The sequence below is a fragment of the Silene latifolia genome, chromosome 6 (genome assembly GCF_048544455.1).
Source record: "Silene latifolia isolate original U9 population chromosome 6, ASM4854445v1, whole genome shotgun sequence".
In the NCBI taxonomy this organism is placed as follows: domain Eukaryota; kingdom Viridiplantae; phylum Streptophyta; class Magnoliopsida; order Caryophyllales; family Caryophyllaceae; genus Silene; species Silene latifolia.
In genome coordinates, this window is record NC_133531.1 from 127,482,374 (window position 1) to 127,554,462 (window position 72,089).

Consider the following 72,089-nt stretch of genomic DNA (forward strand, 5'->3'; position numbering starts at 1 on the left):
CACTCTTTCTTACCATAAATATTATCTTATTATGCCATTAATCACCCTTGCCTCTAGTTTATCCATAAAATCAACGTTCACTGTTCTAACAATTGCATCTCCTTTGTACCTCTCTAGAAATCAGAATTCCTTTTGTACCATTAATTGCCCAAGGAAATCACACAGTAGTTTCATCTCTTAATAAACCAAATCTCCCAAATCCACCTCGCGACATGTCTCCACAAAGTTCACTATATACTACTCTTCTCAACTCCTTTAAAACGCACTTTCACTACATATATCCTTACTCAACTCTATTTCTAACCATCTCCCTCCATAATTCTTTACACATCTCAAGCTGCCACTATCCGCATCCTTACTTTTCAATCTTTTTATTCTCACGTTCATTATACTCACATCATCCCTTGCCCATATTCTCTTACTCTTACATTATTTAACACACACTCATATCACTCATCTCATCTCAGAAAACATGCTCTATGTCTCAATTAAGCCTTACCAATCCCAACACATATAAATCATGTCCTCCCCACCGAACTCATACTCATCATAGGTGCCACTCTTTATACCACAAAATTGGGTAACTTACGCGCCAAGACCAACATACATGTAAAACAATGCATAAAGAAGCAATATAACGCCTTTGAATTAAACATAATATGCAACGAAGTCAAAAGATAAGCATATGACCCAAAACAGGGGTCACTAGATCGAGTACAGGCCACTCGATCGAGTAAGGGACTTACTCGATCGAGTAGGTGAAGATCAGAAGCACGTAAAACAAATCACCAGGGCTACTCGATCGAGTAGCTAAGGTACTCGATCGAGTGCCCCCTTACTCGATCGAGTACCAAGGATACTCGATCGAGTACCCCAATTCTCAGCACTGACCAGTTTTCGTAAAACAGTCATAACTCACTCATTTCTTGGTCGTTTTGGGCGTGTGACCTATCGTTAGAATCGTAAAAGAACAAGCTATCACCTCCAATTGGAATCACATTAAAATCATTTACGCATCTCAAGTTATAACAGTTTAAAGACAACTTTGCGAAGAATCGACGACATAATTATTTGATTTTTACTTCCAAACAACTTAAACAACAACCAAGTTAAACGAAAACAACCCAATACTCATGAAATCAGTAGCCCCAATCACATATTATTATTTTCGAAAACAAAGCAACAACATTCATCATGCACTACCCACATGCTTTTATTCTATAGCCTTTCGTAAGACAAATCATACTCATACATAACAAATCCTATTCCATGTTACTAACATAACAACACTATAAAGTAACTTCCATTATATAACATGCTTAATCCGGAACCATGTTATCATACCACGATGATTCATCTTTTCCACTAATTCATCCATCATACCACATATTTACCCACCAAATTCGTTCAACATATTCACCCAGCACATGTTCAATTCACACTCCCAACCTTCTGTACTTTTACTCAACACGACAACAACAACATGTATACTTACACATCGCTTTATATATATATAGACAAAACACTTTTCCTTACATAATTATAACATGCCAAATTACATGTATCAATCATTATACTTTCATGCTTTACAATCAACCAACATACAATTCACGTCATCATCATCAATTCATGCAACATACTACTACATAGATACACACAACACACAATATGCACATAACGATCCCGACACATATCCCATGGTGACCGGTTCAAAATGTAGAGGCGAGTTCGCGACTTTAGGACGTCTCCCAAGTCTTTGCATTAGCTCCTACAACCTTTACCCCGGGTTCATTTTAATTGACTCCCTATATTCATTGGATTTATTGGTTACGGGTTTAGGGATCGTCGCTCGATACCATTTGTAACACCCCATACTCCAAGTGCCTTACCGGGACCACTCAGGTATAAGGATGCCACCATCTCGGTTACCCGAGGCATGATAATCATAAGACAATGAAGAAACATACTTTATTAAATAAGTTTAAATGATTACATTACAAAACCAATCGTAAGCAAAATACAATTGTTCTCAAACTATAAACCAACCGAAAGGAACTGTCCTAACAAACACAGCGGAAGACTAAAGACTCGGATATGTGATGACTCCATCCCAGACTAGATCTCACGTGTATCCAAGATATACCGCAAGCAAATCGCTCACCACCCCGAATGGATCACCACAGTTTTTAAAACATTTAAACGGGTCGATACTAATCACACAATTAATATACATGTCACAATAAGATAAGCAGACATGACTTAATCACACATACACAACCAACCAACTCAATCATCTCAATCATCGATCGTCCCTTTGGACTAGCCATGCGCAGTGGGGGACCGCAGCCGTTCCCACCTAAGCCCCGCTCATCATACCGAGCGATAACCCTGTCCATTAATGTGCACATCCCCTTCCGTGGCGGGTTCCACGAAGGGCGAAACTAGGGCGTGAAGCCACTCCCGCAAGTGACTCCACTCAGCCGAGAACGCATCTCGAGAACCATAGGCAACCAATCACAATCACAATATCAACAATCGTCTGAATCTATCAACAGTGTACAATCACAATCACAGCCGTCACAATACAATTACTATATCAAACAATCAATCTTAACACATCAACAATCATCCCATTATGGGACTAATACTGAGTAGGAAATCCTACCTGGAAAGCAACACAATCATCAGACGATCTAGCAGCTGTCTCAAAACCTCTCCCTTACAAATCCTTCTCCTATCACATAATCACATAATTACAATCTAACCATAACAAATCATAAAAACCCCCAATCCCAAAATTAGGGTTTAACCAAATCAAAGGAAAGACAATAAAAAGGGTACATAGATCTTACCCTCGACGCAAGGAACTCAACGGTACGAACAACGACAAGAACTGACCGTCTGAACTCCGGGAATTGCTAAGAATGCGATTAAGAAGATGAACTTGTTTGCTTTCTCTCTTAAACAGGAATTTAGGTTTTGTAAAAGTGATTTAGAATAATGACGACGAAGCTTAAATACCTTAATCGCATAATTAACAAAACCCGAGAAAACTCCCCGTAAAACCGGACACTCGATCGAGTACCCCCTTACTCTATCGAGTACCTAAGGCTACTTGATAGAGTACCCTACAGGTCAGAAACTTTTCTAAAACGCAACTTACCCTTACTCGACAGAGTAAGGCCTACTCGATAGAGTACCCCAAGACTTATAAATACGGAGTATTACACAAACTACTACAATGGTAAGCTACTAGCTTATTGTTGTGGCTTAAATGCACCATATGTCAACTACCTTCCACAACACCCTTTTAATTAATACATTTACTTATTTTACTTAGAAAATAAAAATTAAAAATATTCAAGTAATGTTTTAATTGGTAGATTTTTTTCTTGTAGGCCCATTTGAGCTACTAGCTCCATGGAGCTACTAGCTCAATTTAAGCTAGTATACGTAAAGTGCTCTAATGGTTAAGCAAGTATCTTGAAAACTTTTTTATTTGCAAGCAAGTCCTTTTACTTAACCATTAGAGATGCTCTTAAGCTAGTTGCTTAAATTGGCCTATACAAAACAATCAATAGGAAAATTAGTTTCATAAATTAAGTTTGATTTATTTTTAATTTTTGATCTATTGGAATTTGTGATTCATCTCAAGCTAGTGTAAAAGATAGCTAAGCCATTGAAAGAGTTTAGTAGCTTCAAATGGTTATATAACTTAGGATATGACGTGGATTTATCAAGCTAGAAGATATCCACCTACCATTGAACTTGCTCTTAAGTGTTTGTTTATAGTACATTTTTGTTACTCATTTACATTTTTTAAGACTACTATTACCCCTTATTTCCACAAATAGATTCCTCTACCCTTATGGGTTTCAACCGTTACCCTTATTACCTTCATCACCAGCCACTACCCCTCTAATCATCGACACCCACCAACACTATCACTAGCATCGGGCCTCACCCTCGGTCGCCCCCATGGAATATGGTATTTTGGGGGTTTTGACTTGTCCACTATTAACACCCTCGCTTTTCAAATGCCCAAAGATAATAATTTGGGATAATTGTGCGTGTTACGATAATATATAGGACTTGAACTTAACAAATAATTTACTACAAGTTCATTAAAAAGTAAAAAAGTAAATTTGAATCGAACTGAACTTATAAGAACTAAATCAAAGTAGATTTAGAGAAATTGGAATTAAGTCCATAAATTTAGGAGCATAGGGTTGAAAAACTTTTATCAACCATTGAGGAGCATATTGGAACAACATTTATAAAGATTTTTATGTAAACTAACCTAAGATAAAAAGTTAAAATAAAAAAAATAATAGATTTTGAGCTTTTTGTCCAATTCGGCCGCGGATCGGAAAAAATCGATCCGGACCGAAAACCAAAATCCTTAAAAAGCTTGGATGGAGTCATGGAGACTGGATCAGAACTTTTAATTTCAGTTTCGGTCCAGTCGATTCCGGTCCGGTTTCTGGACATGATTGTTGGAAATCCTATTTGTACATTTTGTAGGAAACTTAACTGTAAAAATCCTGTCCGTTAGATGAATTACTGTGTGACATCACAACCTCACATACACAAACGTCGGCGGTGATGTTACTACTTGCTCTTAATTACCAAATTGCCACTACACAATTATAACCTACTTATTATATTTTTGTATGTTAAATAATTAACATCTCTATACATCTAATAAACTATAAAGTTTAATAAAATTGCATAGATTTTAAATTTAATATATAATTTTATGATGATAATAACTAATACCATAAGTGTGCATGTTTATACTAATTAATTATTTTATTTTAATGAAATTGACCATCTTAATTAATTATTTTATTTTAAGGAAATTGACCATGTTTAGGAAAATTACTAAGCTTCTATATAATTTAGTTTTAACCCAAACTATATAATATTTGCATTGAAATCCCTTAATCGGGTCCATCACATAGTGCTATTGATTTAAAACTATATAGTATAATTAATTTGTATAACTTTCTTTAATTACATTGAAATCCCTTGGTTTCTGGATTTAATATATAGTATTGATAAGCCCAATTAGATTTTAGTCTTGATGTTAAAAAATTAAAATATAATCCAAAAAGTTTCAAAGTTGAAAAAAAAAATACATAAAAGCTCAATTAAATTTGATATGTTTGTACAATGCTCCTATATAACTAATGATATAATCATTTTTCCGATCCGGGCATTACAGGAAAAAAATGAAAAGGGCATGCAATTTTTTCATTTATTAGAGCAAGTCCAATGGTGTAGTTTAGGTACTTACTTGCAATTTCTTAAAATCAAGCTAGTTTGTTAGACCTTGGAGAATGCCATGTATAATAGTTTGCCTTAAGCAACTAGCTTTATTAGAGCATCTCCAATGGTAAGTTAGTTTCTACTAACTTACCTTTACCACATAAGATTTTCAAGCTAGATTATTTTTAAGCTACAAACTACTACAATGGTAAGCTACTAGCTTATTGTTGTGGCTTAAATGCACCATATGTCAACTACCTTCCACAACACCCTTTTAATTAATACATTTACTTATTTTACTTAGAAAATAAAAATTAAAAATATTCAAGTAATGTTTTAATTGGTAGATTTTTTTCTTGTAGGCCCATTTGAGCTACTAGCTCCATGGAGCTACTAGCTCAATTTAATTCTAATCAAGTATACGTAAAGTGCTCTAATGGTTAAGCAAGAAGCTTGAAAACTTTTTATTTGCAAGCAAGTCCTTTTACTTAACCATTAGAGATGCTCTTAAGCTAGTTGCTTAAATTGGCCTATACAAAACAATCAATAGGAAAATTAGTTTCATAAATTAAGTTTGATTTATTTTTAATTTTTGATCTATTGGAATTTGTGATTCATCTCAAGCTAGTGTAAAAGATAGCTAAGTCATTGAAAGAGTTTAGTAGCTTCAAATGGTTATATAACTTAGGATATGACGTGGATTTATCAAGCTAGAAGATATCCACCTACCATTGAACTTGCTCTTAAGTGTTTGTTTATAGTACATTTTTGTTACTCATTTACATTTTTTAAGACTACTATTACCCCTTATTTCCACAAATAGATTCCTCTACCCTTATGGGTTTCAACCGTTACCCTTATTACCTTCATCACCAAACACCACTACCCTCTAATCATCGACACCCACCAACACTATCACTAGCATCGGGCCTCACCATCGGTCGCCCCCATGGAATATGGTATTTTGGGGGTTTTGACTTGTCCACTATTAACACCCTCGCTTTTCAAATGCCCAAAGATAATAATTTGGGATAATTGTGCGTGTTACGATAATATATAGGACTTGAACTTAACAAATAATTTACTACAAGTTCATTAAAAAGTAAAAAAGTAAATTTGAATCGAACTGAACTTATAAGAACTAAATCAAAGTAGATTTAGAGATGTAGACCGAAAACCAAAATCCTTAAAAAGCTTGGATGGAGTCATGGAGACTGGATCAGAACTTTTAATTTCAGTTTCGGTCCAGTCGATTCCGGTCCGGTTTCTAGACATGATTGTTGGAAATCACCTATTTGTACATTTTGTAGGAAACTTAACTGTAAAAATCCTGTCCGTTAGATGAATTACTGTGTGACATCACAACCTCACATACACAAACGTCGGCGGTGATGTTACTACTTGCTCTTAATTACCAAATTGGCACTACACAATTACACATCGTCGTCTTTCTTACTTGGGGAAGGGTCTTCCTATTTTCAAATCAATTTCATTTTCATTTTTAATTACCATTTTTCCTTTTTCTTCCTTTAACAGTCATTTGACCACTGTTGCAGGTATAAAGTTTCAATCTTTTTAACCTTTTACTTTTTCCAATCATCGAGTAATTATTATGTAAGACGGTCTAAAAACACCCATTTGTTGATAGTACTATATGAGTGTTTAAACAATGAAATGGCCGTCTCACATAGTAAGATGGTCTTATTCTATAAATTGCATTTATAGTAAGTTTAGTTACATGGGTTCCTTATTATACTTGATAAAATTATGGGTTTGTGTCAGAATACAATGCTGTGTTTTCAATTGGTTGGATAATTATGTTGAAATTAGTCATAATTGAGATAATTAAGAGATCATACGCTATTTAGTGTTTACTTGGTTTGTTGTTTGACTGAAATTAGTCAATATGGACCATTTTATATTTGTGTTTGTTGGGTGCTGACCAAGTCCTGTTATTTGATTTAAGGGTTTGTTTGAATTTGTCAATGTGATGCCCAATTTTTATTATTTTTTGTGTTTCTGTACTTGTATATAATAGGAGGAGTATTTATATGTCATTATGGGAAAAAAAGTTTACTTATTGTGAAGCAGGTTCGTTTCGTATGGTTTATTAGTTAGGTATTTAGTGAATTCTGTTATAGTTTTAGTTGATTAGGTGCTAGTGCATTTGAGACATGTTTGGTAATATGGGTAGTTTGGTGATTAGATGTGAATTTTGAAGTGTTTAGCTTTCAACTCTCAATAGAATCAGAAATTGCATTACATAAGTCGGTACCAGTTCCGTTATCATATCAATGTAATGAAAAGCAACTGAGTTTAGTTTCTATCAGCTTTTCGGGTGTTTCAGAAGCATTTTCACATTTAAGGGGGTTAATTTTTGTATACTTCGTAAATACGAGTAGTAGCTTAACACAGAGCAAGAAAGCTGAAGTAAACTACTCAAAACTTCCCCGAACAATGCATCCATTGAGCTTGGTGCCTTGGTTGGGGTTTTGTGGGATATAATGTGTGAGTGGGGTAATATAGCTGAATATTTGCTTTATTTTTGCATTTCTGAGTTTTTGATACTTAGATACTCGCGAGACCCTAGCAGTGCAACTGTGCTGAAATTCAGTATAGAGAGCTTTACCGTGCTAGTGGTCTTACCCAGCTATACTCCAGACTAAACTATTAACGATGGTTAGATGCTGGGTGCTAATTTGCTGCAAGGCTAATATGCCCCTTGAGTTGTGATCACTGTAAAATATTGTTTCACAGCTTATGCCTGTCTTTTTATATACCTCCAGTTATATCTGTATATCTATCTATGAAACATTTGGTGTAAAGTCTCCATGAAGATTTTTTCTCAATTTCTCTTGTTATCTAACTAATATTCTGTTCAAACCGCGCTCATTCTCTTTTATTTGATGAACAGGCTCTTAAACAGTTGGCATGTATTGAAATCCCATTTCTCCTACGTCCCATCTTCTAATTTGCTGCCTACGACTCTTATTCGAGGTTCTTTATCGAATACTCCCCAAGACATAAATATGCGTTCATGGTGGGGGAAGCCTTCACCCAAAGAGGTTAAACAAAAGACCACCAGAGGAAGTTTCTTTGATGCATTAATGCACAGGAAGTTTAAAAGTGGCTCGGAAGACAAGAAGACTGCCATGTCTGGAGGGGTTCCTAATGGTATACCTTCAGAAAAAGGGTCAACTTTATCAGTATCAATCTCACCCTCCTTAGAGGTATCACGGTGCCACAGTTTCGCTGAAGAGTCTCGTGCTCAACCTCTTCCCCTTCCGGTGCAACTTAGCAGCGTTGAAAATGCAAATTCTGACATTAGGACATCTAGCAGAGAGTTATTAATTTCTCCTGTTTCTGGTGTGTATGATCGTAGAAAGCCAGATGCTGCCGGTACTTGGGAGGATTTGGAGATTGCCTCGGTCTCTACTAATAGCTCAATGGACACAAATGATCAAACTGATTCTCGCCTCTTCAGCCCTCAGGCGTCTGACTATGAAAGTGGGAACGTAACTGCTATTAACAGCCCTTCTAGGTGAAGCATATATACCGCCTTAACTAATTCACAATCTTACATTACTCATTGTCCCATCTAGTTATTTCAAAAACACTGGTAATTATTATTCATTCCTTAATGGCTAACAAAACTGGTCACACTTGTTTTCATTGTGAAGTAGCATTCATTTAATTCAAGTATCGAGGCAGTTTCAATATGGGTCATTTGTAAAACAACCTCAGCCTCTTTGTGTTCTTAACACAAGGGTAAGGCTGCATATATCCGACCTCTCCATTCCCCGCATTTGCAGGAGCCCTTGAGTCATTCGAGTGTTGTTGTTGTTGATTCATTCCATGATATTTCTTTTTTGTGTAAAAGGTTAAGGGAGCATCCTCCACTTGTTGTACGGAGACAGCTGAAGGATCAAAGGAAGCCACTTAATCAATCATCCAATAATACATTAAGAAGACGTAGACCTTTAAGCTCCCATGTTACAAAATTACAAATCCCTCCTCATGCTGGTTTTATCCGTGCTTCAGGCAATTCTGTATCATGTCCTTCACGCAGCCCAGTGAGAACTAGTGCCCAATATCAAGTGAATAAGTCTGATTCCCGTGTAAGGAGAACATGTTCAGATAACTCAATTGGAAATGAACTTTTCATTAGGCCAGGTTCTGGTCAGAATTTGGAACATGATCCAGTTGGAGATATGCATCTCCTATCGCCTCAAAATGGATGTAGTGCTGAGTGTTCACCGATACTAAGCCCAAAAATGACTAGCCCGGGTTGCAGGTCTCTGATGCAAAGTGGTTGTGTGACTCCATTACATCATTCTGCTGGCCCTAAGAGTCACAAGCTGCCTCTACCTCCAGTATCATTATCTAGTTATTTCCCAAAAAGTCGTGGTCAAGGAGAAAGTTCGACGAGTCCTGTTTCACGTTGGAAGAAGGGGCGAATGATCGGAAGTGGCACATTTGGACACGTCTACCTGGGTTTTAATAGGTTTGTCAGTAAATCTTCCACGTAGTCATTTGAATTTGTGTGGTCGTACTGCTCTAGTGATACTTATCTGCTCATGTTCATTATAATCTGTCAAATGGTTTTTTTTTTTGCTCATTTAGTGTACATGTTTGATAGGACTTGGACAGTAATATACTTGTGTATTTCTCATTTAGTTATATATCTCAGATTCAATTGCATCTAAGTCTGTTCTCAAATGTTGAATCTCAGTGAAACTGGTGAGATGTGTGCTATGAAGGAGGTAACTCTGTTCTCAGATGATACCAAGTCTAAGGAATGCGCACAGCAGCTAGGGCAAGTATGTCTTCACACTATTAAATTTTGCTGAACTGAGTTTGCATGTTTTCTCCTTTTATTCTATACTCCTAGTTACTCTGGATCTCTTTACACTCCATTAATTTGAGCCATGTGATTCTAGTTCTGCCACTCAATTTGCGTATCTGATAACTTTACAGGAGGTCGCTTTACTGAGCCGCTTAAGACACCCAAACATCTTGCAGTATTATGGATCTGAGATGGTAGCGACTTTTTGCCTTTATTTTTTATTGCTTCCTTAGAAGTAGTTCTTTTGAGTTCCTTTTATCATGAGCCGTACAGTTAATTTCGAAGTTATGTACATGGAAAGGACAATTATGTGGTATTTTTTTTTTAATCGTGGCATCCTATAATGCACAAAAGAAGTTTGTTTTCCGCTGTCCCAAAATCCGGTTGCTATAACATGCATCTTCCCCTAGAAAAGGATCATTTAGTGGTCTTATCATTTCGGAGATGTTTCTTTTAATCGTGAAGTACTCCCTCTGTCCCGACCATTTGTTTACCTTTGATTTTGGCACAAAGACCAAGGAAAGAGGAGTACCCCAATTATTAGATGACAACTGGACCAAATTGAGTGTGGATGATCATTCGATGCAATTCTTGACGCAATTTTCATTTTGGGGCGTTTGGAAAAAGCTTCTCCCAGTGTTGTACGCCCTACCCCCCACCTCGCAACTTGTGGGTTCCCTTGTGGCATTTGGATAATGTTGTGGCTGTATTCGTCATGTATCTCTATGTGGGAAAGCAATTACAACTATCTTCTGTACTAATCATTTGCGAGTTTTAAAATTTTTACAGGTTGAAAACAATCTGTATATATACTTGGAATATATCTCTGGTGGTTCCATCCATAAACTTCTTGGGGACTATGGGCAGTTTGGGGAATCAGCTATTCGTAGCTTTACACGGCAGATTCTGTCCGGATTAGCATACTTGCATGCTAGAAATACTGTTCACAGGTTAGTGTTGTTAGGCACGGTTAAATGCTTTCATTAGCTTGGTTGTGTGCTTCATAACACAAAAGATCTTGGATGAATTAGATTAATTCATTAGCTTGGTTTAGCTAGTTGCTTCTTGTCTATAAAGTGCTGTGTGTGCACTCTCTCTCTCTCTCTGAAATATGTTACTGGTATGTCCTGCAGAGATATAAAAGGGGCGAATATACTCGTAGATCCAAATGGCCGGGTCAAATTGGCAGACTTTGGCATGGCAAAGCATGTGAGAACCTTTACTCCCATACATTAGATACTTTGTATTTAACCATACACGAAATACTCGCATTTCCCTCCTGAAGGCAAATTTAAATCCTTTCAACATAGGAAAGATTTGGAAGAAAAAGTACATTGCTCAATTCCCCTCTCCTAACCATCCCCCACTTCCCCTCCTCTCCATCCTCCCTCCTCTCTTCATAACCAAAGGGTAGAGTAGCAGATGTCAGAAAGTCAATGAAAGGTACTTTCCTCCATTCCAATCAATTCTATACATTTGATTAAAATATAACCAAAGGGTAGAGTAGCTCTTAAGAGACGGAAGACGGGACGTAGCATGTTTTCTCTTGTTCTTGATGATATTTTACGTATTTGTAATTCGTTTATTTCTGTTGCTTGGTTTTTTACTAGTAGGACTAATAATGGCGGTAGCACACGTGTTACCAGTAGGTGTTGGGAAAGTCGTTTGGTCGGAGAAACTACCTGAGGTGGTTGAATGTTTGATTGCTTTGAATTAATGATCATATATACCCTTGTGGGTTTCCAACAACAACAACAACATCAGAGCCTTAATCCCAAAATGATTTGGGGTCGGCTGACATGAATCATCTTTTCGAACCGTCCATGGGTGGTGAACGCACGCCTCAAAATGCGAATAAAAAAAGGGAAGATGAAAAACAAAGGAAGAACGAAAATGTAATGGAAAGTCAAGGTGAACTTAGGGGTTTTAAAATCGAATTCCGTCTTTCTTTTATAAAAACTTAAAATTTAGATCGAGAGAAAAGATTAAAACGATTTTTAAAAACCGAAACAGAGTTAAGGATCCGGAATGAACCAGGTAAAATCTATAAGAAAGTGGTCGGTGAAAAAGTGTAATAAAGAGGAGAAAAATAAATAAATTAATTTCTTTAAATTAAATAAAAAAACACTAAATCTGTCAAAAAAAACATCAAATACTAAAAATCCACATGTATCCTTTCCCTCCATTGTGCCCTCTCCGTCACCATACTCTCCTCAAGCCCCAGAACTCTCATATCGTGCTCTATCACTCTCAACCATGTCTGTCTCGATCTTCCCTCGCCTCTAGGGACCTTTTTGTTTCTCCAAGTCTCAGCCCTCCTAACGGTACGTCCATAGGTCTCCTTCTCACATGGCCAAACCATCTAGTCGGTTTTCCATCATCTTGTCCTCTATTGGCGCCACTTTTACCTTTTCCCTAATCACCTCATTCCTTAACCGATCTTTCCTTGTATGTCCGCACATCCACCTCAACATGCGCATCTCCGCCACACTCATCTTTTGAATGTGACAATGCTTCACGACCCAACACTCGGAGCGTAAAGTAGGCGAGCCTAATTGTCGTGCGATAAAATTTTCCCTTTAATTTTTGGGGCATATCTTTATCGCATAGAAACCCTGAAGCACTCTTCCATTTCAACCATCCCGCTTTAATTCTGTGAGCCACATCTCCGTCTAACTCCCCATCTTTTTGAATAATAGATCCTAGATATCTGAAGAAATCCGAACCCTCAACAACATTCCCATCGAAAATAATACTCCCTGCCTCATAAACAAATGTATTGAAATGATTGGAATGAAGTAATACTTATGACCCAGGGTCGAAACCCCTATCACGGCTATCGGTATCAAAATTGTCCATATAGGTTCCCTTTACTTTAAAGAAAATAAATTTGAGTATGAAACTACATAATAATAATAATGTTTCACTTTTAGTTAGATGGCTCATAAACATGAGCTTGATTACTTTGAAGTTTGAATGATTGGAGATCCTGTGCAATAATTTATGCCAATTTGGTCATCATTTGGAAGGTCTGGTTATGAATGCATATGCATGATAACCATGATGAATATGAGTTAACTCACTCCTGAAAATCTTGCAGATCACCGGACACTCTGGTCCATTGTCCTTCAAGGGAAGCCCGTACTGGATGGCTCCTGAGGTCAGCAAGCCGTGTATATTTCTGCCTCGTTAAAATATACAATTGGGGCATTAGCTCTTGATGTGATTTATTCTTGTTTATAAATTCAGGTAATAAGAAACTCAGATGGGAGCAATATTGCTGTTGATATATGGAGTCTTGGCTGTACTATCATAGAGATGGCAACAGCGAAACCCCCTTGGAGCCAATATGAAGGGGTAAGTAGCTACATGCTAAAGCTCGAGAGTTAAAGGCAATATATTTTAGAGAAATGTTTTTATATATAAGGATCTGGCATTGATTTTATTGATGTTACCTCTATTGTTGCATGGTTCGTCAAATTTGTTTGCGTTCATAGAACACTAGTAAGTCCAAATGCCAAAAACTGTGCTATCTTGTACTATATAGTTCACAAATGAACTCTCATATGATTCATTTCGAGGATCAACCTACCGATCCCTGAGCCATGCAACTGTAGTTATCATTTTTATGTATACAGTGAATACGTTATTAGAGTTAAACCAGAAAAATGGGCGTAAACCAAAGCACTTGACTTGTTAAGTCTAATATTTTTTTTCAATTTGATTTCTGTGAAGGTTGCAGCTCTCTTCAAGGTGGGGAACAGCAAAGAGATTCCTGCAATCCCTGATCATCTCTCAAAGGAAGGTAAGGACTTTGTGCTCAAATGTTTGCAGCGAAACCCGCTTGATCGCCCTACAGCTGCCCAATTGTTGGACCATCCTTTCGTAAAAAATGTATCTCCTTCTGGAATCTACTTGTTGAATTCAGAGGTATGCATTTTTCTGTGTTAGTGGAAATATCTTACCTGCAAAATATTGAATTCCGATAACAGTAGGTTTCATGAGAGTTCCTTTTCTTCATTGATGAAATTTTATGGTTGTTTATGGATGTTCGGAGCTATTTATGAATGTCCCCCGTTCCCCAAATAAAAATAAATATAAAAATAAAAGTTACTTTTGCAACTAGATCGAAGGCATAGGATGGGATCAAGACGACAGTTTGTTCTAGTTTATCTGAACAAGATGTTCACAAAATCACAATTCTTGGGGATCCTAATGGGGAAGTAAACGCAGTACATCTAGCGGGTATGAGTAGTGTTTTGGCAAGTGGCGGAGTGGATATTCGATTAAACATTACACCTGCCATAAGTGGTGGGAGGAATGAATTCTGCATTGTACCCACTTCATCCCTACCTATCCCTCGCACATAATAAAACTCAATATCATTGATATTTAATTTTAAAGATTAAGATTGATTAAAGTTTCTTTTTAAAAATTAATAAAAATGATAAATCATACACTTGTAGCAATTAGCAAAACCTAAGAAGTTATTTTACTTTTAAACAATCAATTTTGACTAAAAAAGTAGTTCATAATGTCGAAGATTAGATAGATAGTGGGAAGTCTGCCGCAATGGTTTCAAATCTTCACTCGCCGGGACTTGGAGGGTAAATGTGGTTTCCGACACTTTTATCTGGGGCGGGTATGAGTGGAAGCTTTGCTTTTTGGACGCTGATCCTAGCAACTTTGCTGGCTGCTTTTCTGTGTTATCGATTGTTTCATTTCAATTGCAGCTGTTGCTCATGTTTCCAAACACTGGTTGTTTCAGGGCTCAGGCTATGTAAACAAAGTTGCAGGCTTAGATTTGGAAGGAGTTGCTGAACGGTTGCCTAAAGGTCTCAAATTTGCATCAAAATCCAGGTTGCTCTCTCACTCTCTCTCCTCCCGAGTTCTGAATAATTTTTTAAAAAAATTTCAAAATTATTTTTACAAAGCTATGAAAGCAAACAGACGATGTTGTGTTACTGGAAAGTTTCCTAGTTTTCTCTGGCGGATAATTTGCAGTCAAATCATGAATGCTAAAGTTCTGTGATTGCCATGTTCTTTTTTTTTTTTGGTGCAGAGGTCCTTCAAAACATCTATCGTGCCCAGTTTCTCCTATCAGTAGCCCACTCCGGAGTCCAAAATCTTCACAAAAAACATGCACAAAGAGGCCGCCTTTTAATTCCAACCCTAGAACCGCTTCCAGCTCATCTGCACATATAGACTGTCCAAAGATCCAAAAGAGTCTATATGATGCCCCGGTTAACCATCGATCAAGACAAGAAACTTCAATTGGCACACCTGAAATCTCTCGCGCGAATCAGGGGACAAGTAAATGTCAAAGTAATTTAACTGGTTGTCAAATTATGCATCTTGTTAACGGGACACAAGAATCCTTCAATCGACAAACTCGAATTAAACTCAAGTCCTCATTTGTCCGTCCTTTGACTTACTGACACGGCTTTTGTCATCATGGTCGATAATACTGTACGTATGTAGAGTTGTTCAGTTCTTTGGTAGATCATACTGTAGTACTTACTTCTTCCTCGTATCTTAGAAAGCAGATAGCCATTGTATATAAGCTGCAGAAGCGTGTTTAACAGATACTAGGTAGTATAGTTCTCTGATTCTAATGTTGGTTCATTGCTGATTCATAGACACTTAGATGAAATATATCATCTCAAAGGAAATCAGTCTTTTTTTCCGTGTTATTTATGATAAACTTTACGCGATAAGCAAACTAATATCCTACTATGTTAAGTACTACGGAGTAATGAATTAACAAGAAGGCGTACCCCATATAACAAACTCGGAAAAACCGTAGTATAATTCCCTTGCAAACATGACCGACATTATCTCAGTACCTCAAGGGCTCTTGCAACTCGGAGAATAAAAAAGAGTGACAAAGATGAAAGATGGACATCAATAAACAAAAAAAAACGGCAATGAGTAGACTTTAAAAACAACAATGGTATGAATCTTGTTGCAGCTCCTTAGTACTCACATATTTTACAGTCAGTTAACAAGACAGGAACTATGTGGCTGTGTGCCTGTGTCCAAAAACTAAGCTTGTGTGAGATTAGAGCTGAAGTCCCATAGTTTCTTGGCCAACTCTGTATCTTGAGATTGCGAGGTCGGCTGAGCAATATTGCTGTCCATGAAATATTTGCCACTTACTCCCTGTATCTGAGGATGCAACGCCACAAAACACGTTGTTGCAGCTCCCTACAGTATGGACTTGTTAGTCATTGTTCAGCGATTGTAAGATGTTTAAAAGTGGAAATAAGAATCAAGATAAATTTACTTGCTCGACGTCTTTCAGAACAAGTTTGCCAACTGAGTGAACTATTCCTGCACAGGAAGAAAACTTGGAAGAATGCTTAAGAAATAAATAAGAAAAATACACAGATGAAAGACATCACCAACATGGCGAGTGGCAACAACAATACTTGAAATTTACCGTTGATGAAACTGTGATGACGCAGGAGATTGGTTGAGATGGAGCCAGGGTGAAGTGAATTCACTGTTATGTTAATATCTTCATCCTAACATGGATTAATCAACAAGGAAAATCCAAGTTATATGGCAGCATTCCATCATGTTTTTTGACTCATAAGCTAGATTGTACGAACTAGTAATGATGATGCCAGGTGATTATGGACAAACACAAATACCTTTAGTCTCCTTGCGAGTTCATTAGCGTGCAAGATGTTCGCAAGCTTAGACTGGCCATAAGCCTGCAGGCTGCTGTATCTGCAACATTTATCAACTTCAGAGTTATAAATTCTACAATTACCACCAGTCCACTACTGGCGTATCTATATACAAGTACTTTTTTTCTGCATTTTGTCCAATTTCGAGCTTCAAATATGTGACGTATTTAATTTCTATATAATAATAGCTTTGATATTTTTAATGGGACACTTGAAACAAAATATATTAGGTCCATACTAATGCTCCCATTGTATGGCAGAATTAAGATAGATCTTAAATGCTACAAAGATCTGTGAAAAATATTAGCATAACTCGTGATATAACTTAAAAGTCGTATCACACTACAACTCTCAACAAGTAAATGGAAATAGAATGCCAACATCAAGGGAGGTAATTGTTACCCTGACTCGTCGTTTAACTTATCAAACCGAATCCCTTCACCATATGCAAAACGATGTGCCTCAGAAGAAACAATGACAATCCTTCCTTCCCTTTTGCTTTCTTGAGCAGTCTTTTTCATAACATCCAATAACAGATTTGTCAAATGAAAATGCCCTGGCAAGGAAATAACATTAAGTTGCCGATATTTAAGCTCCGTATAAAAATTCCAACACTCGGGAACATTACTTGAAAAAGACTAACAAGCTATCAAGAATTCAGAAGGTAGACTACAAAGTATATCACCTACCTAAATGATTGGTAGCAAACTGGAGTTCTATATTGTCTTTGGATACCTGATATGGTACTGCCATAATACCTGCATTGTTGCTATAGCGAAAGTGGTCATCATCTACTAAAAATATTAATTTCAAATTTCCAATAAAAGTGATACTCGTAATTAGCTTCTAAAAATCACTTGAAACAACTTATCCAGCACACATTTTTACGGATATGCTGAAATTAATACTACTACTACTACTACTACACGCTGAAATCACCCATTTTCCTTTCACGTCCACTTTCAATGGAATTGGCCCATATCTTAATTTGGCAAATTTGTGGTTTAAAAATGTCTTTATTACCCTAGCAGAGTTGCAGTTAAAATACGGAACGCGTTAATTTAGATGAGCATGCTCACATGAGAAGATTGAGAGGTAAGCTCAGTGACTTGTATTCAGATGCAAACTTCTCTACTGATGCTAGTGAGCTGAGATCCAACTCCATCACATCAATTTTAGCAGCTGGGATTTCTTCAAGTATTTTCTCTTTAACCATAGTGCCGGCACTCACATTTCTCACCGCCATAACAACATGAACACCACGCATAGCAAGAGTACGTGTTGTTTCCACCCCAATACCGCTTGATGCACCTGAAATTATAGACAAGAAACCTCAACTCCTGGAGACTAACATCACCTACTTAAGAGTCACAATGAAATTCCGAAAGTTTTAGTCAAAATTCTCGATTTTTCTTCTAGTTTACCACCATGGTATTACTTGTTAGCTCTTTTAAGTACAAATCCTGGCTCCGCCCCAAAGTGGTTCAGCACAATAATAGACAATACACATACTACAATTAAAGTAAACAAGAGCACTAGCCTATATATAAAGGTCCGTCTGAGGATAAATACGAGCAGGGGCGGACCCACTGCTAAAGGTGGTGTTGCAAATGCTACACCAAAAGAAAAAATTTATGTGGAGAAAATGAAATCTGCTACACCAAAATTAATTTATTGCTAAGTCATCAATACCTCAAGTCCCAAGCCGTGAGATTAACCTCCTAAATGTCCAATGCTCTAGTATAAATTCCCGAAGTGCTCACTCTCAATTCCCCAAATCATGGAATTTAATGCTATGCAATCAATTTATAACTATGTCTAGTAGAGTAGTATTTTGTTTAAGTATGAATTGAAGTATGTGGAGTAGTATTTTGTTTTTCATCCTCGTAGGCTCATTGTCATATGATAATGTGATTATATGTTTTTAAAATGTTTTTTCTGTAAATCGGATGTTCGCTATCAAAATAATATTGAGTATAAATAAAAAAGTAAAAATCAAAATCAAAATAGAAATAATCGATTGGTGGTGAAAAATAATTTCCACTGTACTTCGCCACATCAAATACTGTCAACAATTTGCTAAAAAAAACGTTACATTATTCTATTTTTCTTCATAGATTTCAATACGATTTGTCTATAAGTAAACATTTACTATCAAATACTGTCAACAATTTGCTACAAGAATGTGATTATTTGTATCGATGGTGATGTGGGCTTTCCAAATTTACGGGTTGATTTCGACTTTGAGCTAGATTGAGCTCGAGATTTAATGGGCTTAGTTATTCTAAAACAAAATAGAGTTAACTGTCATATAAATTCAACATTCGATCGATTAGCCGCTATTTTTAATAACATTATTACGGAGTATAATTTTGCTACACCATAGATAAATTTCTGGGTCCGCCCCTGAATACGAGTAATAAGTTTATCGCGAGACCGTCTCATAGAATTAATAAAAAGGAAAAAGAATACCAGTAACAATAGCAGTGAGGCCATGAGCATCAATTCCTTCAGTAACTTGTATAGCAGTTGATGCTGCTGAGAACCCAGATGCACCCTTTCTTGTAAATGGCCATATTTTCATCATTTTTATAATTCTGATTCCCAATTTCACTAAACCCTCGAAAAATTATGATGATCCAACCACAAAGTTTGTGGCTTTATGCTCTTTCACCAACTTTGAATGTGTATGCGATGTGATTGTGATTACACAACATAATAATCAATAATCAAATTATTACTATAAAGAATAAACACACCAACAACAGTTCTGAGCATTTTAGGCCGTGGGTTTAAACCAATTTCGCGTGTATGCAACTATTCATTGACTTAGACGTGTCAAAATCTGACCCGACCTGTAAGTTTGATCCGATCAAACCCAACCCATTTTTTAGGATCAAGGCCCGAGAATTTTAACCCTCGACCTGATTGACCCGTACCAGAATGCCATAATGTCCTATATTTAATGTCGAAATTCTACCTGACCTGCTCTATCTGTTAGGTCAGAAGTAAATTTATGTTGTAGTGAAATTGTGAATATAAAACTTATAAATTTATATGGCACTAATGTTATTAAAAATATTAAAATTTATTATATATAACGTTTTGACCTGTATTCTAATCCTAACCTGACTTGTGATCCATATGACCGACTCGTATTTGCCCCGAACCTGTATTCCACCCGACCTGCATGGCCCGGCCTGTTTGACAGGTCTAATTGAGCGTGCATGGGTTTTCCTATGCAATATCCATATATCCAAGTGTAGGCACGGGACGGTATCATACTCCTCGATTCACTTGTAATTGGAGCTTTTCGGCCATGGTCAATGCAAGGGTGGCGTGGTAGGCACATTGTTGTCAGAATCCCGATTCGATCCTATGATTCTACGATTTTACGATCCAAAAATGCTTGACCGATCCCGGGTCCTACGATTCTATCATGTTTGTAGAATCTTACGATCCTATCTATTTGAAATTTTCTAGAGGTAGAATCATAATACGATTCTACGATCTTACGATCCTACGATTAGACTCCATAGTAAATATATTAAAAAAAAAATTATATAATGACATCGTAAAATCTAAATTTCATGTAAGTTGTAGAAACATGTTCATGAAATGATACTAAACTCATTAACTATCGATATTTTGTGTATAAATAAGTGTTTTGATCTTCAATTATATATTTTTACCAAATAAAAAACTATATTTAGTAAATTTATAGAATCTTACGATTCTACGATCCGATTCTACCGATTCGATCCTACCCTCTCCATCGATTCAAAGTAGAATCTCGATCCTAATAACATTGGGTAGGCAACTAGGCATGAGTGCAGCGCGATGATGTATGTGTACCAACATATTGTGGTTTTAGCCTTAATAGAATTACTCATGGAGTCATGGTATTGGGGTGTAATTAGGGATGGCAATGGGTAGGGTCTGGGTAGGGACCGCCTAGACCCAGACCTGACCCGAGATTTTCCCTTTGGACCCGTGCCGACCAGGACAAAGGTCTAAAATTTGAGGACCATACCGGACCCTATGGGTAAGGGTAGGTCCGTCTATCCCATGGTTCGAATTTCAAAAACCACTTTAAGTAACAAGATTAAAAGCTATAGGGTCTATAATATTAAAAAAAAAAAAAATCATACTACTTTAACATTATGAGTTTATTAATCTGTAGTTAATGGTGGTTGTGTCATGAAGCTATTAGAGAGGTGGTTCTGAGTCGCGATCGTCTTTGTGGTGGTGGTTTTCTTGTGTCAGTGGTGGAGTGGTGGTATTGTCAGAAGAGTTTGGTTGATTTTTATCACTTTATGGGATGAGGGAAGAGAAAGAGACTTTAGTTGAGTTTCTACAGTCTGCCAATATGAATTCAGAAAAGTTGTAATTTTGATTTTTTTTTTCTTTAATAAAGGGTCTAAGGGTCGGGTATGGGTCTCATAACTTAGACCCGGACCCAAAATATTTTCTTAAGACCCATACCCGACCCATACCCATTGGGTCTAAAAAAATGAGACCCATACCCGACCCATTAGGGTCCGACCCTCAGGGTCTGGGTCGGGTCCCCGACCCACTGCCATCCCTAGGTGTAATTCGTAACTGGCTGAATTATTCACAAAAGTTTTCATGACGTATTCCTACGAGAACATCTCATGCAAGACCTAGAAAAAATCACAGCAACCAAAAGATACAGAAACAATAGAAGGTCTGCAAATTTCTTAATCTAGAAATACCTTACACAAGCTCATTTTCATGAAAAATAACAGCAAAATATTGTTCGGAAAATTAGGCAAACCGTATACATACTTTCCTGGGCCGAGGCACCATAAGATAAAAGCCTCAGGGGCCAGGACTAATGAGCTTAGTAGATCAGCTATACAAATACTATTAGAGCGCAACCGAATGATTCTCAGTTTTAGTACCTACAAATACTAATATAGTGGAAGGGTCAAATTTATATTGATATAACATTATATTTCAGTTGCGGTACTGACTGCAGCACCACCCGACCACCCGGTGGCACAAACTCATCTTCCAATACTACAACAACATTACTCAAGCCTCAATGGCTCCCGCAAATTGCTGGGTAGGGAGGTCGGATGTACTAATTACATAAAATTAACCGCCTCTCCTGCAAGTTTCTCTGCAAGGCCGTCTACGAATCGTGGGAAGATTCATCAGCCATACGCAAATGCACATGAGGGCACGGTCTTTCAGGATCTCCTTTTGTCCATAGACGCTTGAGTTCGCCCCTCTTTCTTCCCAGCATCAGGAAAGTACCTGATAATCACATAAAATCATTTCATGTGATCAATACTTCTGTTTGCCTCTCTTGTAGGCCTACCCGGCTTAATTCGGACTATACCAAATGGTTCAAACCAAAAAAAATGCTAGTAGAACAGAATTCAGATACAAACTTTTCCAGAAAAAAAAAAAAAAGATAACTTGCCTAACGTAGCAGGCACGATGTAAAGTAGAGCAGGTTGGCCATGTCCGTCCATCAAATTCAGTGCAACATAAGTTATGAGAAGACCTGTTGATGAATTATGAAAAGGGCTTCAGCCATAAGAAACCGGAGAATGATAAATTATGCAAAACTTGAGTCAAGGAACAGAAGAGAGCAGAATTACCATCAGAAGATATGCAATTTTTCTTTTTAAGTATTGCAAAGTTTAGGTCAAACGGGTAGGCCTACGCCTACCCCAGTCCGAGGCCGGGGCATACCACAGAGGCACAGATGTCTAAAATGATAAATACTATTAAACTATCTTGTTTACCTAATCCATATGCAAGCATTGCCCACAAGAAGTATCCCGCTCTAAGACTCTTCTTGGCCAACCAGTCGTACCTGTCAAACACATAATAGTAAGTACAGTATCAGATATAGTATCTTCTAGCTTACAGTGAAGAACGTTTATTCTTTTAAGCCAATCGCCCTCCTGGTAATGCCTCGCTAGTGTTTGCTTGCCTGGTCACAAGTTGTTTTATTAACTTAATTTGTCTTAAAATGTCAAATTATTAAGTTAATTCGCATCTTGCATGAGTTGTAAAATTGTGAGTTTAGCAGTTTGAGAATCAATAACATGATTTCGGGAGGAAAGGAAGTTATGTTTGAAAAAGATGTAAGAGGTAGAGCTCAGTTGGGGATTGAAGTTACATTCCAGTTACTACATAAAGGTTTCCATTTTAGGTCGTAGACAGGTTTTCATTTTAGGTCGTAGCTGAACGGAACCTTTCTCAAGGAGGGAATAGTGGAAGACTAAACATTGAAATTGTAAGAGACCAAGAGTTAATCAAAAGTTGTATTCATGAGAGATTGAAATTGAGAAATTATTTTTGAAACAAAATAAATGTATTTTTACAATTTGATTACTCCGTATTATTTAGTTCCCCAAATCATCAAGCAACATAAGACTAGAAGTTAAAAGTCTATGTTTCGCTCAAAGAAATGAATAGTTCATAGTTTCATACCTGAGGGCAAAAGCTACAAGCAATCCTGGCAAAAGGATGTCACCAAAACCAACAATGCTATAACCACCCCAAGGGTCAAACATGCGTGGGATCTTTAGCAGCATTGGAATACCATCCTCTCCACTTTTATCGCCACGAGCTACCTAATAAAAAAAGAGATCTTGCAATTAAACCTTGGGTAATAGCAATTCAGAGATTTTTTAATGTTGTTTTAACTAAATAAGAGGACAACTTACCACAATCATCACACTCTCATGGAACAACTTGTTTGAAGCAAACACCCAGAAGATGTCGTACAGAAAAGCACATGAGAGGAGAACTGTACCCACCTGATTTGCAGAACAAAAGTATAATTTCAGTCACTTTCACTCACCGTAAAGTTACTCATGAACAGCACAGTGATAAACTAAAATTTTCGGTAAATTTATAAATAAAATACTCGCAATAAGGCAAAACTCCTTGTCTCATAGTAAGATTCATACTTTCTATTTTAGGTTGTCTCGCAAATAAAGTCCGAACTTTTTTAGGTAACCTTTTGACAGTTTTGTATATTTGATTTGATGCAAGCAATTACCTTGAGATTGGGAATTCGAACAATTTGGATAACTGTCATTATCAGAGCAATTCCCTGTGACCAAGAAAAGAACCACAATTAAAAATTCACACTAACTGACAAAAGTATATGACCAATAGGTTTTACACATTTCAGGAATGAATTCCTTACAAGCACATCTTGACCAATCCAAGCAAAGTGACGGTTGCGATAAACTCCCCAAAGGACCGCAAATGTTATGCAGAAGGGCGAAACAGCCAAGGTAAGGTATGACACAGGTCCGAGAAGAGGTACTTTCACATATGACCGCGCAAAGGGTTCACACCATCTGCATCGTAACAGTCAATTACTCATGTGATGACATTAAAGCTAGTAAGGATGAATTGCTCCCAGGTCGCATATAGTGATAAGCTCAAAGTTTTAGCAAATATACCTTGAAAGCAAAGCAATTAGACATGTTTGTAAACCCTGAAACATTCAAAAAAAACAAATCTACGTTAGAATCAATGAGTTATTGAGTTTATCAATGAAGATAGGACATATTTCATCATTGTTTTGTTTACAAATTATTTATTTGGCTATTGAACATCTGGTGACATCAGATACCTGACTATATTCATTTTAGACATAACCCAAACATACTCCGTATATTGTAATAGATGACAGAAAGAGTACAAGTCAACTATCATGCACAGCTACAAGCAGGACTCAGAATAACCGTCAGTCTCATGAAAATCTCAGCATTATACTGGTCTTGTTTTTTCTTGAAAATGAACGCAATTTATGTTTGTAACAAGTAAATATGATATTCTACAGCACTCCAATTTTAATAAAGATGGCTTCCTTTATTTTAATGTTAATCAAATGACTTTCTAATTCCTGAGAAACTGTCTTAACATCTACATAGGGTCGAGTGACTTTCTAATTCCTTTATTTTAATGTTCGTAAAATGCAATATGGACATCTAAAATGCTACATTGCACAACGTTCCTATTTTAAAACGAGCTAAAATTTTAAAGTCGGCCATCATTATAGCTAACTTAAGATCACAACCTTCCTATTTCGACTTCTATATCAATGTAACCACAAGATCACAAGTCAAAATGATCCACATGGATGCCAAGAGCTAGCAAGTCAGCAAACTAAGTTTATGAAATCAACTCACAGAGAAGTGCTACAAATGTCTTATACAAGAGAGACACGAAGATTGCTCCTATATTAGGTTAGGAAAGCGAATTTCTCACCTCTGCACCGCCAATGCAAAACAGTACCACCAAAACCAAGATTAACCAGGACGACATCAGCTTATACAAAATAACAAGAAAGCACGAAGCCACAACAACAAACAGGACTGCTGACTTTGTGCTGATGATCACCGCGCCACCCGAGCCCACATTTGAGAGTTCTTCTGAAGCATCCTGCAATTAATATTTAAAAGGTAAAATAAGCACAGATATCAGAAAGGCTATACTAAAGCTGGAAATTTTTCTATGCCTCCATGTTATGTTACTTCGATTCTTCACTTTGGCTGTGTGCCACATGCCCGACACTCTGATATGATCACACTTCATTTTCGGCCAAAGATGAGGAATTTTTCATAAAATCGTTGTGTCCGACACTCCAACACCATGTAGCGTACGACACTTGCTGGCAAGTCGGAGTAACATAGTTGCATTCAAAAATACTCAGCCACTCAGCAATAAATTCACCAATGTGAAATACTAGCCAATGACAATAAATGACTAACCACTTACCTTTAGTAGCTTCTCATGTTCAGTAGCGGCTTCCCTAGCACTCCAAGCAGACCAGTACGATGAACAGAGGATAGTGCCCACTGCCATTAGCCATAAGAAAACCTCGGCAATGTCGACTACTGGACGCTTCGGAGAGTACAGCTGCACAGATACTGGAAAAGGGCAAAATTGTAGAAATTCAGAAATGAATGCAACGTTATTCCTTTCCCTGAGTGGCTTAAGAAGAGCTTGGACACAACAGAAACATGATAAAGAAGAAGAATAATTTATAGCTCAAATCGTAGCTCTTGCCAGACTAGGAAGGGGAAGCTAACCTGAGGAGCCATTTGATAGCATTTTTTCCAGCCTTGTACCGGCAACTTGTGGCAACATGACAGCCGGGATATGTATATCAAGATCAGTCTCATCCGGTTCACAAACCATCTTGTAAAGTTCTATGCGGTAAATAGAAAAGGAGAAAAGGTATTATAATATAATTCATTTGAAACTTGAAAAACTATATGGTCTTAGAGCATTCTTATTTCTTAGTGATCCGTTGGTTTACAACATGTACAAGATATGCAATCAACTATCCAAACCAACATAAAAATCAGCTAGCAACAGAACTGTCATAAGGGGTAAAGCCCACAAATTTGCCAAATGAAATCTTCCTCCTCCCAAACTAATACTTCGTACATATACTTTTCCACAAGAGGGTCATCTTACAATCACCATAGCATGTGCAGATCTACACCTTGTTCCTACTAGGATGTAACGGGATGGCCGAGACCAATAAAACTAATTCCTTATGTTGAACAATAACTGCCCCAATTAACTCCAGTTTCTATTAGCAACTCCTACAGTACCCTCTTGACAGCGTCATTAATTTCTCCTCTTCCCAACGCCCCAACGAAATTATAAGTAAATAACTGACAACTAACTTCTGTCTAAGCCAAAAGCTATTTCAGCCCCACAGATACCATAGGTAACAAATAGTCGTAGTACACATTTGCTCATTCCAGCACTAGATCAATAAAAACATTAGCAACGACAACAACACGTCAAAGTCAAAGCAAATTTTTAGTATGACCACCTTAATCCTAACATTTTTTATCTTGAAATGAGCCCTTATGAGGCCGAAACATCAACCAACTAACTGCACGACCACTCAAGTTCAGTTGCATGCATAATAAGCGTCCAACACTTTATCTCCGGCATACAACGGTAATTCAGTAATTGTGAGCAGTACCAGGGCGTGTACAAATCATGTGTAAGCTACTAGCCTATATAACCTATGTTACCCTCATGCACCTGCGTTCAACACTTCCCACTTTGATATGACCGTGACTCTTGGACATTTACTTTTAAACCAAAACCACGAAATTTTTTCACATAATAGCTGAGTCTAAGTAGCGAAGCCTATAACATGTTAACGCTTAGGAAATGTCTCAGCTAATGATGCATTAAAGACGTGTGTATTACCATTTTGGTCATTTATAATGAGAACTGCAGATGCACCAGCATCTTCTGCAATATTTGCTTTGGTGGTGAACTTGCAGTGCCCTCGGTGTACCATTATGACGTCTCCAGAAAGCTATTAGACAATAATATGGTCAGCCTAGAAAGATGAAAAGTGCATTTTCAAAGTGCAACGATAAATGGGTGATTGAAGGGAACCTTAGTCTTTGGTTTACTGCAACAATCGGGAGGGTTAGATAGAGTGAGGTGAGAGTAGTTAGCATGTTTTTCCTTGGAGACAATGGTCTTGCCAAATCTTGCACCAACACCTACAAATTCATCGGCTTCTTTCCCATCAACCCATGTTTGCACTTTCACCTAACAAGTAACAAAGAAACATAAGTGATCACTAGTATTCACCACCATCGAAGCGACTGCAACTCAGTTTTTAAATAGTCTAGAAAATTCCTCATCCTTTAGGGCAAACAGTCAACCAGCTTGTATTACAACAACAACAACATCAGAGCCTTAATCCCAAAATGATTTGGGGTCGGCTGACATGAATCATCCTTTAGAACCGTCCCTGGGTGAACGCACACCTCACAATGCGAAAAGAGAAGGGAAAATGAAAAACAAAAGGGAGAGCGAAAATGTAATACATACCAGCTTGTATTACAAAGAATATTAAATATGGGATTGCATAATATGAAATACACACTTGACATACATAGGACCACAATGATACTCATACTTAAATACAGGACCTCTGACATGATACATCAAAGAATATATGAAGCCATGAGTATACCACTTCCTCATTTCAGAAGTAAACAAACAGGTGTGGCACTCATGATCTAGGTTCGAAACTCGTAAACTAAAAACTGTCATCATATCTCCTTCTACAAAGCACCAGGAAAAAGTATACAAACAGCCATCCAATACACAATACACAAAAATCAGGTTTTTGACAGAACTATCCAAACAACTATGGTGAATAATCAAAACCACAGCATGAAAACTAAATACTGCAACAATTCAACAATTATATTGTAAGACAGTCTTATTCTATAACTTATTGATACTAATAAATGAGTGTTTAACCAATAAACGACGGTTTCTTACCTTGAGACGGTCTTATTCTATAATTTGCGACAAACAATTATCAATTCACATCTCTAAAGCAGGAAAGTTCAAATTTTGAGAAACACCCAGATGAAAACTCACCAAAATAGCAACTGGGTACAGCATAAAACAAGGAAATTCCAGAAAATAAAAAGAAAAACTCACCAAAATAAAATCATTTTCACAACCAGGTTTTTTAGGAGTGTTATCATCCTGATGAACTATATCTCCAGCTCTAACAGTCACAAACAAAAGAGCAGAAAGAGTGATAAACAAGCTCACTCTCTGCAGATCCATTAACTTTGATTCTATCAATCCTCAGAAATCTGTTAGTTTGATGATAATTCAGCACAATTCTCTCAAGTTGCATACATAGTCTTGAAAAATGGGAAAATAGATAGATATGAAGCAACAGAAGTTGGAAATTTTGGTACAAAAAATGGTTAAAGTTTAAGAAACAACAATGAAAAGAGGAAAATAGAAAGATTAGGTATGTGAAATCACAATATTGCTTTTTGAGGGAAGTGTTACTTTTCCTTGGGTTATCAAGAATGCTGCTTTTTTGGAATGCTGAATTTTTGGGATGTTTGGTGTTTGTCTACTTGTATCTTGTGTGTTTTCATTGTTTATTAGTATTTCAGTTGCCTGAAGAATAAACTTTGACTACAAAATCAAGACTTTTATCATTGTGTGTACTATGGACTAGTATAAAGATTGGAAAGGGTTGGGGTCAATTAAGCTTGTCACTTTATATCGAAGATAAAATGGTAGGATCGGAACGAAGAATTGGATTAAGATTCTACAAATATATTGGATAAATAAGATTATGTAAAAAATTGGGTATAGTACGTGATGTATAACATTAAAAGTTTATTTCATGATATGAAAATCTTTATAATTGTATATACATTAGTATACCTATATTTAAAGTTGTAAGTACAAAACAACAATCTCTCAATTAGAACACAAATAAGCCTTTTACGAACCTACTATCGATCTTATGTGATCCTACCTGATTCTAAACGACGTAATAACCTCCTACGATTGATTTGAACACCGAAGTCAGTAGTTGTACATTGCACAACATAGTTTCTGTCTATTTTGTAGAATTCATTATTTGAAGTACTCTTCTATATTGGGTTGAAGCTCGAATTTGATCCCCTCTATAGCACTTGTACAACTTGTAATAAAGGTTCACTTTTATTTTAGCCGGTTTCTTGGGTTAATGAGAGACAATATCCAATAAACGGAAGATGCTAAGCATTATCCGCCTTAAGATGAAAACGGTCAAATATATTTCCACTTATATATAGGACAAACTTTTTGTTAATCCTTAAGTATCATATTTGACTTGTTTTCAATCTAAAACGGATATTATAGTTTGACCGATCTCGAGCCGAGCTTTGACCGAGCCGATCCCGAAGGCTTGTCGAGCAGGCTCAGTTCATTTACCGCCCTAATAAGGATTCACTTTTATTTTAGCTTGTTTCTTGGGTTAATGAGAAAAAATATCCAATAGACAGAAGATGTTAAGCACTTTGGAAACGAATAGACTTTATTAAGACGGCATTATCCCCCTTAAGATGGAAAACAGGTCAAATATATTTCCACTTATATATAGGACAAACTTCTTGTTAATCCTTAAGTATCATATTTGACTTGTTTTCAATCTAAAACGGATATTATAGTTTAAAATAAGGATAAAAAGGGTAATGTATGTAAGAGAGCAAGAGCAGGCCCCAGAGGATAATGTCTCACATGGGATAGTGTCAGATGAAACAAACACAAGAACATTTAATCAAATCTCCAGATCATACCCCTGTATAATCAATCAAGTTTACACACTATTTGTGGTGGATGGAGGAGAAAGCATTAAAGGCCTGTTAAATCTAAATGGTGGTTAAAATCAAGATTTAGTTTAGTAGTTAGTTAGATGCTGCTAAACACACACTTAATTCAGTTGTTCTTCTGGTCCAAAATTGTTAGTTTTAGAATTATGTTAATTTATTTCAAACTCTGTGCTGAGATCACGGTCTGCAGATCATTCGAGGGATAAAGTAGGCAGTAGGCTGCTTATTTTACATTTCCCGACAATCTCATATCGCTCAGGGGTACGAATATACGACAAATTCTTGTATGTGACAGTTTTATAACCGTATTTTTATGACAATTGACAACTCTTGCCGGTAATCCAACAACGGTATGAGTATCAATCATTCCAATCGAGAATTGAGATGGAAATTAATGGAAGTTCAGAAGCCGTTTTTTGTGTAAGTAACATTTATTTTAAGGCTTTAGCCCTGCATAAAAAGAAATTTGGTAACGCATACACTACTCATTTAAACAAGATGTATCATCTGTAGACTGTATGTAGGGCTTCTGCATAAAATTTTCATTAAAAAAGTGGAGGTGCGGGGAATCGAACCCCGTGCCTCTCGCATGCGAAGCGAGCGCTCTACCATATGAGCTACACCCCCAGCTTGTTATCAGCATGATTTGTAATATAATTATGCTTTATAGTACAGTATAATATCAAACGTCAAATGTCAAAATTATTCTTTTCTTGAACTCTTGATGTTTTAATACCAAAAACGAAATTGAACCAATGTATATTCGTTCTTTAATTTCCTTAATCCATATGTATTCGATCTTTCTTTTCTCTTGATATATTCGATCTTTCTCTTCTTCTGATATATTCGATCTTTCTTTACTCCTATAGTTTTTTTTTTTTTTTTTTTTCTGAAAAAGAAAAACTATTTTTCTTATCCAAAAGCAACATTTTAGTAAGACATTAAATCACTAGGATCTCATTTTAAGAAATTACCAAAAGGAGACCAAAATCCAAAGAGATACATCTAAGGGTGTCCAACATAAATCACAATCTGAATCTTTTCAATTACTTCCCCTCTTCATTACCTCTCTATTAGAAATCGAGAGGGAGAATTGCATAGAAATAATTGTGTATTATTGATATTCGTTCCTTGTGTCCCAACCATTACAATGGTTCGCATTATATAGTACTTTCTAAGATCTGAACGTAATATTAATAGTATCTCTTAACAATGGTAAAGATAATTAACTTATTGCAGAATATCGATATTATTCTGATTACGGTATATCAGATTATACCGTAATCTCCTAACACTCTCAACGATCTAGATATTATCCAAAAACGATCTAAACGGTGCTAACTTTAATAATGGTTGATGATATATGGAGAAATAATATATAAAAATGAATTTATTAAAGATAATAAACTATCCATTACTTTTAAGGTAATGGAAAGGATCCTAACTACATAAATCACTAGACTATATATGTTGGCAATTGTATGCTAAACTTACACAAGTACCTTAACTTTTAAGAAAATGGATTCCTTAATTGTACTTGTATTAAGAATCCTTACTGTTTTATTAGCTATTAGCTTAGTACATGTAAAGCGATGAACAGCAGAACAGTGAAGGAGAAAGCTTGGAATTGAATTAATAAAAAACACGATACATGTGTTAATATATATACAGTTGATAGAAGATCTATCCTAATCATATGGCTACAAACAAGGTAACGAAATAATCCTATTTACATAATTAAGCTAGATATTATACACCCAATATTATCAATATCGTAACTGATTCTCCACAATATCTGCTCAATAGTACAAGTTTCGACACGAGTTCAATAAACGGAACTTGAGAAGCAACTACGAGTTATGGATAAACCCGTAGTCAAGTTTTTTCAGGCTTGCTTATGTGATTTTTAAATCACACAGTTTATTGTATTATTTTTTAAATAAAGTTAGAATTAAGCACGTATTTTTGAGTTCCTACTTTAGCAAGTCCCTTTATATATTTGTAACCACGACGGTTGATTAGTAAGTTCAAAAGATTTTTAGAAGTACATTTATAACTAGTTGCATAGTTCCGTCAAATTTCAGAGCAGATTCTCTGTCCCATTTTATGTCTCATCTTGTGTCTCATTATTTCTACTAATGACACATTAGCACTTTAAGATATAATATTACCATTTTTATTATTTCAAGTATGATGTGCCAAGATCTTAAGGGAATATGACATAAGATGGAACATAAAAGTGGGACAGGTGATCTCTACTGGTCAAATTTGACCATTTCAAATAAAGAATGATCCAATGTATTTTTCCTAATAAACAATAACTGATGTTTGTGATTAGGATGTTGAAACCGGAAATTGGTGGATCAACTTGGAGGCATAAATTTCGGATACTACCCAAAAGAACTTTTCAGAAGTTTAGCGGGTGGGGCGGAATTATTCAAACCTCTAAAACGGAACCTGCTCCACCCATGGGAAATGGACATTCATTTCCGTAAAGAAGGATTAACAAAAAGTTGTTATACTCGTATTAGGTAGGGCTGAGTAAAATTATACAATACGGTTTTATTATACGTATCTGATACGCTATACGAATTTAATTATACGGATTTCCGGATATGCTATACGAATTTCCGGATATACGGGTTCTTTAAAAACCGTATCAGATAAGGATCGGCAAAATATAAAACCGGATATACGGTATCCGATACGGTTGCCTTTTTCTTAAAATAAAATATTAAAATATATACATAAATCACAAAATATCCAATATGTTGGTGAAAACTCAATCCTGAAGGAAATCAAGTTAAAGCATTCAATATTAGGCCGGAATGTTATAAGGTGTCGGATCTTATAGATAGTGGGAGTTATAAAGGGCAATACATTTTTGAAAAATAAGAGAATTGTTCCATCTTTAATATTCGATGTAATAAAAGAAACCATCTTTTATTCGGTGTTATTAAACGTATTTATAAGGACATTTTACTTAATCAGAACACAGTTCATCTGTAAAACGGATTAGTTTGATAACTTCCTTTCCACTAATCTGCATCATGACTTCTTGGTGATTAAATCCGCTTTATACACTTATGTAACACCGCCTTAGACAAGACTAACTACTCCATACTAGTTTGGCCAAGGCAGGATTGGAAACTATAGATCAATGGACGAAATAAAACACGTGATTCAACAACTGTCAGTAGGCTTAGCATATCCCCAAAATTAAAATTGATTCACCCTAAATTACCTCGTGTGTTCATGCTGCATTTCCGTCATTCTTCTGATTCTTTTGGTTGATAGCATCGTCACATCGTGACTGTTTATCTATACAAAAATACTCTAAGAGCACAATATCATGATCTTAAACTACCAAAGCTTTCATGAAGACAATGATATGCATATATTACAACAGTCCTGAAGCCTGTGTCAGGATTAAGTAGTAATGAACTCATAGCCTCATGCTTAGAGCACCAAATCGGCGGATAAATAAACCGCAATTAAATAACACCTATAATACACACAACTTGTTACAAGACAAGGAGTTGAAGGATTAACACTACTGGCATTATGCAAGAGAGACATAATTAAGACCAAGAAAGCTTAAGGTCGTTAGGTGACGGGTTAGCTACAGAACACAGGTTGCTGCAAGAGAATTGCATCATGAAGGTGCTCACTGCCACCGCTTGGAGCCGTTGGGAGGCCTGATTTTTGGCTTCACTGATGAAGAGCTTGTACTTGTAATCTTTTTAGCACCTGTTCAGTCGAATAGCAATCAATAGATTAACAGAGATGAAGTAATAGCTAACATGAAGACTAACATGACACCTTGACTGGGCAGTAATATGGCAGGATTTCTGTCAATCTTACGGAAACTAATACATAGAACATTCCATAGGAATTTCTAGTATGTTGATGACCTTAGAATTGATTATTCTCGAATTAATACTTCAAAGGGATATTCTTTCTGAAAGTCACAGATTTATGTCCAACTTCCAAGGTGATGTGAAAGCTCTAAACTTCCTCTCTGCTTACTCATCCACAATGATGGGACGGGTTAATCCTATATTAGGGTTACTTGCTTTTGTTGTTGAAGAAAAATATACCCGGGTTATATAATCTAATTATAATTCTTCCCTTTTTCCAAAGAACAAGTCGCAACTCAGACAGGAAATAAAATGGCAAGCACCAAAGAACTTTAATAAGAAAGAAAAAAGCTCAGTTTGAATGAAGAACAAGCAAACAAATATCATATTTAAACTTTTGAATATAGACTTACTTGATACTACAGCTTTGGAAGGTGCTTTGCTAAGTGATAACCGAGAAGGCCCAGTTTGTTGTCTCAATGGAGGCTTGGGAAGTTTGGACGGTACAGTGGTCATTGTGGACCTGCAATATTCCAAAAATATTGGTTAAATTGCTTTATGGCTGGATATGTTCTAATCGCCCTTGTCAGAATGCCATAATATCTGTCAAAACAGTGTAATATGTAAGTTGTGACCCTACTACCAGATGTCCAGATGTATTACTAGATTAAGATAACAGAAAAAATCGACTTCCTTATCTATGTTTCACATCCCGTCATGAAAACAAATGTGAATAAAATACAACGGTGTAACCTTGATTTAGTATCATGGTGTAATTTGTGCAATTTAAAACCAAACACAAATATAAACTTGAGTGATAGACGCACATACTTTTCCGTATTTTCAGAAGGTTTTGTCGCTTCGGGAAAAAGTGTATATTCCACGACACTGGAAATAGAACCATCAGTTTCAGTCCCCATAGAAAGGCCACTATCAGATATATCACTTAGCCTTTCTTCAGAATCCACATCACCAAATCCCAGAAGATCTATGTCATCATTAAGATTTTGACTTGCATCAGATAAAGGAAGATTGGAATGCCTCAGGATGTCCCTTTGATTTTTTAGTTCTTCAACTGACTGCTGTGAACCAGCTTCTGAATGTCTATCACTATGTTCTGAACAATAGTCTTGATCAGAAGCTGCTCTGGTACTCTGACCAGGTGATCTGCGCGTATTCCTCGCTGGCCCAACCGAGTGCCTTCTCGGAGAAGAAACCCCAATCCTGAGCGAGTTCATACCTCGTTTCTCGCTGCTTGCAGTGGCCTTGGCAAGACGCAAGCGCTCAATTTCCTCATCTTTCTTTGTAATAGTATCTTTTAGAGATGACACCTTCAAAATATTAAGAAAACAGAATCAAAAAAATAATACTAACTGCAAAACAGGGTTCAAGGCCAACTTATCCTATCAGCCATGAACTTAAAATAAGTGCACTGATAGCTGACGAATATAAAATTAACCAAAGAATGCGGTAACATGAATCATATCAACCAAAGAGTATAGAAAGTGACATGATATACCATCAAATGTTGGCATAGTAACTTGGTGAAAGAGTCGTGTATGATAAGAATCATTTTTCTATTGATTACGCCAAAGCGGAGACAAATCTGATATCCCGAAATTATTTCAGTCATTTCAAAGGTGAAAAGTTGACAATTTCACTGCGATAGGTGATCCAGCATAGTATCAACTAACAAGCATTTAAAGCACGCAATGATGCTTTTAAATTTGCTTTTCACAAGTGTAACATTCATTTTTAAGATTTATCTTTTATAGTATACCTCGTAACTGCAAGCGAGTTGGTTACAATACCGCTTCTAATCTCCTAATCAAAAAATCAATTTAACAACTTCACAAGACAGTAACCTAGATCAACTAAAATACAGTGTAAAAATTTAACATTTTCTTCAAAGTAATGTCTTCTAAAAAATACTGAAACTGCATCACATCATTCACAAGTAACACTATATTTCAGGCTCACAGGTGTTCTAGATTAATAAAATGTAGTAGACATCATAACAAACAGAACCTGATCCATTAGTTCTCTGACATCTCTTCCCTCTTTGTTTGTCCGTGCTGCACCCAACTCCACCCCAGATACCCTCTCAGCAAACTTCAGAGTACTAACAGTTTCAGAATAAGACTCGACGTCAGGGTTAAGCTGGACGAACATCAATGTCTTTGCTTGCCCACCTATGTCACAAATATATATCCCAGCGTCAAAATCTAACCAAAGGAAAAATGATCTCTGGATATACATTAATTAGTGTAGGATCATGAAATCATTTAGTAATAAGCAAAAGTGCAAAAGAGATCAGTGTATACCTAAAGAGCTTTGGAGAACTTGGGTAAGTTTGCTATTTCTATATGGCACATGAGAGTTCTTCTGGGCTAGCGCAAAAATGACATCTCCGAGAGCGGACAACGATTTGTTGATATGTTGAGCCTCCTTCAGCCTATCTCCTGTTGCTTCAGAACGATCAACCCTTTCACTTCCCGCAAGGTCAACCAAGTGAAGACAACCACGCAAAGCCGAGTTGCTTTTTAGATCAGTGCCACGGACATGGACGGTAAGAATGCTGCAAATATTACCACAAATTAAATAAATAAATAAATAAAAATTGCAAGAAATTTTGACAAAAATCAGCAAACCAAACCTGTGAGATCTGCTACTGCGTTCATTTAGAGCTGTGGCACCAACAGCTCTGTTCATGAATCCAATATTCATGAGTTCGAGCACATCACTAGTAGCCTTAACCGGATGCATACTTGCATCCGGTACAGCCAAGCCGTTGGGTTGTGTAGTGCTCCAAATCCCAAGCGTGTGCAAGTTAAAGAAAAATTCTCATATATGAAAAGACAAATAATAGTACCTTTTTAATCTAAAACATGGACACAAAAGATAAATTTGTGAAGTAACTTGTGTCAAAAACCGCATTCAATCAACACAAAAGCATGCAAAGCATGCAATAGAAAAATGTGTCATACTCTGTAAGTCTCAATTCTTAAAAGGTCAGTTCAACCAGATTCGCTATGAATATGCCCTTACTGATTCACGATTCGCTCTTCCAGAATGTGTGTTATGTGTATTTTTAGAAGTACAAAATAAAATTCGCTCTTAACGATTCGCGATTCGTAGGGTACCAAGCGAATCTGGTAAACCCTGAGTTCAACACCTATGGCTCTATGTTAACATATAGGCTGAAATACAAGCAAATGCTCAAAAGAATTCTCCACGCTTGCATTTGAGTAAAAAAAAAAGAGCAGTTAAATGATTACAAACCATATTTTATTACACACACATTGCAAGTCATACACACACTTTTAACTAGCATAGTACCATCTCCTCCAGATGCACTAATAAGAAAAGGGTTTTTCAGACTTTCATGGACGCCAAAATGGTAAAAAAAAAGTCGGAACCATTATATTTAAAAAATTGAAAAAAAAAATTTGGTTGTAATTTGTAAAAAAAATAAACAAACTACCAAACAAATTCAGTTACAATGTTGTACAAACAAAAGGATATCTTTTTTGAGACCCGTCACAAATAAGCAAATCACGGACTTGCTCATTATAGATCTCAACCATTTGAACCCCAACCTCGTACAAGATGGAGCTTCTCCGATTTTGTGAAATCTGAAAAAGATCATGTAATGCTCTGTAGTTCACCCCCCAATCCTTCTTTGAGGTCATATCAGGTCCAGTCTAGATACAATAAAAAGGGGAAAATTGTGAGATGAATTTTTTTCACAAATGTAACATGTAATGCACTGAGCAAAGTAAATAATCCATATATAATTAATTACCATAGTGTATGTTTTGCCGAGCAGTTTGGCCATATGCAAAGATGCGGACATTATAGCCATCAAGTACGGATCGGATTAATGGTTGAGTATCCACAAACACCTCCTCCGACAGAAATAGAACCCAAGTCATTTAAGGATATCTTAAAATTTGCTAGTAATAAATTGTGTCTCACCAAACTAACCAAACTAAAAAGTCTGACATAGTTCTTTCTACCAACTTCAATTACCTTGACTGGCTGCAGGAGCAAAGATCTTGTTGAACTTGAACAATCGACGGGTGTCTTTTCCTTGTTTCAAAGGGTTTGCAACCACAAGTTCCCCATTGTCACCAATAAACTCTATAGTTGTCTGCTTTTCATTCTGGCCTCGGAGAAATGGCCTTATACGACAATACACTCTAATATTTCCTGCCAATAGTAGCGCAGTGTCGATAGTAGAACAGATAAATCTACTGTTTGAACAAAGCAGTGTCGATAGTAGAGCAGTACTGAATTACCTTTCAAGTCCTGAACTTCATTGTACAACTTTCGGTTTTCTCCAAGAACCACATGGTAGTTTTCTGCAGCATCCACCAGCTCCTTAAGCTTTGCACCTGCCCAGGATATAATTTCATAAGTAGATGATTAATGGGAAGCTTGTAAGAAGAACCACAAGGGACCAGAGGTACCTAAATGTTGGAATTCAAGAGGATAGCAATCTCTTGTTTTGAGAACATCTATCTTCAAGGAATCTAAGTTCATTCTTAGTCCCTGTGTGGTACAGTGATATATCACATAAATTAGATAAAATCTCAATTTATATATGCACACATTTGACACAACATTTAGCAAGGGGAGGGGGAGGAGGAGATAGTATCAAACCTGTATATCACTAAATTGGGAATCAATAAAGCAATTGTAACGAAGTTCTCTGCCTTTAAATTTCTGAATCTCTTGTTCTGAGATTTCCTCAAGTTGCTTCTCGTTCTTCCTTGAATCTTCTAGACTACACTGAAGTTCATTTATCTTATGCAGAAGCTCAGTTTCAGTGCTCTTTGCTTCGCTCTCTAAAGTAGAGACATGCTTCTCATATGACAATTTCACTATTTCCAGTTCTTGTTTTAATGCTCTGATTTCAGAATCACGCTCATCCCTTTCCCTTGCTAATCTTACCACATCTTGCTCACCATGTTTTTTCTTTTCTTCTAATCTAGATTTCTCCGTCTGAAACAGAAAATCAGGGATATATTTCACAAACAATTATAGTACTTATCTGATTCAATAGAATTCGCATGTTCTAGCTTCTCCTTAAATGGTATCTCTTAGGCATCTATTATTCCTTGTAATGGATTTATCCTATATAACATTAACACTAAATCTTCTATGTTCTTATAACCCAACTGCAGCAGGCAGAGGACCTTTTGGAAACATGCATGCCATGAACCTTAATTAGCTTAGAAACGAGACAATACTGGCATATCCGATAATCAAACCACATTAAAATATAAAAAGCCACTAAAGATAAGATTAAGCATGCACCTTTATCCTCCTAAGATGGGTTACAGCAACCTAACAATGAACCCAGATAAAAACAAAGTCATTCGGAGTCCAGCACTACAAGAAATAACTGAGACCACAGCATCACAAGGGATACCTCACTTTCTTCAGTAGCTCCAACAGCAAGTGTTTCAAGAGCTTTAACTTTAGACTGAAACTTTCCTTCACGTACTTTGCAGAGATTATTTTGCTGCAAACATTTCAATCATGAAAACCTCGCTTTAAGTAAACGGTGAACTTTTAAATTTAGGATTTTGAGTAACTTACACTTTTTATCTTTTCTGCTTGACAAGAAAATCGACGCTCTATCTCTCGTATAAGTTTTTTTAGGAGGCCTGCCACACGCTGCATTCAACAGATACGATGTTAAAAAACAAAGTAAAACATAGATTAATCAAGCATAAAACAAATACATTGTAAGAAACAACACATACATGTGGCACATCCCCACTTTTCCTGTCAAAACTTTCGTCCAAGACTCTGTCAACCATGCTAAACAGCAACTGTGTGGGTACTTTCTGCAATCACAAACAGCTATTGACAATGACAACACATACATTTGTAATAGTCAGTTAGTCACAACTGACTTGTGCTTGATAATCAGCAAGCTTACATCTAAGCTATTCCATTTCGTCAATTCTGATATTTTGATATCGGGGCCAAGGGTTCCTGGAACAAGAACATCATGCTCGGTCAGAAAGAACGGGGGTATAAAGCATAAAATATAATTTAAAAGGACATATTACCAACTGCGTGAAGTGATCTACTAACCATTCACTAATTCTACAATCATTTATAAACAACTTAATCATCATAGAATATGGGTCGCACTTGACAATAACGATTCCATTTATAAACTCATGTTTAGCTTCCCACAAATCGTCTCTGAATAAAGGCTTTATTGTTATTGTAGTTGTTAAGTGAGCATTTATCAGGATATAGAACAATTATGCAACCACATAGCTAATTTACTGTACAATTCACATGCATCAATTATTCATTGTCTAATGTTACTTTCGCCTACAAATCGCATCCGTATATGTTGCTGATAGAAGAGCACAAACGCAAACAGCTACAGCTATAACTTCTTTTTTTCTGCCAAAATGACATTCTTACATCATTTTTCAGATGAAATAACTTATTTTTAATGCATCATAGGCGTTCCAATTAAAGTTAATAATCAAAGGTATCAAGGATTAAACATCATCAGCAAAACCCACTGGCCTACCCAAACATGCAGTATTAGTTTCTCTACCCGGTGTTGTACTCACGAATAGTTGAAGTGAGTAGTGTGACATTGCACACGGTGATAACTGATAAAGCACACAAGCAAGAAAGGGAGCCCAATAAATAGGATGTCACCAACCCCTTCCTCCCAGATAAGAGATGTCTAGACCAACACAATATATCTTTATAAGTGCAGTGCAACACAAAGCAAATACAAAATGTTAACTGAAGCCCCAAAAGGTTATGTGAAGATAAGGGAAGCTAATCCTACTCTACTTTGAATTAGTCCAATTTAATGCGGAAGATACAGTCAAACATAACACGGCAAAAGTTGAAAGTAGCATGAAACGTATAACAGTAAGCATGGCAGAATCTAGTACAGACTACAGAGGAGGGAGAAAAGAGACTTTCAATATGGCGACAGATATTCAACAGCCAAAAATTATGCCTTTAATTGAGGATTTAACAGCCGAAAGTTTGTTCTCACTAGGTGAACTTACACTATCACGGAAAAACACAATTTTCCACAAACCATGACCATACCCGACAATGCAGTACTGCGGAGTACAGTTTGGAACTTTGACTCCCAGGAATTCCTTCGTTTATCTGGAGCAAGCTTTGTAGAGTGCTGAATATCTACTTGCACAGCATCAGTCCCATTGGAACCTTCCATCTCTTGTAACTTCCATCTCTTTCTTTCACCATTATGATTAGTTTCAACACCATTATTACAACTATAACTACTTTTAAGCACCTGCAGGCACTTCAAAACATTGGCCATTGATCCCTGCATATTAATCACAATATAAGGTATGAGCTAAATGCTGGTGAACATCCTAATTTAAAAGGCGTGAGACGAATCTTGGCAACAAGGGGCCGCCGTGACGAGGCGTTAGGCAAAGGTGTGCACCTCATAGACATGAGATGCACTGTTTTATTTATTTTTTTGCAAACAATTTTGTATTTTTAAAACAAATATTCTGTGACATTCCTTTTCTTAATGGAATTACATTCTAAAATGCCTCGCTAGCTACGCGTTATCTACAAGGCACACTTTAGCCGAACCGAGGCGCTGTGGACTTGTGGCTAGTGCCGTACTGAGCCTTACGCTTAAGCGCTCCCGAAGCACGCTTATTTAAACTAAGGGCTGATCAACATTTAGAAGATAGAGTTGACCAGCATTCATCAAAAATATCAAGAAGCTGAATAGCAAAGATCGAATTTAAAACCATTGATATATAATACCAAAAAAAAAAAAAAAAAAAAAAAAAAAAAAAAAAAAAAAAAAACAAGCATGTTGAGTCAGTAGCAAGAGGACAGATGTGACTGTTGCTCCCAACAAAAATGTCACAAGATTTAAGAAACATAGCAAAAAAAAGACTCAGGGTACAATAATACTTGCTTTTACTTTTCTCTCTTTCTATCCTACTTAGGTAGTATGTAATATGTACGTAGTTTGGTCATTTTCACTGAATGTAGTAGTTTCTCAAAAATGCAAATGGAAGATATCAAAGAAAAAGAAGCAAAAGGTGTAACTTGCTCGAAGACTTCTTTACTTTAATTACATAAAGTAGTAGACCACAAGATCAGAAGCACAAGCAAATATTACAGAAACCAAATATACCTGCTCTAAATCTGAAACTTCGAACTTGGTTAAGCCCATTCTATCTAAAGTTGATAGAAACCTTTCAACGTCAATTGATTCTCCCTCAGAATTCCCTTCCTGTAGCAGAAGTGCATTGAGGCATTCATGTCACAAGAAGCTAAAGATGACATAAGGATACCACTAATCGAAAGTATATATCTGGACAGCTATATAGTGAACACTCAAGAAGCAAACCATTTCAACTGCTCCGGGGATAAGATTGTTCAACAACTGACACAAGGCTGTTCCGTCTAGCAAGAAAGCTCTCAAATCCTCCACTGAAGACTCAGCTGGTACGTTTAGATCAGGAAGCTGCCCATTCAACCACTCGACCACACCTAAATAGACATACAAAGTAAATATCCGATTAGACAAGGTAAAACACTAAGAGAATTGCAAGCAAAACATCAAAAAGGAAATACAGATTTGTACTACTCTTTTTTTAAGAAAATTAAAATATTACTTAAATCATTAATTAATCAAAAAAGGAGGTGTAATAGATTAGTCCTACTGTTGGCCACACTATTCAAGCTTTCCATTTCGCCATCATCTCCATTGCAAGATTCATCATATAAGTTTGATGACCCATGTTCTTCTGATTGTGTCATATCCATGAGCAGAATATCTTCAATAATGTTGTTATCTGGCCGAAATAACACCAATAATCAATATAACGTCATAACATTACCCTTTATAAAATACTTTTAGAAATTCTCTGACATGGAATATGGATACAGAAAACAGCAGAAGTAAACAGCCAACGCAATTAACATCCTCGTCATCAAACTCTCAATTATAGATACCATTGCCTTAGCAATTTAGCACTTTAGCTTACTATAGCCTCCGAGAGCTGTTAAGTCTTAACAATTTGACTATTACAACAACAACAATATGAGAGCCTTAATCCCAATATGATTTGGGGTCGGCTGACATGAATCATCCTTTCGAACCGCCCATGGATGAATGCACACCTCAAAATGCGAAAAAAAAAAGGAAAAAAAAAAGTGAAAAACAAAAGGGGAGTGAAACATAATACAAAAGTCAGGTAAACTTATAGGTTTTAAAATCGAAGTCCGGATTTCTTTTATAAAAACTTAGAATTTAAATCAAGAATAAAGATTAAAACGATTTTGAAAACAAAAGTAAAACTTAAGGGTTCGAAAAACCTTAAAAGTAAACCAAGTATTAATATATAAGAAAGTTGTTGGTAAAAAGGTGTAATAAATCCGAAAAGAACAAATAAATTTTAATAAAATTAAATAAAAACATTAAATATTTCAAATAACGTCAAAATACTAAAAATCCACATTTATCATTGCCCTCCTTTGTGCACTCCCCGTCACCATTCCCTCATCAAGCCCGAGAAATCAGCCATGTCTGTTTTGGTCTCCCTCTACCCCTAGCAACCTTTTCTATTCCCCAGGTCTCCAGCTTCCTAGCTTCCTAGCTTCCTAACTCAAACTCTTAACTGGTGCATCTATAGGTCTCCTTCTCACATGGCCAAACCATTTTAGTCGGTTTTCCATCATCTTGTCCTCTATTGGCACCACTTTCACCTTTTTGCAATCACCTTATTCCTTAATCGATCTTTCCTTGTATGGCCGCACATCCACCTCAACATACACATCTCCGCCACACTCATCTTTTGAATGTGACAATGTTACACGGCCCAACACTCGGAAATTTAACTTACAAAAAGACACACAAAACTTCAAACGATACTACCTAGTCTTGATTTTAGCAATGTCCTCATTGAGTCTCACAATAAGGTTCAGAGTTTACTTTTAACGCCGTCCCACAATAAGGTTCACACATTGTTTTATTCCTTCTTTGTTCCATTACTTGTGGTTACTATTATTCGTGACCCCAAATATTTCCGGCTTCACATTCTTACCCTCCTTAGAATGTTCTACCATGGGGGATGCAGACCTTATCCAGAAATGGAGGGAGTAGCTATTCCATTGTATAACTTTCGCTAACATGAAAAACATATCAAAGTGATTGATCACGCGCACATCAAAATATCAGTGAGTGCTTCCTTCGCAGCCAATCAACCACGTAATGCACACAACTAAACTAGCTGAAAAGAACACCCCTTTCCGCCGGAAGCTAGAATGTCATCATCCTATACCCCATAAGGCCATAAATATCACATTTTTCAAGCACCAGCTAAAATTTCCGCATTTTCGACATTTTCAACTCACTCAACACACCTATAAACTAAGAAATTTGACAAATTTAACCCTAATTTAGCTCAATTTCGAAATTTAAACAACTTTCAGAGGATCCATTGACATATACTCGGTATACTATAATCAAAATAAACTCCATAAAAAATAATCCACGGATAATTACCATAAAATACACAACAACTAAATTAAAAACACATAAAAAAACGTAAAAATCAGCGAAAATTGAAAATTAAAGTACCTGGATGAAAAAGGAATGGAAATGTTGGAGAGAGAGAAAATGAGAAGAAGAAAAAAGTAGGGATTTAGATCCGAAATGCAAAGCAAACCCGTTTCGTCTTCGATTTCTCTCTCTCTCTCGAAACGCCAAGCTTTTTCTCCCTCTTTTGCTGCAGTAAGGAAGAACAAAGAAAGGACTCGAGGAGTGGGAAGACGTGAGTACCCAGATTTTCCTGTTTTCTTTTTTAAAATTTTAAAATGCTTGTTAGATAAACCCGTTACGGTCCGTCTCGATTATTTCTCTACGTTTTTTAGATAAAAAATGTTTCTTTTTGTGCTAAAGTAGGCCAACACTATATAATCGGAAATGTTTAAACTCGTTATCTATTATTACAATATCTTCGACTTAATTACTAGATTAAGATCTAGATGAAGAGAACGTAATAAAATGATCAAAATAAATGGGTAGAGGAATAATTGGGTTTGAGAAGGAATTTAGTTGATGATGAAATAATATTAAAATATACAATTAGGTGGAGTTAAAAGGGAAAAAGGGAAATGAATAATTGAAGGTTTAAGGGCCAATTTTATTTGGTTGGGGCCACTTTACCATGTTTGGAAATCATGTTCCCGCCTTTTTGGTCTTTGGTTTTTGTCTTTTTGTTGGGTTTTGAGTTTTTTGCCCCCATAATAAGATTAGGCCCGTCTGAGAATTTGTCTCCCTGATTCGGGTCACCGACTATGGTAGATTTTGAGAGGGCCGGACTTTTTCAAAGTCAAAAAGTCAAAACGCTTTGAGTTTCATTCACGTCCAGATATAATTAATGAGCTAGGTCTTGAAAAAGTTTAACCGAATTGAATATAGGTGAATTGAATAAAGCTAAGCCAAAGTAAGACCTTGTTTTTTTTGCTTAATTTCAGTTCATTTCAATTCAGTTCAGCTTTATTTAGTTCAGTTTAATTTAGCTCAGCTCTATTTAGTTCAGTTTAATTCAGCTCGGGTTTCATTCAGTTCAGTTCATCTTTTCACAAATTAACTCTTGAGTCAGTTCCATTCAGTTAAGCTCAGCTTCATCCAGATCGGTTCAGTTAAACCCAACTACATTCAATTCAACTCCTTTCAGCTGAAAATAACAGGGTCTAAAAGTTAATTTGGGAAGAGATTAGCTGAACTGGACTGAAATTAAGACAAAAAAAAACATAGCTTTAATTTGGGAAGAGATTAGCCGAACTGAACTGAAATTAAGTAAAAAAAAAATCTGAGTTGAACTTAATTGAATTGAGCTGAACTGAAATTAAGTGCAAAAGAACATGGCCTTAGTCTTGTATAATTGGTTTTACACTAATTGACTTGTAAAACGGCTCTAAACACAACCTTATTAGTGGGTAAAACTGGATACTTGAGTATTACATAAGTATTTGTGATAATTAATAAAAATGAGTTAATGAGTTAAGTTAGGCTTGTTTATTTAATGGTCTGAGCCGAAAATGGACGCAAATTCCATAGAGTACAATCAATCATAAACATGTTTTAAGGTAATAAATTAGGTCTGTATTAATTACTATTATCATTAATTAGCATCAAATCGCATTAATTACCCTTAAATCCCATTAATTACCAAAACCCTCAATTTCTAGGGTTTGGTCTCTTAAATGAAATTATTGAAAATAAAAGAATAAAGGTATAGAATTGCTCAGTAGATGATGAGGAACAAGAATATGTGAGTTAAATCTTCGAATTCTTCAAGATGAGAAGTAGAAATTTAGGGTTTAGAAATGAATAAAAATCTGATTATAAGCAATATATACTAAAGCCCAACAAGGGAATCTGACCCGTGTAAAATAGTGGACAGAGAACTCGGTCGAGTGTGCAAGTCACTGGGCCGAGTGTCACCTGATCAGACCCTGGCCATTACCACTCACTCGGTCGAGTAAGACAACACTTGGTCGAGTGGTACCTTACACTCGTTCGAGTGTGCTTCACATAAATGAGGGGTATTACATTTATATACGAAATGAATAGATTAATACACGAGAATTAAAGGTAAGATACTAAGAGAACCCTCATAAATGTACTGCAATATTCTCTGACTGGAGCCCACTAGACAACCAATATGGGTATTGTGTGTAGATTTCCCGTGTGCCAATACATTCAATCCGTGTATTTATGAGAACCCTTTATCTATTAAGCATTTAAGCTCTATCATTAAAAATATGTGTGAGTGTAAATCCGGCCATTATAATGTTCAAAGTTTTTATGATGCCTTTTCACCGTTTATTTCACATCTATAACGGGCGGTTTAGTGGTTTTTGAATGTCGAACTAATTCTATAACTTCTTATGGACCTACTCGACAATTTTTTGTACTAAGATTGAGCCAACCTTGAGAGAGTTTTATGCAATACAGACAGTAGTATACCCGTGCGATGCACAGGCTTATTAGTAGAGTCCTATATAATATTTTAATTTATATAATATAATGTTACTCTCATTAAAATGCCACGATATATAGTTGGTAAAACTTATTTAAGGTGCTTATAAGCAAAGTGATATAGTTTTAGACAAAATTTGGCGGTACTTATAACTTTTAAGATAACTAAGGTTCAAACTCTCAATACAGTAAATGTATAGTTAAATTCATATACGATCGCAATAATTCTACAATTTTACCTTATAAGCGTTCAATGAGTGATGAGAACTTTATGAGCACTAAAACATTAATCAAAGCTACTTACTCATATGTAGTTGCAGTTTTTTCGTAGTTAATTATTGAAGGACTTAAGACACCAAAAAAAATTCATTGTTGTAAAAAAAATTAGATTAATGAGTAGCACTGTAGATACCTCATTTCTGCACCTCTCGCAAATCACCCAGTGATGATTGGGCCGCATGTTTGCTAAGCAGAACGATTTGTGACAGTTCGTAAGTTTATCGTCAAGTGATTGCTCAAATACTAATGTCTACCTCTTAGTTGTCATCTACGTGCCGATACGGTCGTTTTGACAGTAATTAGAGTACATTTGGAGTCCGGGCCTAAAACCGTCTTCATTTTCTGATAACCGTTAAATCCGAGTCGAATGTTCGAATGTTCCGGATATTTCTATTCCATATTTTATAAATATTTCACAATCTTTATCCTTTGGTAAACAATTTCCCGTAATATTCACATAAAATATTAAGGAAAACCAAATTATTCCGTCCTACCAAAACTCAAACACGGAAATCTTTCTTCCGCAGGAGGAAACCACTGGGAAAGACGCAGCAGGGTCTTTGCGCCTTTTCCAAGAGACGCATGGGTCGTTACGCCTCTTCCCGTGTCCTTTTTGCGTAATTTTCGTATCTTTTTCATATCTTTCCGAGATTCACTTCCAAAGACTCTCCGAAACCCTAATTCCTGCACGTGATTAGTATAAATAGGAGCCTTCGCTCCTCATATTTCTCACGCGAGTGTCCGCCCTTCTCTTCTCCCTTTGCATTCTAGACCTTTGTTCTTACTTTTTGGCGTCTACGTGCTTGAACTTTCGACCACGTAAGCTCGGATCCTTCTGAGTACCAGCCTCGTTTGAATGACCGACCAATTTGACCAACTCCACATCAATCAACTTAATTAATCTTAATCGTTTTCCTCTTACGAGGGCACTTTCGTTATATTCGCGTCGAGCATCACTAATCGATATCTTAGTCCTTCTCGTTTCGTCAAACATGTAAGTCTGAGGGTGTAAATCTCTCTTTTATTATTGTTATTTACTTTTTTGTATAATCATCAATGTAAGGTTTATGTCGAAAACACCTCTTAAAACCGATTTCTAAAACCTTGTTTAAAACCTCTTTTTTACGGATTTCCAGTAAACAAACGTCGAGAAAGGACGCAGCAACTGCTGCGCCTCTTCGAAGGAGCGCAGTTCCTGTTGCGCCTCTTCGTGAGGCTGCCGCAGTTCCTGCTTCCTTTCTTCTTCCTTCGTCCTCTGTAATTCGTTCGTCTTTTATTTGTTTCGTTTGTTTTCTTTAATTCTTCGACATAGTAGTCTAATAATTCATATGTATGTTATTTATAATCATTAGCATGTAATCTAATCATTAAATTCGACTTAAATCCCTTATAATCTCATATTTGCGAGTTTTCGTCATTAAATTCAATCCGGGTTGTAGAAATTCGATTTGTTCATATTGAGTTTCTGTAATTCATCCTTTGATATATTTTCATCTGTTTATTGTCATATTCATCGCATGTTCATCATTAATTTGTCATCAATTCATCATGTTTAGTTTATTTCATTCACCCATGTCACTAATCCTCATTAATCATGTAAATAATCCGTTTGCATCCGTCTTATCCATGTTTTATCGCTTTTATGACCAATAATCATATGTAAATAACCTGATAATCACTTCCATCCGAGTAAATATATTAACCAATCCTTAAAATCACCAATTTATGTTAACGATTTGCAGTTCCGGCTTCACAGCCAAAACTCACCCTTGGAACAGAGCAGCATCTGCTGCGCCTCTTCCAAAGGGCGCAGTCCTGCTGCGCCTGTTCCAGGTTGAGTTTTTTCTCTGAACTCCGTTGTTGCTTGACTTGGAATAATTAGTTTACGTATGATAAACTATTATTCGTATTATCACCTTCTGACTCCTTCGTTAATTCTTTTGATTCATTCTTTTATTCGTTTTTTTTTTCAAACTATCCGTTTTGAAGGTATTTTCGACATAAATCGCCTATCCCAATGTAATTATTGTAATTTTCATTATCGTAATTTTCTCTTATTGTATTTATTTTATTTCTTGTATCATTTGTATGCTTTCACGTGTAATTGAACATTAAATCCTACTTCGACCCAATTGTATACTAAATTAATTGTTAACCGACTTAGTATTAATTCTCACATGTTAAGATTAAAACTTGGATGTTGCATTGCATGCATATAGCCGACGATATATCGAGTATAGATGATGTCCCTAATCATTAGTAGAGGCCGCTATCGAGGCGGGCAGGATTAGGTGTTCGACAAAAGAGCTTCCTAATACGTACCCTCACCCCTCACTCCAGATCTCCGTGAACACCCGTGTTCATTGGCATCCACGAGAGTCATTCTAGACATAGAATGCTAAGGGTAACGATTGCTTAGTGTTCATGTCTCTACTTTGTGTCTTGACATGGCACGAGGTATTCGAACGGTTCCAATTTTCCATAAAAATTGGTGGCGACTCCAACAAAATGCAAACGCTTGTTCTCTTCCTCCCAAGCGCCCCCGTGGGCCCCCCGCTGTCCACAGTTTGGCGACTCCGCTGGGGATAATACACTTACGTGTAGCCAAGGGTGAAACTTGAACAAGGTTAGGGAATAATTTGTACAAGACAATTGTCGGTTTTCATAACTCGGTCTTCCTAGATCGTTTCATTCGGCCTTCCTAGGCCCAACCCAACCCATTCGACCAATCGTCCCGTCTAAACGGTCCTAATTCTTATTTGGGCCTAAAGATGGATAACGATTGACGTCATCCATACCATGGTACTTACTATTGTTTGTATCAAGGGCCTTCACTACTTGAGGAAATGTACTAGGAATCGGCCTTACTCTTGTTTGGTACGAGCCTCTCCACAGACTTCGGGTTTGATGGTTCGGTATGGCAACCCACCCTTTACACCAAAACCCTTTTAAATGCACTCAGCATCCCGTTCTAATGCTTGTATAAATGTTTGTACCTTACGTGATCACCATTTCTAAACGAAACCATGACAATTTTGCAAAAATCAAAACCCTTTTTTTTTTTTAATATTTCGAAAAAAGGCCATTTGATTAGCGCAAAACCCAGTCAAAACTCTGTCCATTTGTCGAGTTAAAATCCGGGTCACAAGCCCATTTCAAAACCTCACTTCGAGTCCACTCCTACAACTACACTATAGTTGACTAGGATACACATTTTCAAAATCCCTGTCTTTCTTCAAAGCTCACTCAACACAAGTGGCACACACCCACTGTACGAGTCAAAACATTTCTTCTTTTAGCAAGTGTGTTAGAATGGTCGATCGTGTTTTGATTCGTCATCGGTCTCTTATCCAGTTTTCAAGATACCTGGATCCAGCGAAACAAACCTCCACCAACTTCAAGATAGTAATGATCGAATCCTAGCCGCGCTAGCCCAAATCCAAGTTACCCAAGACCAAGTCCATGATCGCCTTGAAATCATCGAGGGCCGGATCTATGCCGTAGAGGGGAGGTTGCCTCCTCATGAAAGTGAAGTAATAGGTGACTCCGCGGATGAATCCAGGGATGAAAATCCTCTCATGGGACTAACTGTAGCCGAGAAAAGACTCCAATACTTAGAGGAGCAATTGATGTACCTTAAAGGGGATGACATTTATAGGGAGAATAACCGCAAGTACGAGGCCGTCAATTCCAAATTGCCAACCAACTTCAACATGACGGATATCCCTAAATTCAAGGGGCACGAAAACCCTTTGAACCACATCCGTGCCTTCAAGGACTACATGTCTATCAAATGCATCAAACCCGAGATGTTCTTAAGGATCTTTCCTTCATCTCTTGACACCATCCCGAAGCAATGGTTCTATTCCTTAGAATACAAGAAGGTCGCTACTTAGGAAGATGTCGCGATCGAGTTTTCTAAGCAATATGCGGATAATGCCGAGATCCAAGTTAACATGCGCACTCTAGAGGTTCTTACCCAAAATGACAAAGAAGGATTCACCGACTTCCTAAGTAGGTGGAGGAATACTAGTACTCAACTAGTTGAGCGCCGGGATGAGGCTACCCTTGTGGAGAAGTTTGTGGACAATCTCAAACCCATCTATGCCAATCATTTGAGACTTTCAAGGACTTAACCGTACTAGGAACAAGGATTGAAGATGACATCCGTAAAGGACTCTTGTCCAAAACGGTAGGTCGGGTATATCAAGGCTCAACAAGTCGTTCATACGGCTCCACTAGCAAGACCGATGAAGTTAACCTTCTCGATCCATCCAAGAAAAGTACCCCACCAAGGAAATTCACAAATCTTGGGGACACTTACTCCAACGCTCTAAAAAGGTTAATGAAGTAAGGCAAACTTCAACCCATTGGACCTACTCCCGAACCCGAAAGGAAATCCAAATTTTGGGACGAGAACTCGTACTGTGAATACCATAGGGGTAAGGGGCATGATACAGAAAAATGCTACAAGTTGAAAAATGTGCTTTAAGACATGAGTGAAGATGGTCGACTACCAATACCGCCAGGAGGCAAATCTAACAACACTCAGAATCCTCTTGGAGTTCTAGTGATTACAAGTGACGAATCTACCTTAGATTGTTCACATCTCATTTCTCCAGTCGAAAATAATATCCACGCAATAGAGAGTGAGGGATTCTACTCTACCATCTCCCCTACCATTTCCGACTTCATCACATGGGCAAGGAGTGTTGATAGGCAAGTTTGGGAATTAGAAAATGTGGTGACAACTTTACGTGTTCTCAACGCAACACCCAAGGAGCGTGTGCCACTAATCTTCTCTCAAAATGCTACTATGCAAGAAATAGTCGCCGTGGTTGATAAACTAGTCGACCAAATCATACGACTAGAAGATGAAATCATGAGAATGAGGGAACTGGCTACAATCAATGGAGTTTTGGCCGACGACGATGAGGACGAGTATCTCATCGAGAACTCCCTAGTCAAGGAAATATTCCAAAATGGTGAAGACCAAGATGTGGACCACCTAACTCGTTCGGGACGTCCATATCAAAACACTACTCAAAATGGTCCAACCAACGTTGTCACACCAAATGATAACGAAGAGGACTCCACTGACCATTTGCTCAAGCAATTACAGAAGACAAAGGCTGATCTTTCAGTCTGGCAATTAATAGCGAGCTCATTCCCACATCGCCAAGCTTTACTGCAAGCTTTGTCCAAACTAAATGTAGCACATAACTCGACACCCGAAGATGTAGTCAACTTAGTCTTCCAAGAATCACCGAAGTTAAGTAATTCTATTACTTTCTCAGACGAAGATTTGCCACCTTTTGGCGCTAGTCACAATCTAGCTCTTTACATCACTGTAATTTGTCTAAAGAAAAATGTGCCAATGACCTTGGTAGATGATGGCTCCGCGGTCAACATCATACCCCTCAAAACGGCATACAAATTAGGCATGAAAGAGTCGGATTGGACCCCTACCAATCAAGGTGTGCGTGCATACGATGGTACACGACGAAAGGTGGTAGGACTTGTTAATGTAACCATAGCCACAGGGCCAATTGAGCGAAAGATTAATTTCCAAATAGTGGACATCGAAGCATCCTTCAACATACTTCTAGGAAGACCTTGGATTCACGCTTTCAAAGCGGTAACATCAATCCTTCATCAAAAGATCAAGATCCCATTAAATGGCAAAGTGGTGACGATCACTTCGTCACCCATCAAGGCAATAATCGAAAAGCAGTCGAACAATCAAGTCCTTGCAGATCCAGTATATGAACTTGGGGGCTTCCAAAGCGTAAATGTCATAGAAAGTGAATTGTCACCCTTATACTATGATCCCTACTCCAACTTGGTGGTCAACCACATACTCAAAACCCAGGGATACTTCCCCGGAATGCCTTTGAACCCTACTCGAAGAAACACCTTCGCACCATACAAGGAAGGCAACTCAAAAAGGATACCACTTGGATTGGGGTACAAACCCACTAAAGAAAAGGTTCTCGAGATGCTTGCTCAAGAACAAAACCGTAAGCATGTAGGAGTCCAAAAGCGACCCTATCTCCCTACCCTAAATGGGTACTTTGTTGAAGAAGGAAGTCTAGAACTCTTTCACGGATTTCTCGAGCCTTGGCATTATCTCGAGAGGAAGTTAGCCAGAATCGAGATCTTTCACGATTGATACTTCATCCCTCCAGAAACGGTTCCTACCGTCAAAACCCGTCAAACACCTTGCTTAGACGAACAAGCTGTTAGCCTATTGTTTGGAGAAGATCGATTTGTTAGGGCCGCGCATGGTGAGATCATTACCATGATACTTCAAGACGATCGTTTCAACCCCACCGCGTTAATCACAGAAACCAACACAAGTCAGCAGAAAGGATGGAGAAAATCAATCAAGTGGACCAACAATCAAGGAAGACTCTTCAAACTCGCCACTGGAGAAGGAGAGATGTTAAAAGGAGAACCAGAAGACGATGAGTTCGAGTCGAAGTCAGAGTCGGAGTCTAGAGAAGTCATTAGAGAGTCTCCTCCTGTCGTCATCCCCACTCCCTTTGTTTCTCCTAGCTTAGCCTCGAGTAGTCACGTAGTTCGGAAATGTCCCAACCATTGTCCTTTCTTTGCCGCCACTGACCATGGATCAGATGGCTTCTTTGTTTCAGCTTTACTCAAACCTTAATATGAATAAATCAGGTTTTGCTTACTCTTTGTGTTATCTTGAGTGCAATTCTGTTTACGATGATACTGAGGATGATCAAGACCCAGACTCGATCGAAATACCTCCTTACGTAGCCAAATAAATACTACAGGAAGAGGGACCAGTAATAGAGGACACCGAACCCATCAATGTAGGAACCGAACTAGAACCCCAAGAACTTAGGATAAGGACTACCTTGAGCTCTACCGAAAGAGCCGATTTCATTGACCTCCTAAACGAGTTCAAAAACGTTTTCGCTTGGTCCTACAAAGACATGCCAGGGATCGACAGGGATATCGCCGAACATAGAATACCGATTAAGCAAGGTTTCAAACCTGTAAAGCAGAAGTTTCGACGAATGAGAACGGAATGGGCTCTCAAAATTAAGGAAGAAGTTGACAAGCAATTCAAAGCCGGGTTCATCAAAGTTTCCGAATATTCTGACTGGGTAGCCAACATAGTACCTGTACCCAAAAAGGATGGGAGAATCCGTGTTTGTGTTGATTTTAGGGACTTAAACAAAGCAAGCCCCAAAGATGACTTCCCTCTACCACACATCGACATATTGGTGGACAATACTGCAGACCACGCATTACTATCCTTTATGGATGGGTACGCAGGTTATAATCAAATCAAGATGGCCATAGAAGACATGCACAAGACCGCCTTTGTCACTCAATGGGGAACCTATTGTTATATGGTCATGCCATTTGGATTGATTAACGCCGGAGCTACATATCAACGCACCGCAACTACACTCTTACATGACATGATGCACAAAGAAGTTGAGGTATACGTAGACGACATGATTGTCAAATCCAAGGATAGAGAGGGGCATATTGCGAACCTTCGCAAATTTTTCACAAGGCTACGAAAATACAACATGAGGCTCAATCCTCAGAAGTGTACGTTCGGAGTAACATCTGGCAAACTCCTGGGATACGTCGTTAGCCAAAGAGGCATAGAAATAGACCCTTCCAAGATCAAGGCTCTGATCAAAATGCCACAACCTCAAACAGAAAAAGAAGTCAGAGGATTCCTGGGAAAAGTGCAATATATAAGTCGATTCATATCGAAACTCACCATGATTTGTGAGCCTATCTTCAAGAAGCTCAAGAAAACAGACCACGCCATGTGGGATGATGATTGTCAGAAGGCATTTGACCGAATCAAAGAGATATTGTCTAAACCACCAGTGCTCATGCCACCTCAACGAGATCAACCTCTTGGTTTATATCTCACAGTCCGAAACAGCCATGGGTGCCATGCTAGCTCAGACCGTAGGAAGTGAAGAAAGGGCTATCTACTACCTTAGTAAGAAGTTCCTGGAGTACGAGTACAAATACTCACAACTCGAAAAGACATGCCTCGCTCTTGTGTGGGCGACGAAAAAGCTACGCCATTACATGCTTAGCTACTCCGTCAAAATATACTCCAAAATGGATCCAGTCAAATACCTCTTCGAAAAACCCGTCCTCAATGGACGCCTAGCAAGATGAACTTTGATGCTCTCAGAATTTGACCTCAAATACGTGCCCCTGAAAGTAATAAAAGGACGTGCCGTTGCCGAATTCTTCGCAGAAAATTCCATCAATGATGCACAAACAATAGATACTTGGTCATTTCCGGACGAGGATATACTCCAAACTGATGTAGACTCCTGGGACCTTTACTTTGATGGAGCATCAAACGTAAGAGGATTTGGAATATGAGTGTTGCTCATTTCCCCTGAAGGCGAGCATACACCAATTGCTGTCAAACTCGACTTCGAGGTGACAAATAATGCTGTCGAATACGAAGCTTGTCTAATCGGATTACAAGCGGCAGTAATCTTAGGCATTAAAAACCTCCGAGTACACGGGGATTCATCACTGATCATCAACCAAGTTACAGGATCTTGGAAGATTCGAAGCAAGCCTAGCACCTTATCAAGCCAGAATAGACCAAGTTGCCCAATTCTTTGATCACGTGACATATCTACACCTACCTCGGGAAGAAAATCAATTTGCAGATGCTCTTGCAAAACTTGCGTCTTTGATTAATATGTCAGATGACATGGTGGAAATGCCTTTGTGCATCGAACGACGGTCAGAGCCGGCTTATGTACACCAAATCACCGATGAAGAGGAAATCGCACACGAACCCTGGTTCCAAGCAATCCTAAATTTCAAGCTCAACGGTACCTTTCCACCGGATATGGACAAGAGGGGACAACGTGCTATACACCTACTAGCTTCCCAATACGTTCTCATGCAAGGAGAGTTATACAAAAGAATACCTCTTGGTGTAATCCTACGTTGCCTTGATCATTCACAGGCACGAAAGGTGATGGAAGAAGTCCACGATGGAGAATGCGGTCCTCACATGAGTGGGCCCATAATGGCAAAGAAAATCACACGTTTAGGATATTATTGGACCACAATGGAATCCGATTGCATCAAATACGTAAGACATTGCCACAATTGCCAAATCTTCGGGAATGTACAACACGTCCCTCCTTCATTGCTCTATACGATGACCTCACCTTGGCCATTTTATGCTTGGGGAATTGACATAATCGGGAAGATAACCCCAGCCGGAACAGGAGGTCACTGTTTCATCCTAGTGGCAATCGACTATTTCACCAAATGGGTAGAATCGGCTTCCTACACTAGTCTCACGGCTAAAAATGTGGCAAAGTTCATACAAAACAACATCATCTGTCGATACGGTTGCCCACATGAGATCATTAGCGATAACGGATCACATTTCCAAGCTGGAACTGAGCAATTGCTAGCCAAATACAAAATTAGGCATCACCACTCTTCGCTCTATAGACCACAGACTAACGGTGCGGTAGAGGCAGCAAATAAGAACGTTGTCACAATTCTCAAGAAAATGATCGACAACTATCGAGATTGGCCAAGCAAGATACCCTTTGCTTTGTGGGGATACCCACTACTACAGATACAGCCTATAACAACGGGTAAAAACCGTTGTAAAATAAAAAAGCGGACGTTGTTAAAGCGGCCGTTGTAGAAGGTATTTACAACGGTTTGCTTATTTAGTGAAACCGTTGTCTAAAGTATTCACCACGGTTAAAAGCCGTTGTTATTGGGTGTTCTCCGTTGTGGAAAGTGTTTCAAAATTTTGGAGGGAATAATATAACAACGGTTGTCTTATATATAACCGTTGTTGTAACTTTCCCTCCAAAATTGTGAAGTCTTTTGACAACGGGTTTATGGTACATACCCGTTGTTGAAATTTTTTGTAACAACGGTTCTTTGTTAAATACCCGTTGTTGTAATTTTATTACCAAAATTGTGAAGACTTTTAACAACGGTTCTTTGATTAAAACCTGTTGTTGAATATTATGCGGGGGTATTTGTGAATGTCATTCACAACGGTGTTATTTTTATTAACCGTTGTGAAAGGTATTCACAACGGTTTTTTTTAGTAACCGTTTTTATTACGAACTCCTATTGTTTTGAAAAAATAAATTTGTTTCATGCCATTCAAAAACCTCGCATATGTCACACAGACCATATACCAAAGACAACATAAATCACATTTGGGTTCATCGAACTCAATAGATTCAATTCAACCACAACAAAGAAATGCATCATATATATATATACTTACAAGGAGTTGAATTTACATGAACTAATCATTCCCTAACTTCAACAAAAAATTTACTAATAAGTTGATCTAAACTCGGAGTATCATGCATTTCTAATATATTCTAAGACGTAGTTGCCCCACATGTCTCTTACCTCGTCTATATCTACACTTGAGTACCGCTCAACTGTTGTAGACAGTTGATTGCATCATATGCGGCAAAAACAAAGAGAAGACATTATGGTATATATATAGCGCAAGCAAGACAACATTAGCAACATCATGGTATATATAGCAAAGAAGCAAGACAACATTAGCTCTAATTTAAAAAAAGTAATAAACACATGTTTAAATTATTACTAACCTTTTCTGGAATAACGAGATATCTTCGCCTAATAATCTCCAACATGAACCGACAAGCGTAGTATCCACATTGTATGCTATCTGGCTGGCGAGGGGCCTATTATTACATAAAAAAAACAGACGAGAGAAGGCTCACATCAGAATCTTGAACTTTAGGTATTGTATTAGTATTAAACACAGATTTTGCACTTAATGTTATTGTATTTGAGCACGTACCCCTGTTATCGTAATAAAATCGGGGCCAACATCGAATCTTCCGTGGGTTGATCCCGCTCGTTTGCTCTTTTCTTCTTAAAGGCCCTTTTTTTACAAAATAAAAAAGGAGGCAGAAACTAATTTTTTAGGGGCAAAAATATGAAAGAGATTTTTTCTATAAATAAAAAATGAAAATGTTATTATAAATAAATCAGTATTATAAACTTACATATTAATCAAGTGCTTAAAAGTCTCGCTTGGTTGATGATGTAAAGAGTCCAACCAGAAAACTTTATTCCTTGTCGGCATGATGGCTGCTAGCACCCAATGAGTCCTACATCAAGAGACATCATCATTATTAACAAGTACATATATTAGGTATGAAAATGCAATTGTAGGGGGAAACGTAATATTAATTTGTTTATTACCCTTTTTCATTATAAGCGCCAAAAATCAACTTCTTGGTTGTCGCCAATTGCTGAGCAATATAATCTACCCGTTGTTCGAACGAGAAATCCGGAATAAATAAAGATAAAACATAGGGGCACAGAATCCAGTATAGATCGGATGGAATATTCTTCTCGGGGATCACTCTCAATTTCAATATCCTACATTATTAAAGTATTAATTAAATTATTTAAAACACTATCTAGTAGTCGAATATTAGACTATGAAATTATTTATTAAGAAACTTACTTCATCCAAACAAATATGTGTTGGATATCAATCTGGTCTAGGCCAGCCCATACGGCTAGCACATCCCATAATAGATGTGCTTGGCGCTCAACCCCTAGAATATCCTCCTCGAGCGGAATAACTATCAATTGCTCGGTGGCTATGCGATGGCCGGCCTCCTCATGCAGTTTCCTCATCGTCACCGTTCTTACTTTTTGCATGTAATCCTTCCCTTTATATTGTGTGGAGTTTAAACTCCTAATTTTGTGTCCGGGAAAGAATGAGTCTTTGATTTTGTGCTACTACCACCACCCTACACATGTAGTAGATAATTAAAATAATAAAAAATCCAAAGGTAACATATCCTAGTTGGAGTAATAAAAATAAAAGCGTACTTAATTAAATACCTCGTCAACCCGCTCTTTCAATGATGAGGTAGTAGTAGCAGTAAGACCGGTGGGGACTTAGGCTTATCGGTCTTTTTGTCCCCTACACAAAATTACCATGCTTTTTATAAATACAGACAAAATATAAATAAAGGGAGCGAGGTTAATTTTTTAAAAAATGGAGAAGTTAATTAAATACCTCATCAAGTTGTTGTGAAGTCGAGGTCGTTGGCATTTCCGTGGACTTAGGCTTATCCGCCAAAGCCGTCTTTTTTGTTCCCTACAAAAAAAAAATAACATATAAATTTAACATATAAAAACATTCAACAATTAAAAATGTAACATATATATAAAGGTATTTCTTCTAACCCCAATCGCTTTCATTCGCCGAGGCGGCGGAGATATCTTCGCCAAGTAGATGTGAGTTTCAGGCCATTGGATGAAACTTCCAAGCGCATCTCCCGGAATGGTAATGTCGTCACGAATCGGGACAGCGGTTGAAAGTTTTTATAGCCTGGAAAGACCGTAGTTATCTCTACTATTCTATGATTCGGCAAAAGTTTTTCGCCATGAATAACTACGATTTCGCTGCCGCAGATTTGTTTTCTACGAGACCCCGCCAACACGCACATGTGGCTTTTCGATTCCATTATGGTCGCAAGAATAATGGCCTCTTGTTTACGGCTTTGAAGAATATACACATACATTATTATATCTTTGCAAAAACGCTTCAAAATTCAAAAGATTTTGCAAAAACGCTTTTCATCTCGGGCCGATTTTTGCACAAACTTCAAAGCATTCATATAAATTTAACTAATTAAACACTTCATGCATACCTTATCGAAAACGGGGAACCGACTTGAAGGGGATGTATCTTGTTTTCCATCACCGTCTTCTCAAGTTGCATCTCCTTTTCGGACCCATTATTTACCTAATAAAATTAACCAATTCAATGGCACCATGTCAAAGTTATAGCATTAGAGCCGACGGTGAACACACCCCCGATCTTACCCGAAAAAAAAAAAAAAAAAACAAAAGAAAAATAAGGAAGTATTAGGTACCTGATCGGCTTTAGTTGTTACAACTTAAGAAGCATTATTAGGTACCGATCTTTTCGAATCTCGTTGACCGATACTTCCTTCTCATGTATTGCCAAGGTAGTAGCGGCCTCTTGACCAATCTGTTGTACCTTATTATTACCCCTTTTAGAAATGACATCCTCCATCATCTTCCCTCTTCTTCTTGAAAAGCTTACCCTCCAAAGATTCACTTTAGTAGTACGGATGCCATTAACTAAAGCTGCTTGCCAAGAATGTAATATGTCAGCAATTTTTATCCCAACAATAACATGTGAATTGAACTTAAATGAAAATAATAGAATAAATGTTACCATGTCAGCCTTCTCAGACTTAGTCTTCCTTTTCTTCTTTATCTGGGCAGTTTTCCCATAATATTTCGTTACTCAACCTCGTAACGGGACGCCCCTCAAACGACCTGGATGTTCGGGTCGGCCGATCGCTCTAGCAAGAACGTCATTACGACCACTGGGAGTGAATTTCCCTTCTTCTACCTCTTTCAATACGATATCCTATAATATATTAAATAAACTTCAAATTATATTTGTGACTAAAATAATAAAGTTAGTAATGAACTCGTCTTAATAAAATAATGCTTACTATGTTGGCCAAAACTTCCTCATCATAATTGTCACGCGACGACCGGGATCCTTTAGGCGTGTGCCCTTGTTTATAAGTTACATGCCGATCCACCTCTTTCACTCCCTTTGCCACCTACACATTAACATGGTAACATTTATACACGTAAATGTGTATCAATGCAAGTCCAAGTGTGATTAAAAAATAAAGTCTCACAGGGGGAATAATGATGCTACTTACGAGGTCCTCTTCTATCTTTCAGTAACCGTCTCGAGAACCATAGAATTTCCCCTTCTTGCATGAAATGTTAGCACGATTTCTTCTGCTAACGGCCTTCAAATAATTATATAAAAGCGCAAGTAGATGAGATAATAAAAAGATTATATAAAGGACTCATTAATTAAAAAAATGATAGGTAAATCGTTAAAAGGCGAGGATATTTAACCTGAAACTTCTCAGTAGTTCTCATCTTTTTGAAAAGATCCCATTCTTCCTGCTTGATGGTGGGACACTTGTTTTTCGGTGGGCTCTTACGCATTTCCCTCGTTGCCTTGTCCACATACAACCAATCCCTAGCAACGCCACACTTCCACCCGCCCGTGGACATCCGCTGCCTTATGCATTAAATACTCATCATGGCTTTTATCGGGTATAATAAAGCCTTCCTTTACACAAGCCAAGTATAACTCCGCCAATTTTGGATTCAAAGTTCTAACATCATCTAAATAGATAGGCACAAACTGTCTTGTGCAAGCACCAATCCAATCGGAGAAAATACCCGCATTTGGACCAAGAGAGGGAAACCCATCTCACTCCATGTTATTTCGAACTACTGTTTAGCGGCTATAGCCGCAAGGACTTTCTTGCACTTCGTAGCACCCTCTCACCAGGCTTATTATCACCAGGCTCATTATTCTTTTGACTTCTTTTACGTTTTTCACCCATGATAATCCTAAAACCCAAATATGAATGATATAGCTGGAAATGAACAACTTAACAACGTACATGCAGAGTATTATCTAAAACCCTAAACCCTAATAGGAATGAAAATTTAAAACAACAGATTGAGCTTCTAAAATCCTAAACCCTGATAAGAGGAGTAAAGTAGATGATGCGGGATGATAAAGATAACAAAGAAGACGAAAAACAAACAGATGCATGAAAAAGAAACAAGATGATCGTCTTAAAACCCTAATGACGAAACACAAAATTAAAGTGAACATACCTGTTGATGATGATGATAAAGAGAACGAGCAGGATGATAAGGGAAGGCAACGGAATCTGGCCTTCGGAAATTGGGCGACGGCCGGCGACGAGAATGTAAAAAGCGAGGAAGAGAGAAGAATTAACTCAGGATACCAACGGTTGAACTAATAATAATGTTGTGTGTGTTTGTGTATGGCATGCTGTATGGGTTTCTATATTAGTTTTTTATTAAGACAAACTATTGACAACGGGTGCTCAAAGAAGAACCGTTGTTATATGTTAATAACAACGGGTCAATAAAAGTAAACCGTTGTCAAAAGTTTATTACAACGGTTAAAATATACCTGTTGTAATATATTTTCACCAAATTTGCGCCAAAATGAAATATGTTAAAAAAAATAATTGACAACGGGTAGAGGTACTACACCCGTTGTTGAAAGTATTAACAACGGGTAATTTAAATATAACCGTTGTTATTGTTGAACCTCTTTTTTTTTAAAAAAATTACTGTAATTCCATTACAGTCCAAACCTGTAATAATACATATCGTAATGCAGAAGCACCATATACCGCAACATTATTCAGAATTTCAACACCAGCATCCACATCTAATAATAAGATAAAGAAAATAAGACAACACCAAAGATGCATGCATACATCGTGTCCCGATGAACTATCTCAGACCAGGGACGTTTCTTGGATGTCATAGTTTCTTCGTTAACCCAAATACCTTCACCATGGTCATCACGCATATAGATGCTTTCGGTGTCCTCATGATCAGTGTCAACATCGTCGAAATAAGATACAAAGTGGTAGATCGATCCATTCCCTCAAAAACGACATCCCGATCATCATCACCATTATCGGATGGACTACTCCTTCTTTTCCTTATAGACAATACAACAGACCACTTCTTATCCATAGGATCGGTGACATAGAACACTTGTTTAGCTTGGGATGCCATTATGAAAGGATCATCCTTATTATTGCCAACCTTACCCAGATTGACCAACGTAAATCCCATCTTATCCTTTCGGACACAATGGATGTTGTTATCAACCCGATTATTACATCGAAACAAAGGCATTGTGAAATCAATGTAATCTAGTACCAATATTTCTTGAATAACACCATAATAAAGGCATTTTCCCCAAATAGGCTTTTTATCTTTTGAAGTAGCAAAGTGCATTGCCTCAAATTCGGAACTCACACCACTATTTTGCATTGTGCTCACCTCATCTTGCTCGCGGGTGTAAAAAGTATATCCATTCATGGCAAAAAACGTTGTAAAAGGTGACCCTGGCATTTGGACCTAAACCAAGACGTAGTAACCTAGGAGAGATGTCATCACCAGTTTGATCAAGACATCGTAAGACAATATTCCTAAACCACTGAAACGTCTTCGTATGCTCGTTCGCAATCCACTTCTCGGTCTTGTTTTGGTGATCGTATTTGAGCTCATCTTTGTGTTGTTGAATATAAGGTTGCACCTCATCTTCGTTGTTTAGCACATACATGTGTGCTAAATGCAACATTTCACGTGTCACAATTTTTTCAACCCGGCCCCTAATACCTTTTCCGGTCATCCAGTCACTATGACGATTCTTAGGAACGCCAATCAACTCCTCAGGGGAGAGATGAGCGTAACAATATGAAAGAGCTTCGTCTAAAATAGCGCGTTCAGCAATACAACCTTCCGGACGATACCGATTAGATGTATAATCCTTTTAGACTTTCATCAATCTTTCGAAAGGATACTGGTATCTCAAGTACACGGGCCCAAGGTACAAAATCTCCCTAACCAAGTGAATGGTCAGATGAATCATGATAGTGAAGAAAGAGGGTGGAAAATACATTTCCAACTGACAAAGAGAGGTTACAACGAGGTCCTGCAATGAATCCGCGTCATCGGGATCGATGACTTTCTCGCATATGGACTGGAAGAAGAGACATAATCTAGTTATAGCATATCTTACCTTTTCAAGTAAAATGGAACGAATAGCCACAGGTAGTAATTGTTGCATCAAAGTGTGACAATCATGTGACTTTAACCCGGTGAGTTTTAGGTCTTGCATCGACACTAGGCTTTTGATGTTCGACGAATAACCATGTGGCACTTTAATTCCATTCAAGCATGCACATAACTCTTTTCTCTCATTCCGTGAAAGGGTAAAAGCTGCTGGCGGTAAAAATGTACGATTACCTCTCTTCTGTGGTGCCAACTCTAGCCTAATACCCATCATTTTCATATCTTCCCTAGCTGCGGCGTTATCCTTTGTTTTACCGGGAACATTCAGAAGGGTATTGATAATATTATCACAGACATTTTTCTCAATGTGCATGAAATCGAGGCAATGCCTGACCTCCAGGTCAGGCCAATATGGAAGTTTATCAAAAAAAATGGATCTTTTCTTATACCCACGAGTAGACAATTTAGAGCCGCTCTTCTTCCCATAATCTATCTCAATATGCTTTACTTTTTCGATAAACTTCTTGCCCACTCAAAATTCTAGGAGGTTGACGAAGTTCTTGTCTTCCATTGAATGCTTTCTGCATCTTGCGATAACAATGGTCATGAGACAAGAACCTCTTATTTCCCATATACACATACTTACGAGAAGACTTCAAGTATTCAGACTCGATATCCTCCCCACACAATGGACAAGCCTCTTTCCCATGAACCGTGTGCCCGTAAAGGTCGCCAGAAGCCGGATAGTCGTTATCGTACACAATAACATCGCTCTCAAATTGAAAGTTTCGTTCTTATATGCATCAAATACTTCTATCCCACTATCCCACAACAATCGCAAATCATCTAGAAGAGGTTCCAAATATACATCTATATCATTTCCAGGTTGTTTAGGGCCGGAAATTAACAACGACAACATCAAATACTTTCTTTTCATGCACACATATGGAGGTAAGTTATAAATAGCCAACACTACTGGCCAAGTACTATATTGGCTACTCATGTTTCCGTGTGGGTTCATTCCATCAGTGGACAGCGCTAGACGTAAGTTTCTAGGTTCATTGCCGAACTCGGGATACTTAGCGTCGAACGATTTCCATTGCTTACCATCTATAGGGTGTCTTAGCTTTCCATCATTTATTCTTCCTGTTTCATGCCAAGTTAACATTTTTGCATCATCGGGATTCGCATAAATCCTTATGACTCTTGGTATCAATGGAAAATACCACAACGCCTTAGCCGGGATCCCTTCCTTATCCTTATAACGCCACTCCAAACATTTAGGGCAATTGGTTAAGTTTTGAAATAATTTCCGATACAATATGCAATCATTTGGACATGCATGTATTTTCTCATATTTCATACCCACTCCTCTTATTAGTTTTTTCGCCTCATATGTCTTAACGGGTAGAACATTACCATCAGAAAGCAACTCCTTTATCAAGGCTAAAAACTAGTGAAACACGTGTCACTCACCCCATTTGCCCCCTTGATATTATACAACTTCACCACAGCCGACATTTTTGTGAACTTACAACCAGGATACAGAGGTGCTTCAGACTCACACAACTTCTCATACATGTTGTTAAGGTCATCCCAATTACTAGTGTCATCACCTACATCTTCAAAAGTAATGGACTCATCATCATTCTCTTCATTATCTATAGACCCAACATTCAACTTCTCTACTTCCAACTCTTCCAACTCAAAAAACTCGGCAAACTCAGGATCATCAGTTAGCCTTTCGTGTACCTCAACATCATCTTCTTCAGAGTTATTCTCTTCCTCTAATGATTCCCCATGAAAAATCCAAAGTGTATAGGATCGACTAAATCTCCACTTTTCTAGGTGTATTTTAACGTCCGGAAAAGCCATATAGCTAATATTACCACATCTTTCACAAGGACATGCAATACTAGAAGAACCTTTCAAATTGTTCGAAACGAATTCATAAAATTCAGCTAAACCATCCTTGTAGGTGCGGTCACTCATATTTGCATCAATCATCCAAGTTCGAGTCATTATTCTACATTCGTAATAATAGGCAACTAATTCAGAAAATACAATAATAGGCAAACAAATAAACGAAATTCAGGAAAGCAATTAAGCTAAATTATCAACAAATTAGATAATAACCCAAAAAATCCTATATCTAGTTATAAGCGTTGCTAAGAAACATATATATACCTGATTGATAAACACGATGAGGGAGAGAAGACGTGACAACAGTGACGGAGATGAAGACAGAGAGACGATCAGAGAGGAATGGAGGATGATATAGTAGCAGTATTAGCTTGTGTTTGTGTTTGTAGCGTATAGCAGAATAAAGCAATATGTTGTTATTAAGATTTTCATAATATTAATAACAACGGTTATTGAGTCTACAACCGTTGTTAAAAAGTATTAAAAACAGGTTCTAATATAACCGTTGTGATTACTTTTCACTAATTTGGCGCCAAACCATTAACAACGGTTAAAATTTAACCGTTGTTATTAGTTTTTTCATTAACAACGGTTGTTTAAATATGACCCGTTGTTAAAACAAATAACAACGGCTAACAACACATAACCGTTGTAATTAAGTTTGGTAAAATTCGCGGAATAAATTCTACAACGTGTTTTGATGATTTTCGTGAATAAGCGTTGTTAAAGGGCCGTTGTGGTTGCCTGTATTTGTAGTAGTGACCGTACATCTGTTAGGACGCCCACTGGGGCTACCCCTTTCTATTTGACTTACGGCATGGAAGTTGTACAACCAGTCGAGCTAGAGATACCATCCTTGCGTATTTTACTCGAAAGTCAAATCCCAGAAGCCGATTGAAAGAGGGATAGATATGAAGAACTCATCCTCCTGGATGAACATAGGCTACGCGCCTTGCATAATGTACAAACATATCAAGCACGTATCAAACGAGCTTTCAACAAAAGGGTTAGGCCAAGAAACATCAAGGAAGGAGACTTAGTACTTAAATCGGTTAGAGCTCTTCTACCTGTTGACCCACGGGGAAAATTCAAACCTAATTGGGCCGGGCCATTTCTAGTCAAAACCATACTTCCAGGTGGGGCGGTTAGAATAACAGACCTAGACGGGAATGAGTTTTCCAACCCGACAAACCTCGACCAACTAAAACGGTACTATGCCTAGAATAGGAACAAAAACGCGCCTCGTGTAACCTCACGTGTCGCTCTTGTGACACTAAATAAACGGCCCCTGGCCAAGCTGAAATAAGCTAACGTCACTTTGCTCTTGCACTTTGGCAATTTTTGTCATCCTCATATCATCAAATAAACTAAATTTGCACCTTCAGAGTAAGGAAAAAGCTCATGCTTATTTTCTAAGTTCATTACAAGCTTTTGCTTAGAACAATTATTCTTTTACATTTACTCGAACTACGCACAAGGGTTTGATTTCATTTTTTTAAGTGAATACGTAGGCAATCCTTTACAGGATACAACCCACTATTTTTAAAATGTGAATAGAACGACATTTGCATTGCATTTGGAATTCGACAAGAATAATAAATAGAAAATCACAACGGTTTCATAACCATTTAACCTTTTTTATTTCATTCTTTTTTTTTTTCTAATAGTAATAGTACGCTACATAATAAAAATAGAATAGGCTAGGATTCTAAAAACCCCACCTTTTTATTACAACAATAAATAATAATAATAAATAATAAATAAAGACTCGGGCTATTCTTCCATTTTCCCTTTGCCCTTGTCATCCTTGTCATATTTCTTGTCACGACCTCGAGTCGGACGCTCTTGCGCCACTTCGGACCTAATCACCAAAGGTCTTTCTCGAGGCCTAGACTTCATATTCTTGCCAATCACCATCTCTACGACAGGAGAGGTCCTCGGTTTCTTCGAAGGATGAACAACTCGAAACCCGGCTTCTTCCTCTCCCTCAGTCAAATGCTTCTCTTTTTCTTTCTCTACCTCGCGCGCCTTATAGTCAACGGGCTCGCGCTTCCTCAATCTCTCGCGCTCTTCCGGAGTAGTAGCTTTCTTTCATCGCAGATAAGAATCCGACACCCACAAGGCATTTGCAGAAGAGTTCAAGAACCACACATTTCTTTGAGCCCATTTAATGGCCCACTCTCTTCGGCTCTCTGTAGTAAGCGCCACGGCAGTCTGCGGGACGGTGTCAAGCTTCGGGATTGTCTGTTTTAGTCCCACATGTCTCATCAGCCTCTCCGGGAAGATGCACACCATAAACTCTAAGCCAGGAATGCGCACGGACCGAGTAGGATCCAAAGAAGACACTCCAGTGACAGATTTGAGATGCCACCACCGCACAATCCACCTAATCAACGGGCCATCATCACTCTTCAGTTTATTCTCCCAATAATTGCAGACTCGTGTGAAATTCACCATGTAAAGCCTAATCCTCGTTGCAATTGAACGAGCATGATAGGAAGGAACATGAACTGGGGGCTCGATCAATCGAAGCCGTTCCATAAGCCAAACCTACCAAAAGCGGGTATTAGACATCAAAAAAAAAAAAAAAACGAAAAAAAAAAGAAAAAAAAAACGAAAAACGAAAAAAAAAAGAAAGGAAAAAGAAAAAGAGAAAATATTTATTTACCTGCAGAATGACGGGACTTCCCAAATACGGTAGGTCACGATTGACTTTCCTATTATCCAAGCCCAAAAGGATCTCTCCTAAGCATAAACAAGTTGAGCTCCTGCGCAGCTCCATTTGCTCAACAAGGCCCCGAAGACGGGGATCACCTCTCAAGTCTTCATCAACATGCCCTTGGAAGACATACACATGCAACAAGCAAAACCAAATGCCCTCCGCCTAGCAACATAAGAAACGGTGGGGTCAGCCCTGTTAATAAATCGGTCAATGAAGTCCAACATTCGCACTCCCTTCGAGGTCACTAGACGGTCCACCTCGAGTCTAGTCAACCCAAGCAAGTCTCTAAATTTGCTCTTGTACCCTTGCGAAGTAGAAGGAATGGCGAGCAAGTGTTCAGGGTCCCACCCACCAATCGCAACAATTTCTTCAGGAAATGGGCAAATATCGCCTCCAGGGAACGCAAAAACATGGTAATTCGGGTCCCAATAGTCAAGACAAGCATCCAAGAATGGTTTGACAACCTTGATAAGCTTCAAACTCAGCAGTGATCCAAGATTATAGGCACCCATATCATATTTCTCCATGTTCGAAAATTCGTTGGCCCAATCCTTTAAGCGAACCTCCAAAGTATTCATGATGAAGGATTATTTTGAGAATTTTATGTAATACGACGAAGAAGAGACGGAAGATTTGTGTGAATAAAAAGCTCTATCGACGTCTCTATTTATACTAATTTCTGTTTCCAAAAATCTGCCAGAATAGAACCACCTGGGAACAGGCGCAGCACATGCTGCGCCACTTCAAAGGGACGCAGCTCATGCTGCGCCTCTTCCTCAGCTTAACTTCTGTGATTTTCCGCGTTGGATCTTTCCTAATTCCATGACGAATAATTTCCTATTCCTACGGGATATTATTTTGGTAAATACATGAAAAATTACCATATTTCGGGTTTCCTAACTTCCGCGGGCACGCTTTCCGAGACGACATCGACATTTTCGTCATTTTCGCACACTTGTACATTTTCATTTTAGGAAATAATTTTCATTTTTTTTTTATATTTTTTCATTTTAGGAAATAATTTTCATTTTTATAATTCATTTTAGGAAATAATTATCATTTCGATTTACATTTATTCCATTTCTTTTTTTCAATCATCTCATTTCTAACTTATAGATTTCTATTTTTTCCTTTTTTTAGGGGGTAACCCTCCCTATCGTCCGGTCATTTCCGGCAAAATTTTTGCATTTTTTGCATTCTTTTGAGTCACTCGTTTTGCGCTAATCAAGGCAATGTGTATATACAAATTTATGTTTTGCGTGATTTCTATGTAAATTTCGGCGGCATGACGGCATAAACCGTCATCTACCAAACCTGTTCAAAGCTAACCTACAGATACAAGTGATGGGGCATATTCTGCACCCGCTGACCGAGTCAACATATTGAGCAAGGTCAAAGCCAAAAGACAGCAAGTCAACGTATCAGACAGCCTAACCGACGCAGCCTGTCGGCCTGTCACTTGGGTCTCGGCTAGGCAACTAGCCAGCCGGGAGGCAAATCCGCGTACTCACATCCAGTCCCCTCGGCATGGAGTCAACCAGGCCAGCCGGCCTGCCATGGGTCCCTCGGCCGAGGGTAGAACAGTCTTTCCACCTGCTCTGCCACTTGGCCACTACGTGACAAAAGGTGAAAGTCTATAAATACTCCTCAATCCTCATTGAGAAAACGATCCCAATAATCCACAATTCATCCTAAAACTCACTATTAATCTGGTATAAACTCTCTTATCTCTCTACAATATACTTTGCCAAGTAACACACAACTTAATCTCTTTAAGTTTACTGACTTGAGCGTCGGAGTGAGTACGCTCGGTACCAAGCCGAGCCCTCAGTTTGTTCATCTTTACAGGAGAGGCCGAAAGGAAGAGTCAAGCAAAAGACATCATTCAACAAGCTTACGTGGTCATAACTCTGCTTCGGAATTACACCCGGTCATTCAGAGGAAACCGGAGCCCATACTCCAGGTGTCTGATGTATACGCGATACAACCCTCGGGAGGGCAACAGACGGCCTGACCCTCCTTAGGGATAACAATTTTATACCCCCTGCCAAAGGAGTAATGGTCTTCAAAAAGATCAGAACCGGAGCAGCTAGCGAACTTATTCGTCCAGGCACGATCAGGACTGATCGAGCAGGCATCGCCGTGCCACGAAAAGTGCGGCCTCTCTACGGCAGAAGGGGTCGCCTCATCATCATCATCGTCAAAACCCTCCAAACATTGCTCATCAATTTCATGAGAAAGCGGCTTGGGACCCCCAAACCCTATCGGGGTGACAACCAGTGGCTCCTCTTCATCAGGACGCGACGGTTCGCCCCCCTTGAGAGGTATCTTGGGTTGAGCATCCACAGAAGACATAATGACAACAAAAACTTAACAATTAAAAGTTGGAAAAATTTGTTTGTTTACCTTGGAAAAGTGCTACGCCGAGTAACGCTTTCAAGACTAGAGAGAAGTTTCTTCGAAAAACTAAGAGAGAGGAAATTTTTTTGAGAAAATGAAGTTTGATGGCAAAAAAACGGGGCACACTGCTCTATTTATAAAGCAAAGCCCATGAAGCGGACCAATCAGGGCAAAGCCCATGAAACGTCGACCAATCAATGCCAAGCCACGTGTCAAGCATGCAGCCACGGAATGTCAATCGACATACAGTTACAAATCTTCTTCGACACGCTCCTTGGTATCTACTTGCTAACGGCCAGCTGATCAACAAAGCAAAGACAGCACCGGCCGGGGGCAATCAAAAGCACACGACACTCTCAACCTTGGTCTCGGCCAGCGCTATTTTCTTTTCCACATCGGATGTCCATTACACATCCATGTGGAGGGGGGATATGGTACGGCCTGAACAGAACCAAGCCGAATAAGAAGAAGCCGGGAAAGAAGTTCAACTTGCGCAGAATACGCTCAACACTCATCAAAGGTCCATACCACGGCATAGACTACGCTGGGGGCAAATTGATGGGGCATATTCTGCACCCGCTGACCGAGTCAACATATTGAGCAAGGTCAAAGCCAAAAGACAAGCAAGTCAACGTATCGACTGACCCTAACCGACGCGCGACTGTCGGCTGTCACTTGGGTCTCGGCTAGGCAACTAGCCACCGGGAGGCAAACCGCGTACTCACATCCGGTCCCCTCGGCATGGAGTCAACCGGGCCGGCCCACCGCTGCCATGGGTCCCTCGGCCGAGGGTAGAACAGTCTTTCCACCTGCTCTGCCACTTGGCCACTACGTGACAAAAGGTGAAAGTCTATAAATACTCCTCAATCCTCATTGAGAAAACGATCCCAATAATCCACAATTCATCCTAAAACTCACTATTAATCTGGTATAAACTCTCTTATCTCTCTACAATATACTTTCTCAAGTAACACACAACTTAATCTCTTTAAGTTTACTGACTTGAGCGTCGGAGTGAGTACGCTCGGTACCAAGCCGAGCCCTCAGTTTGTTCATCTTCACAGGAGAGGCCGAAAGGAAGAGTCAAGCAAAAGACATCATTTAACAAGCTTACGTGG

General features: G+C 37.9%; 3 protein-coding genes, 1 non-coding gene and 1 pseudogene across 4 annotated transcripts; 1 reads left to right on the forward strand and 4 right to left on the reverse strand.

The window, feature by feature from the left end:
• The first annotated feature begins 6,710 nt into the window (after positions 1–6,710).
• Positions 6,711–15,802, forward strand: LOC141587254 (mitogen-activated protein kinase kinase kinase YODA-like). The gene is made up of 12 exons (XM_074408705.1): positions 6,711–6,827; positions 8,186–8,812; positions 9,152–9,775; positions 10,004–10,091; positions 10,249–10,311; positions 10,907–11,067; positions 11,251–11,326; positions 13,218–13,277; positions 13,367–13,474; positions 13,853–14,047; positions 14,886–14,977; positions 15,180–15,802. The coding sequence occupies exons 2-12, from the start codon at positions 8,301–8,303 to the stop codon at positions 15,553–15,555; spliced, it is 2,355 nt and encodes a 784-aa protein (XP_074264806.1). The 5' UTR covers positions 6,711–6,827; positions 8,186–8,300; the 3' UTR covers positions 15,556–15,802.
• Positions 15,803–16,090: 288 nt separating this feature from the next.
• On the reverse strand, positions 16,091–19,508 carry LOC141658981 (short-chain dehydrogenase TIC 32, chloroplastic-like). The gene is made up of 8 exons (XM_074465687.1): positions 19,285–19,508; positions 17,892–18,123; positions 17,502–17,581; positions 17,215–17,368; positions 16,774–16,852; positions 16,560–16,644; positions 16,404–16,450; positions 16,091–16,324 (listed from the first exon to the last, which is right to left on the reverse strand). The coding sequence occupies exons 1-8, from the start codon at positions 19,397–19,399 to the stop codon at positions 16,163–16,165; spliced, it is 954 nt and encodes a 317-aa protein (XP_074321788.1). The 5' UTR covers positions 19,400–19,508; the 3' UTR covers positions 16,091–16,162.
• Positions 19,509–21,503: 1,995 nt separating this feature from the next.
• On the reverse strand, positions 21,504–28,857 carry LOC141587255 (signal peptide peptidase-like 2). The gene is made up of 14 exons (XM_074408706.1): positions 28,318–28,857; positions 27,250–27,408; positions 27,055–27,166; positions 25,908–26,027; positions 25,594–25,745; positions 25,084–25,257; positions 24,273–24,307; positions 24,011–24,167; positions 23,861–23,914; positions 23,523–23,615; positions 23,287–23,429; positions 22,593–22,663; positions 22,265–22,348; positions 21,504–22,095 (listed from the first exon to the last, which is right to left on the reverse strand). Exons 1-14 carry the CDS (start codon positions 28,447–28,449, stop codon positions 21,971–21,973), a joined length of 1,611 nt encoding a protein of 536 aa, XP_074264807.1. The 5' UTR covers positions 28,450–28,857; the 3' UTR covers positions 21,504–21,970.
• A 1,699-nt stretch (positions 28,858–30,556) lies between these two features.
• On the reverse strand, positions 30,557–30,629 carry TRNAA-CGC (transfer RNA alanine (anticodon CGC)). The gene has a single exon. It is a non-coding gene; the product is annotated as a tRNA-Ala (tRNA).
• Positions 30,630–33,461: 2,832 nt separating this feature from the next.
• LOC141587256 (kinesin-like protein KIN-14J) lies at positions 33,462–44,716 on the reverse strand (annotated as a pseudogene).
• Positions 44,717–72,089: the final 27,373 nt, after the last annotated feature.

What these genes read in the sequence shown, in the direction of transcription:
- LOC141587254 (XM_074408705.1), top strand. Translation starts at nt 8,301, where the DNA reads ATGCGTTCATGGTGGGGGAAGCCTTCACCCAAAGAGGTTAAACAAAAG. An exon ending in GCTATTAACAGCCCTTCTAG is followed by an intron (nt 8,813 to 9,151) that starts GTGAAGCATATA and finishes TTTGTGTAAAAG; the next exon opens with GTTAAGGGAGCATCCTCCAC. An exon ending in CGTACTGGATGGCTCCTGAG is followed by an intron (nt 13,278 to 13,366) that starts GTCAGCAAGCCG and finishes TTATAAATTCAG; the next exon opens with GTAATAAGAAACTCAGATGG.
- LOC141658981 (XM_074465687.1), bottom strand. Translation starts at nt 19,399, where the DNA reads ATGATGAAAATATGGCCATTTACAAGAAAGGGTGCATCTGGGTTCTCA. An exon ending in GTTTGCTACCAATCATTTAG is followed by an intron (nt 17,369 to 17,501) that starts GTAGGTGATATA and finishes TTTCCTTGCCAG; the next exon opens with GGCATTTTCATTTGACAAAT. An exon ending in TCATCACAGTTTCATCAACG is followed by an intron (nt 16,451 to 16,559) that starts GTAAATTTCAAG and finishes CTTCCTGTGCAG; the next exon opens with GAATAGTTCACTCAGTTGGC.
- LOC141587255 (XM_074408706.1), bottom strand. Translation starts at nt 28,449, where the DNA reads ATGGATCTGCAGAGAGTGAGCTTGTTTATCACTCTTTCTGCTCTTTTG. An exon ending in CTAATTGCTTTGCTTTCAAG is followed by an intron (nt 24,168 to 24,272) that starts GTATATTTGCTA and finishes GTTACGATGCAG; the next exon opens with ATGGTGTGAACCCTTTGCGC. An exon ending in CATCGTGCCTGCTACGTTAG is followed by an intron (nt 22,096 to 22,264) that starts GCAAGTTATCTT and finishes TGTGATTATCAG; the next exon opens with GTACTTTCCTGATGCTGGGA.